Below are 60,948 nucleotides of genomic sequence, written 5' to 3'. Positions count from 1 at the left end.
TTTTTTAACACAAGACATAATAATCAATGAAATTTTGATTTAGTGACAAGGAAAAAAATTTAGAATCATGAGATCTTGGATTTTTATAAATATAATATTTAATTATTATTATAATTTATCTTGTATTTATAATTTCATAAAAAAAAAACTTGAGACTTAATAAACTTTCTTTTAATTATAAAAGTAATTTGTTCCCCGGTAAAGCAACACAAGAAAAGGTAAATGTAAAAATTGGGGGGGGGGGGGGGGGGCTGATGGAAACAGTGAATTCGGGCAGAAGCAAAGAAAACAACCATATCTGCAGAACAGTGAAAAGTATAAACTTTTTGGACTGAGGAGAGGGGCAGGCCAAAAAGACCACCAGCCTTGAGCCTTAATAAAGGAAAACTTCTCGTATCAGAAATCCAGCTAGGTAGCCAGTCCAAATGCTTGGTGGTGGACATGGTTATCATTTCTCACACAGTAAATATCAAATTAAAAAAAAAAAAAAAGAAAAAGACAGTACTTTTGCAGCAGATGAGAAGATAAAAAAAAAAAAAAAAATCATGTATCATTCATCAAATGGACCACCAGTTAGACTGCAGTGAATTGAATCTTGATCTCCCAAATTGCTTCAATTCTTTTAGAGGGACAGACACTCCTTGCCCGGGGCTATGGGGTCCATTATTTATGCTGAACTTTCTACTTTCTGGAATGGTAAAATTATACCAATATTTATTATTGAAAAGAGTCCCAAATTTATCCCACCAGTATTTATTGCCAATGCCTCAACTTGAACCAGAACTCCAGAAGTGTCAAACAGGGTTTTGGTCCAGTAGTAAAATTACAAAATGCAAATTTTGTTTTGGTTAGATGAACTTGTGAAGAAAAAAAAAGGGGGGGGGGGGGGGGGAGGGGACGATATAATGAAATAATAGATGATTATATTTAAAAATTCAGAGAAAGTTCATCCTACTGTTTTCATTGGTGACTTGTATAAAATGCTCCGTTCAATGGGATACGAAATATTGAAAAAAATAATATTTGCATTGATTATTCCAATATTCTTGGATCAATCTACAAAATTTGATAAATAAATGGACTGTGATCATTTGGTTATATGCCAATGTCTACCAATTAATGATCAAAGAAAAACAAACTAAAGAATTGTTGACTATTCCTATTCATTGGTACGTAAGCTCAATTTGAAATTACCAAATTCAAGCAAAAACATCTTATTCTTAGAGCTTTCTTAAGGGGGGGGGGGGGAGTTTGTGATAAGTGGCATTTTGGTAATTCGAAGTTTTTGCTGAACATCAGTTACTTAAACTTGGTAATATCCAGTCTCTGTCAAACCGAAATTTTTTCCTTTTTTTTGAAATGTATCAATACAGAAAATAAAAATAAAAATGAAAAACAACTAGAAAGGAGGAGAGATGCAAAACTACAACAATGGAAAAGAGAAGAAAAGAAACTGAAACTCCCACTCTTTTTTATTATTATGCATAGAGAAAAGTATCTACAAATTCAAACCCACCTCCCCAAAAAAAAAGTAAAAATGCAAAATCAAAATGATCCGAAAACAGTAACATACACTATACTGCCCCATTTATTCACAGCCTGTAAGAAAAACCTTGAAAATCCGTGAGAAAGCCGACAATTCAAGATAATTCCTAGCATCCCATGTGGGATTCTTCTTTTTTTTTCCCCCTCATCAGCTCTCTCTTTGTTGTGTCACGACATAGTTGTTCGGTTCTTGCTGTGCGTGTGTGTGTGTGCGCGTTTGTTTGTTTTTCCCTCTTCTCCTCCTCTCTGTTGTAAGAGGCACTTTCCCTGAGGAAACAAACCCTGTTTCAACTTCCTCTTAGGCTTTTTGTTTTTCAATATGTGGGAGTCAGCGATTGAATCTGTCAGAGGGAGAGAATATGGGAATGGAGTCCTTAGCTCCAGTAAGCATGGTGTCAAGACTGATGGTTTTGAGCTTAGGGGCCAATCCTGGTATGTTTGTGGAATTTATATCATACAATCTTGTGATATATTTGGTGGATTTCCGGGTTGCATGCGCAATAGTTTCTAGACTGTGTTAAAAAAAATTAAAACAAACAAATTATATATCATCTATACATCCTTAATCCTATTGGAAATATCTTAGTAATTTGTTTCAGAACAATTACTTGGAGCAAAGTTAGCTTCTGAAAATTTTGTCTTTTGTGCAGGTACGTTGCTACTGATATTCCAAGTGACCTTCTAGTTCAGGTTGGAGATATCAATTTTCACTTGCACAAGGTAGCTGTTGCTCTGATTAGATGTTTGAAAATTTTCTATATTCCCAAAAAGCTTCTAAATTCAATTTTCAGTTACTAAAATTATTGATCGGAAATCATATGACTAACTGGATTTCTCAACTTGGGGAAGTATCCCCTGCTTTCCCGAAGTGGAAAGATGAATAGGCTTATATATGAGTCTCACGACCCAGACCTGAACAAAATTGATTTGGAAGATCTCCCTGGAGGACCTGAGGCGTTTGAGCTAGCAGCAAAATTCTGCTATGGTATTGCATTAGACTTAACGGCAGGTAATATATCCGGTCTGAGATGTGCTGCAGAGTACCTTGAGATGACAGAGGACTTGGAAGAAGGAAATCTCATATTTAAAACTGAAGCATTTCTCAGTTACGTTGTCCTATCCTCATGGAGAGACTCAATACTTGTACTGAAAAGTTGTGAAAAGCTCTCACCATGGGCAGAAAACCTTCAAATTGTTCGAAGATGTAGTGAGTCGATAGCTTGGAAGGCTTGTGCCAATCCAAAAGGAATCAAATGGGCATATACTGGGAAACCCTCTAAAGTTTCTAGCCCCAAATGGAATGATTTGAAGGATTCAAGCCCCAGTAGAAGCCAGCCTGTTCCTACTGATTGGTGGTTTGAAGATGTTTCAGTCCTTAGGATTGACCACTTTGTAAGGGTTATTACCGCAATCAAGGTCAAAGGAATGAGATTTGAATTGGTTGGGGCTTCAATAATGCATTATGGAACCAAATGGCTTCCTGGTTTAATAAAAGATAGTCAGGGGCAAGCAGATGATACGAGCAGCAGCAGCAATAGTAATAGCAGTGGCAGCAGTAGCTGGAAAGGTGGACTCTATATGATTGTAGCGGGAACTAAAGATGACACTTCATCCATTCAGGCCAAAGATCAAAGGATGATCATCGAAAGTCTCATTAGCATAATTCCACCACAGAAAGACAGTGTGTCATGCAGTTTTCTTCTTCGGCTTTTGAGGATGGCAAACATGTTGAAAGTGGCACCTGCTTTGGTGACTGAAATGGAGAAGCGGGTTGGTATGCAATTTGAACAGGCTACGCTGGCAGATCTTCTCATTCCTTCTTACAACAAAACCGAGACTTTGTATGATGTGGACCTTGTTCAAAGACTCTTAGAGCATTTCCTAGTTCAAGAGCAGACAGAAAGTTCGAGCCCAAGTAGGCAATCTTTTTCTGACAAACACATGTATGAAGGAACACCAAGGGGCAATAATCCAAATGCCAAGATGAGAGTCGCCAGGCTAGTTGATAGTTTTCTCACAGAGGTTTCCAGAGATAGAAACCTATCTCTAACAAAGTTTCAGGTACTGGCAGAAGCTTTGCCTGAGTCTGCAAGGACCTGTGATGATGGACTTTATCGAGCAATTGATTCCTATCTTAAGGTAATTCCTTTTTTCCCCTTTTCTTTTAAATTGATTCTATATGGACAAGCTAGAGACAAGAGAAAATCGAAGTACAGCTTAAAATATGAAAATATTATATACTCTTGTCTAATGTACTTATTTTCACACTCATATAACTTATATGTTTTCAAAATTTTATTATAAATCATAAAAATTATAGTACTTTTCACTTAAGTTCTTAGAATAAAAAATGAATGTGTGAAATGAGTGCATATTACACTGTCCCCTAAAATATTCTTAATTATCTTAGGCAGAGCATAAAACAATAATTGATATGTTAGTCAATGACTCAATATTAATTTAACACATGAAAATTTTCATATGGATAATAATTGCTTACATGTAATTCTTCTGATCAATTTATATTATTGACATATAAGATAATTCTTTAATTGTAGTTATCTATCAAATAGTTTTTTTATTTAAATTTTAAAAATGTCTCAAATCTTTAAAAAAATTAGATTTATTCAAATCTTTTGATGTTAAATAATTTATAATCTTTATTCCCATTTAAATGAGATAAGGTTAATGTGATCATTCTAATGAAAAAATTAAAAATTAAAATCTCATTAAAATTAATCCAAGCATTTTTTTTTTATAAAACATGTACATATATATTTTTTTATCTTGCATTTAAACTGTACAAGTATGTTGAAAAACAATTTTGAAGTTTTGGATTTCATTTATTGATTTATTTTTTATTATTAGTATATATTATGTAAAGCATGGACATATTTAGATATTACGTTTTTATTATTATATTTGTAATATACATTTTTAATATTTTTCATCTTAAATCAATCTCTTTTTGTGTAATAATTAGGCAAATTAAATACATGCATGGAAGATGTGTATTGTTATAATTTCATTATGTATAGTACATATATAATCAAACTTTAACTTTTCAGTATATAAATTTAAGCAAAGTGTTATAAAAAGATTTTCATTAATAAGTTAAAAAGACTACAGGTCCATATAAGAACATATAATACTTATAGTTATTTTTTATTTGCATTACATTAATATTTTTTCAATGTTTCATATGTCCTATGATATATATATATATATATATATAGAATAATGGTAATTATCTATAAAATTTCTTAAGAAAATAATTAAGAATAAAATAGGTGAAAACATATTTTTTATATAGATGGTGAATTGAATCTTTAGTGTGGGATTAGATCGACATCAAATAGATAAGAAGATACTAATATCTAACAAAATATTCATTAATCAAGTAATTAATTTTTAATTAAAATAATATTAAATTTTAAAACAAATTAAATTATTAATTTTTTTTACTATAAATTTTTTAAAGTCTTTTTACTATAAATATGCAAGAAGACAAAGTTAAAAACAAAAATATTCTCTCTAAATTTAAAATCACACATATCTCAACTATCTTTTTCAATTTTCAAATACCTTATTATTAGTTTTTTTTTATTCAAAAAACCCATGCCACTTTAACTATTAATAATATTTTCTATGTTTTTTTTTTTTTTAAGTATTCAATTTTTCTTTAAGATTTATATTGCTTTTGTGATTTTGTTGTTTATTTTACTTAGATGATTTTTTCTTTTGACATTATTTTTATTTAATTTTTTTTGTTTGCAACACATTTCTTAATTGAATTTTTTTAGTCTTTTTTATCAAATCATAATTTATTAAAAGTATGTCAATACTTCTTTTATTTTTAATTGATCATTTAATATTATATTTTTATTTTCTTCTAAAAAATCTGTTATATTTATATTTAATTCTTTTTTATTTTTTTATTCATATCTAATGTCTCTTATTTTTTTCACATTTGTTTTTAGCATTTTGATCCAGATAATAATAATAAAGTTTAATTTTCTTATGACATGTTAATTATATATATTTTTATATTTTATATATGTCATAAAATTTTAAAGACTTAATTAGATATAGTTGTAGGAAAAATATAAATTTTGTAATGTAAATACATATTTAAATAAGTAAAATAATCCATACATTGCATGGTTATGAGCTAGTTTTAAATATATTTTTAGAATTGAATGTATTTGTTTTTAAGATTTTAAATTATTTTTTTATTAAATATCATTGAGTGATTCACTGAAAATATATAATATCTATACACCAATAATATATCAAATATAACCTCCTAAAAAATTTCCATTTTCTAATAAGCACCTAATATTTGAACAAAGCTTTTTGGAGTTGGATCTAACCATTTTTAAGGTTGACTATAATTTCCCTGAGTCAACATGATTTTCTTTGGAATTCTCATATCTGGTTAACAAATTGACAGGCCCATCCAACACTCTCTGAGCACGAAAGGAAGCGACTCTGCCGTGTCATGGACTGCCAAAAACTCTCCATTGATGCCTGCATGCATGCTGCTCAAAACGAAAGGCTCCCCCTGCGAGTCGTGGTGCAGGTGCTCTTCGCGGAGCAAGTGAAAATTAGCAATGCATTGGCCAACAGCACCCTCAAAGATCCCGCAGAAACTCAATACCATCACTTTATACCGAACCGTAACACATTACTTGAAGGGACACCACAATCATTCCAAGAAGGATGGGCAGCTGCTAAGAAGGATATTAACAGACTCAAGTTTGAGCTGGAAAGCGTGAAGGCAAAATACCTTGAGCTCCAAAACGACATGGAGAACTTGCAACGGCAATTTGATAAGATGTCAAAGCAGAAACAGACATCCCCATGGAGCAGTGGATGGAAGAAACTAAGCAAACTCACTAAGATGACAACCTTAGAAAACCATGACGTCGGACCTCAAATCTCAACCACAGCCGATCAGACTAGAAAGGCACCTAGAAGATGGAGAAATTCAATTTCATAAAAGGCGAAAAGGTGCAAGAAAAACTGAAAAAAGAAAAAAAAAAAAAGGCATATAATTAATCAAAGAAAGAGGTGCCTCACCTCTACATTTCCATGCATCCTGTCTTGCTGTGTTTTTCTCTTCCCTTTTTTTCGTTCATATTCTTCTCACTTTTTTTATCTACAGCTTTTACCCTGAAAAAAAGAGGAAAACAGAAAAGCCAGCATGAAACAAAAGTAAATTTGTCACTCAAAACGTGTTTCTTTCTATGTGTGATTCACCGATTTGCTTTGGAGAGTGTGATGATTCTTCTGTAATTTTCAACTTAGTACCCACTTGTTTTCCAAGTGCACATCACATATTTGCTCTACCTTATCAGATAAAGATAGTGCCAAATCAAACATAGGAAATGATGAAGGAGATAAAAAATACAGAGAATCAACTACCAATGAGTTTCACATGCAGAGATAAGGATATCAACTAACAATAATTTTATCATGCATGCAGAGATAATAAAGGATATGATCATGCTCGCTGTATAAATTAGACCAAAAGCAGAATATCACATGGAGAGATATTCGTGATTAGATAGAAATCAGGCGGAAAACAGTCACCTAAATTTCATACACAGCCAAAAAAAAGCCTACTAATTAATGCATGTGCTAAGTTTTCATGAATTCTGTCAATTTATCTTGGCATCATCATTCTTTTTTTTTAACTTGAGACTCATTTGAGCGCTTGGCTTAGAAGTTAAATAAATGGACGAATGGCAGAGAAATAGTAAGAAATCATGGATTTAGGTAAAAGCCACCATTTCTATGTTAACTATATTCTACGTCAATGAAGGTCTTTTTAGCGTTGCTATTGCTGCTGAAGGGTGAAGATGACTTGTCTGGCTTACAGTAGTAGTTAAAGCAACTTAGCATGTGAAGCAACTTGCCATTATTTAAGTCATCTTCACTTTGTTCCAACCTTGTTTCCATCCCATCTTAGTGGCGCCTCAGTACGATCTCAAACTTAATTCCCTGATGCATAACAAATCATCCGGATTAGAGAATTCTAATAAAAACTCATTTGGTTGATAACGTTTTATGTGTTCTAAAGGCCCCAAATTTCAGAATTTTGTCACAAATCCTGTGTCCTTTTGCTTTAATGGTATGTTGTTTGAGTAGCTGATTCATCCTTTTATCTCTCATCTGAATTGAAACATGTGATCATCACATAATTTTGGTCGAAATTACTGATCAGGAACATAAAAAGCAAGATCTGTTATGCTACTGGTGAGTAACCAAATAGAGTGGTTTATAATCAGTTATACTCCATTAAAACCATTCTTATAATAATATCGGTGAGCTTTGAAGGCAGAGAAGCAGTAATTATATCAACCAAGACTAGAACCAACCAGGTTTCAAATTCTATAAATACTTCTTCAAAGATAAAATGGATATATGAGTCAAAATTTGCATGCCCTTGGGTCTCTCTTGCCTTTCTTTTTCGGTTTTGCTTTTCAATTCATGACAAGTAAAACTCCAATCTTGTCAACAATTTTGTTTTTATGCAACCCATTAACCCATGCAATTCTATCAGCAATTAAGTTGTGGGAAAATGTTCTTCCATTGCAAGACATAATAAATTAGAATGACTTTGAAATTAAAAACTTCTAATATAGGATTATTTGCAAGCCCTAATGGGCGGTGGAACCCTGAAACAATAATCTCTTCACACTAGGAAAAGACAGCCCTCCAACAATTAATATAATAGAATCACAATAAAATCTTTCTTTCATTCCTTCGGATCACATACGCATGCAAACATGAATAGATATGACAACAAGAACGACAATGACTAGGCAGAGAAGAGAACAAGAAAACAACAATTATTCGTCTAACTCGATAAGTTGATAGTGAGAGATCCCACATCATTAATTTACCCAAATTATAAATTTAGTACGTTCTCTACCAACTTTCACTGCAATAGAGACTTATATATTTAATCTTTGCTCCCCTTCAGGTTTTTGAGATTAAATTTTGGACATGTTGGAATAGTTACGAATGCAATGACAAAGAAAAAACCTTCACTCTAATTAAGATAAAAAAAATCAACATAATTGGGCAGATTTTACCATCCTTGTGGTTTCAAAAGTGGGCATATCTATCTGTCATGAAGTTTCTCAAGAGGTGGACGACAAAAGCTATCTAAACCTACAGTTTAGGCATTAATAAAAGCGATGCATGAACCAAATTCCTCGAAGTCCACTCTTCATGCAAAAAAAGGGTGCCACTGTTAGTTGCAAAGTTACTTCGAACTTAAGTGAGTGATTTTGGGTTAAGATTTTGGAAATCCTGGAATTTAGGTTGTTTTATCACCTTGTACCAGCACAATGTCATATCATTGAATTTCATGGACAAAATGCTATCATTCAACAGTAGTGATGGGAAACAAAATTAAAAATAATGAAGCTTAAATAACCAAAAAAAAAAAAAGTTCATCAACTATTTCATTTTTTAAATAAATTTTTATATTTTTATTATATTTAAATAAATTTTTATTCTTTAATCTATATCCAAATAAATTCTTATTTCAAATAAAATATCGATTTATATTAAGATATTATTTAGGTATAAAGGTACATTGATCTACTTGACAGTTAGGAACCAAGTAATATGAAGCACTTGTAGAAAAGATGAGTCTGGATTATTTAAAAGGAAAACCAGCATAGCCAAAGATAATAATGCTTTTTTTCCTAAAATAGCCGTAGAGAAAAAAGTAAAAAAAAAAAAAAAAGAAAATTTCTTATTTGTTTTTATCTTTGAAGGCTTGTAAAAGTTTTTATTTATTCGTTGATTAGACACCATCATATATTTATTAATAGTGTATAAATTAAATGCATCAAATATAAAAAAAAAGAAAAAGAAAAAAAAAAACACAACTTTTCAATCAAAATTATTAGAAACCAGAAGGTGTAGAATAAAAGCCTTTGGTGTAAATTAATCAGTTGAATTAATTTTTCATGCTCAAAGACAACGACACATTCCATATATCGAGTGCGTTGTAAAAATATTTGCCTAGTTGTCATTCAGCTTGGCAAATTGTCGTTACTCTCTTTCAATTCCACCGCTTGAAAGGCTGGAACCTTCGGCTCCTCTGTCTTGCTTTTTCTTCTTCTACGACTAGGTTCCTGAACCCAGATTCACACTACACCTGCTCACCTCGCCTCACTAGTCACTATAGACGAAGCGGGAATGAAAGAACAAAAACAAAAACATAGATCGCTGAGGTAGATCAGCTCAAGATACGTTCACAATTATTACATAAAAGCCATCATTAATGTGTTAATTATCGTTTGTACAGCAAAACATAAATATCCTCTGCTGGCTTCCTCGACCAAACAACCCACTTTGAAGAGCATGAAAAAGACCATGAAAAAGGTTATCTTGATTAGCTTGCTTGAAAGTTGGAGTATGTTGTTTTAGGCACTTTTTTTTTTTTGAAGGGACTAAAACCTTCCATATTAATCTTTGTATTGCTGTCAATTTTCATTTCCGAAAACTACATGAAATCACAAAAAAATATTGCAAATTCACACATACTTGCTATTGACATGATAGTACACAACAAACATTTTATACTTGGAGCTCAAACTCAATCGCTCATGCTGCAATTATTAGTACACATCATCTGCAAATACCAGAAGCAAAGCCAAAAAGTTCACACCCAAGGAAGGACTATGGTAACACACCACAACCAAATACTGTACAAGTACCAGAGTTTTCTCAGCACTCACGTGAAAACAAGCCAAACTTTTACTGCAAGATTTGATCAAAGATGGACCCCAGAAGAAGAAAAAACAGAGGATGCACTGTCCATGCATGTACATCCCAGCACTGGAAACTTTGTCTTCATGCTTGATACTTTAGGGAGAGATAATATCAAGCATGATGTGTTTTCAAGGTGAGAAGAGAGGACAAACCATAAAATCAAGAGGAGAAAAAGGAACAGGGTGGATAGTGGGACCCAAGTTTACCTAACGCGCATGCACTAAATCCATTGGGGCTCTCAACAATTCCGTAAAAGGGGGTCCTCGTTTTACAGCACAGACCACCACTAGCAATCTCCCCATGCGTTCAAAGCCTCGATGACTTTTTTTGCCCCTAATAAATCCCAACGAAAAGCTAAACAGATAATCATTTCTGGTCAACAAACAAAACCCCATTTTTATCCTTCACCTGCTTTAAGCAAAAGAGCTAATAGCATCCCGTTACCTGCATCACTACCTTTATTGGCCCATTATATACAGAATACAGCTCCTTGAGAAAGTAAAAGATGACAAACGGAGGGACCCCACAAAGCAAAAGCCAGTGTAGTGATTTCAATCTCATCAATCATTCAAGCTTAGAATTAGTACTTCTTTCTCATCCTTCTTTCCCACCACTTAGCCAATAAATTACTATAAAGGAGGGAGTGCACCTTAGTAGTGGTGCAATCCTAAAGTCGTGGCTTCGAGCTTTAAAGACTTTAAGTAATCTATAGATTCATCAAGGACCAACAATGGGTTTTTTCCCTTTGCACCAGGTATTATGCTCTCAAGAATTTTTAACGTCAAGCGAATCTTATCCTTCTTTGATTGTTCCTTACGTAAAATGGAATCCATTTCCTCTATTTGATTCTGTCCAATAGCATAGCTTGATTCTGCATCACTATCATACCCATGAGAGCCTTCCAATTTCACTGAACGAGCAGCACCCACCATTATTGATTGCTTATGCCCACCATTCAGCAGTTTTTGCCTTTTGTTTGGACCATCAGAGCTAGCAACTTCCTCGAATATATGATAAACATGGTCTTGACTCTGGTAGTTTCGTTTAATTCCAATAGGAGAGTGATCGGTGCTCATTACTTCATCATCATCATCATCATAATCGTCCTCTTCATCAGAGTAAAGTAAGGCATTGAGTTCTTCAGTGTCTTCATGCATCTCACCCTCTTCACCACTCAAATGGTTCTCATCATATTCCTCCTGTAAAGTTGGTGGTGCCAGAGTAAAAGGATTTGTTTTAACTGTTTGCCCTACATGCAAGTCAAGACAAGAAGCTAGTTCTGTATTAGCAGTGGTTGCATGCAGGGATGAAGGGTGAATCGAACCATAAATTAACCTTGTTTGACTCCCTGACTGATCAAAAACTACCAGTCCTTTCTGCAAGGAGCCAGAGACCATATTAGCTGTAGCCCTGCCACTGTGCCCCTTAGCAATCATGAATTGCTGTTCGTTGAGATATGAACCTGGAGAGGGCAATGAAGTTGCGAAACAGGGGTATAACTGCTGAAGCAGCTCATCAGAATGATATTTTTGTTCTGTTTTTAAAACAGAAATTTCTGCAGACCGTGGCATTGCAACATTTGCAGGAAGCACATGCATGCCAGGATTTATACCAGGAATTAGAGATGCCGGCATTGACATAAACATGTGAGTGCTGGGATTTAAACATGCAGGCAAGCATTCTGGTTGCCTGGGCTCTAATGATGAGCTCATGCAACTTAATTTGGGCAGTTGCCAAGAAGAATGCTGTGGGGAAAACCAAGAATTGTTGATCTGAACCATCCAACTAGAACAGCCACCTGCAGATGACAAATGAGAAATTTTTTATCCCAAGAATGAATCAATAAACTAGTAAAACTGAAAACCAAGATGTGGTAACCATACCAGTAGATGGACAATGCTTGATCTTGTATTTACAATTTTTTAACGCTTCTTTAACGAACAAACGTTGAAAGAAAAAACTACAAATTCCCGCTAGATAATATACCACAAGTATGGAATCCACAAATTCAGAATCTGTCTACGTAACAGGTTTAAGCAAATGACGAAAGTACTCAGCCTGGAAAACAGCAAGATTGCCAGGATATCAATTTAAACAACCATTTATAAAAATGATTATTAATACAAAGAATTAATTGGAGCAACAGTTAGCCAGAGGAAAAAGAAATTCAAAGAAACTAAAATTTAACTAACCTGGCAATCCTCCATTGGTTGAAAGCATGCAATAACTCTAACTACAATGGTTGGTTTTCCGGCAATCCCATTTTCATATTTTAATGCTCGAAATCTGGTTTGACCTGCTGCTTGGCACACCATAACTACTTTTTTCTCCCTTAGATTAACCACTATCCTATCAAAATAGGATGAGAACAGAAACAAATCCCCAAATAATAAAGCAGAACAAATCCACCCAGGTACAAGACCAATAACAGATCTAAAATGTACTTCAGAATGATATGAAATCAAGAAACTGGCAGAAGGAGCATGAATTAAGACTAGTATTGAACTTCCAATCTTTCTAACTAATCCTATATTGATCATGACAAAAGACAAAAAGGTGGGTAGATCCCATGGATTATTGAGCAAAGTACAGCTGGCTTATAAGAAAATTAAGGTAAAATGAAAGAGGTAAATTTTACAAAATAACTTTGCAGTATAAATTCAAGCGCACGACATTGAGGAATACATCAACCAAGACACTCAACCAAGACATGCTGTTTCCGCTCTATGTATCACCAAATTATCAACTGCTGCTATGTTCTTATTTGTGCACAACCCAATATTTTCTGCAAAAAGAAAAGGTCTCATAAGAACAGAAGCATGACCACAAGAAATCAAAAAACATAAGGCACACTACAAAACAAGGAAGTGAAAACAGGATAATCCACTTGTTTGAAGAGATATTGCAAGAAAATAAGGAACAAAATTTAAATCTAAAGACTGGTCAATAATGCTAATATGTAAAACAATAATAACAAATTCCACATTTTCTTTCTTAGAACGGAAAAAATTGTTAAATACGAAATCCAATTTCATTTCTCTCCCACAATTTCTCATATGAGTATTAACAATCATAACAGGTTTCGTTTTTTATCTCTCCTAAAAGATATATGCAACAACAAGTACTTAATTATGGTAAATGAAAGAAACTTGTAAACCAATCAAATAAATTTAAAGAAAAATCTTATAGTAATATCTGCTGTTTAAAAAAAACAAGGAGAATCAAAACTAAAACATTTCCAATGTTAAACAGAGTTTGTTGTATAAACTATGCACATATAAAATTAAAAAAAAAAATTAGTGTAAAATGAAAATCACAATTTCACTTCATTTTCTTTCCCTAGGCCTTCTCAGCAAGCAAATAGACATAAAAAATCCACAAAGAAAGAACAAATAGAAACCCCAAACAGAAGGCTAATAATAAAGTCATAAAGTCATAAAAACCAAACTCAACATGTACAAAAGATGGTGAAATCAAGCCCCAAAAATAAATTGATTAGATAAAACCCAAAGAAGCTTTTTCTCTCAAATCCTCATAACAACTAAACAAATTGTCAGGTAAAGCTACATGGAAGAATAAAACACTTAAAACCCAGAAATAATATAGGAAGCCGAAAACCTTTTTTCTTTCTTACTAAACATGAAGGGAACAAGACAAACCCATCAAGCTATAGGTAAGGAAACAACATAAAACAACATGCAAAAATCATAAAAAAAAAAAAAAAGGAAGGGAACTTGGATATAACAAACTTACAGAGGAAAACTACGGTTGCTATGGTGGGATCCAAGGTACCCAAGAGATAAGCTGAAGACAACAGTTAAACTCAAAAGAGACAACGGATATGTGTGTGCGCGTCTAAAGAACTGACTGAAATAAGATAGACTGAGAATATATAGACAAATTGGATACCCATTTTACCCTTTCTTCGTGCAATTATTGTTTAGTGTTTCGAACAGTAGTTGACCCATGTTCGTGGTTAAAGTAACCTTTCTGTGTAAATCTTTAGTTACCGTTGATATCTTTCTTTTGGGTTGGCCGAACATTGTTAATCTCATAAGCCATAAGAATAGAGTAGACTGATTCCATTACGACAAGAACGGGGCCGTATTTGGACCAGGCCCACTTAACTGACCCATATATGTTTTCTTATCTCAGGAATTAGCACATCGATATGCTAAAAAGAATTGCATGCTCATTCAATCATAAATTTATCAGAAATAAATTTAGTTTGTTTTGTTCTTCCCATTATTTTTAAGAAAAAACATTTAACAAGTTTAAGATTTAAATCTAAGTACGTCGTTATCACTCATATGATGTCAATTTATGTTCAGAAAAGATGGGGAAAATTTTTTTTTATTTGTAAGGATATTGTTCACTTTTCATTAAAATAGCGGGGGTTGAATCAGAAAGACGATGAATTCTGGGAGAGAAAATAAAGGAGAAAACAAGGGAGAAAACGGAGTTTTAAAAAATAAAAATCTTAGAAATTTGAGTTAATGATGAGTGTCATTGTGATTTGAGTGATGAATCTGGTTTTGGACTGTGAGACTGCAAACCAACTAGCAATTCTCAATGACATTTATGTTTGTAAATGGAATTTTAAGTAATACTGTAATACTCTCTCTCTTCTTTTGTAAAACTCAAATCATGAACATTTCTATATTTAATGTATCGATGATAATAATAGGAAGATGAATCACAGGGACAAAAACATGTGCCATTCACTCATTAACAATCTAATTCACTCATTACCAATCTAATCAGGTGATTGCCAAATTCAAAGGCACCCAAGGTTTTTTTTTTTTTTTTTTTTTTTCCTTTTTCACAACTTCTAACCAGCAATGAGTATTGATCCATGATCCAAAAAAGCATATGAAAAGTGATGCTTGGTGGGACAATTTAGAAATTTTGCAGGACTCAATCAAGCACTTGCTCTCTCTAGCTTTTTTGCACACCATAAACAATTATAATTCTAATTTTAATTATTATAATCCTCATGTATAAAAACCCAAACCCAAAAAGAAAAAAAAAAGCATTATAAAATAAATAATTCCAAAAGGAGAGATTTATCCACCGAATAATTTATTTATTATTTAAGTATTAAATTATGAATGATAAACTTCAAAAAAAAAAATTATGAGTGATAAAGCCCATGTTGTTTGTCTTATTGCTTAGATTGGAGGGAACAAGCATTGCACACAATGCTTATATCTATATATTCATCCTATTATAAGGTCTGCCCTTTTTGAGGCAATAGAAAATGCTCCAAATTTTTCATTGAGAAAGAATGCTGGAAATAAGGGATGATTCCTCTTGCTTTTGTGCTAATATTAAAGCAACCAAGAGTTCATCAATGGCTTCAATAATTTCTATTTTAATTGAATTGTTGAAACATTGAATCAATCACTTGGTAATTCAATGGTTGTGCTTTTATAAAAGTAGCCATATTGGTAACAAAGCTTTCTCTTCTGGAAGGGGCTGAATAAAGCAACAAAGATACATCAAAATTAAATTTTTATTTTTTTATAAACAAGATTTACGAAAATAAGAGAAGAGATTACAAATGTTGTATTTTAAATTTAATATTTATTAAACATTATTTTTTAAAAATAATTATATAAATCAATTGAATTTTAATTTCGACTTCATTATAATTGAAATTTTGGTAGCAATTCTTATGCTATGATATGCACATATACTTTTATATAATTTAAGAGATTAAAATGGAAATATACATAGCTTTTGGGGGTGCGGTTGTTAGTGCCAGCGCTAATTGTGGCAGTGACATGGAGGCATGTTTGGTTCCATGCCCCTTATTCCAACATGTACAGTGATAACAAAGTTTGATTGACACCGTAGTTACTAATTTTAATCACACTGTAAATTAATTAATTACATGGTAGAAATTAAGCTGTAAATTGTAATATAAAATTCAACACAAGTAAAATATGCATACGAATGAAATCGATGATGGAAATCATATAAGAAATCTGTTAAGATATTTTAAAGCATATTTAAATTACATGACCTTTACAATGATCAAGTTTTACTAGGTCGTGAGGTGAGAAAGAAAATTTTATTAATTTAATGATTAAATTTTATAATTATTTTTTATTTTGTAACTTAATTATTAAATTGATAATTTTTTTGTTTTTACCTTTTTTTTCTTTCATCCTTCATATGAAGTAAAGTCTAAATGCTAGATGTATTGTAAACCCTGGAAGCTCGCCTTCCTCGTATATAGGCAAAGGAAAATCATAAAAAAAAAAAAATAAAGTTTTATCATGGTAATATTCGATATGCCCCATTGGTATTATGGTAACTCATCACTCTCATCCCTTGAACGGAAAATATATACATTTATCGTTGAATTAAATATGCAAACTCATACAATCATGATTATAAATACCTTGAGGCAAATTCATAAAAAAAAAAAATAATAATACCTAGAGGCAAAATCAATGATTGCCCAAAATTCCTTGCTTCAAAATTTTCTTGTCACCAAAAAATCAGATTTTTCATTTCATCATTTAGTAATTTCAGATACACTGGCCTTGTATGATAAATGTTTGCCCTAAAGAATTATATAAAAAAAAAATTGATACAATATTGATTTCAATTTCAAAATCTAGGCTGTGTATGATAAATTTGGAAATTTTAGTTTTTTCTTCATCGTTCCAAGTCAAAAATCTTTGAGTAGCTTCCTGACTTGCTCCAATGTGACAAAAAGCACCACAGTGAAGGGTCCCTGCCTTGAAATTGTAGGAATGAAGCCTTTATACAAGGCCATAGGCCCCTCAGCCCTCACTGTCTTTAAAGCACAATCCAAAGCACCTGAGTAAGGCGGCACCGCCCCAGGTGCCACCTTCATATTCATCACCCTTGTTTTGATCACGTCAATGGGGTTAGAAGCCACAGCCGCCACGAATCCCGCCGCGAAGCTGGCGGTCACGTGGGTTCCAATCCCATCACTCATCACGCCCTTCTCTAGTATCATCTCCTTGATCTGATCGTAGGTTGCAAGCTGTGATGCGGTGACGATCATTGCACGGTTCACTGTAAGAGCCGAGCCACGCCACAGGCTACCAACCCCTTCTTGTTTCGTCATTTGACCTAATGCATCAATTACGCTCCTATAGTTGCGTCTCTGGTCAATAGGAAGACGCCCATCAGCTTGCATACGAACCATTGCTACGTCAGCTGGGTTGCCAACGGCTGCACCAACGCCCCCGGCAATAAGGCCAGCCACTATCTTGCTCGTAAGTGGCAAATTCCCAGTTTCTTTGTCAGTCCATTTATTTTTAAGAATATCATAAAGTCCCATACGAGTGGTGGAATATAAGGTTTGGCGGAGTATGGTGGCGGAGACGCCGGAGAAAAGGGCGGCTACGCCTTCTGATTGGATGATACGGACACCGATAGAGATGGGACCAACACGAGGCCGTGAAACGACTTGTGAGATTGAAACATTTGCAACGGCGCCGGAGTTCATGGCGAGTGCTGGACGATAAACTTGAAATGAGGGATTAGGGACATGGGATTCACCTTGAAGTTGCATCCGGACCTTGATCAGGTCAAGAGGGTGAGTGGAAGCGCCGGCAACGATTGATGCGATGCCTCCTTCGATAAAACCTTTCAAACCCATGTTTCTGTTTTTCTCAAAGCTCTTTCTCGGACAAAAAATTTGTGTATGAGGCTCTCAGAAAAGAGAAGCTATTACAGTATGAGAGATGAAAAGTTGAATGAGGATGTGTCTGAAAAAAGTGAAGGGCAAATAGATTTATATGCAGTTGAGAGATGCAGAAGACAAAAGAAGGAACTATGATGGAAACCTTCTTTGAATTATTGAATGTTAACGCGGTCATCTCACCATCTTGACTCTTCCTGCGCTGTATCCACCATCCAAAGGGCAGGGTTTGCGACCAGCCGTGTCACCTTGACTTTGACGAGTCCTTTCGCTCTTTTTGTTCAACAAGAGTAGCTACGAACGTAATAATGGCCAAGTCACCGGCTACACTTTGACCATTAGAGACATCCTTAGAATATCAATGATCTTATTATTGCAGCATGGTTTGACACTGTCCAGGTCAAGTGGGTAAGTAGGACTACTTCTTTGCAGTTCCTAATAAAGGAGTCTCAAAAATCAAAAAATAAATTGGGATTGTATATTAATGTCCTTGTTGGAAGAGATCAACTCTGCCACTGCCTGGCAGCGCTCATTTTTAGATTACTGTCATTGATAGAAGTTAGAACCCAGCTATACCAGTCGTATGACTGTTTATTCTCTCATGGTAACAGTGAGTTTGGATTAAGGGAAGAAAAAAGAAAAAAAATAAAGTAAAAAAATATAAAGGAAATAATTTTATTTTTGTTTGAATAAATTTTTAATTTAAAAAAAATGAAAGAAATAGAAATCAAATTATTTTTTATTTTTTTTATAAATTCAATTTTTTTAATATTTTAATTTTAAAAAAAATTAGGGAAAGACAAGTTGAAATTTTTTTTAATAAAAAGATTATTATGTTTATCTTTTTATTAATACTAAAAATCTAATAAAAAAATTTAAGTAGATTACAATCATCCTATAATTTTTTTAAAATCATCTTTTATTTTAAGTAAATTTCACATATCTTTTCCAATATAAAATTTTTTATAATTTTTTAGTAATTTAATTTTAATAAATAGTTAAATATGAATATATATTTTTTTTGAATTTATAAGATATCAAACTAACTCAAAATCCATAAATATATATTTGTAAAATATTTTTTTATTTCACTTAATTAAAAACTATTAATATAGTAACAATTATGAAATCAAATAAGATATCAAATATATTATAATATAAGAGTGCTCTAAAATCATAAATAATAAATTATTATAATTAAAAAAATTATTATAATAATTTTTTTTTCTTTTTATCCAAATTGTTAAATTTTTTTTATTAATTTTAATTATTTAAACAAAAATTACATGTATCTTTTTTTTTAAAAAAAAAACTTTTTTTTTCTTTTCTTTTTCTTTATTAACATTTATCCAAATGTTGCTATTGCATCTACATGCGCAAGGACTTCCTTGCTCCCAACTTTACCGTAACCTATGGAAATTATGGGGCTCTAAATCATTGCTTTTAACTAATATTATAGAGATCATCTAAGACAAAGCTTGCTTGCATGTCGGTATTTCAAGATGATATTAATTGGCATTGCTTTAATTATTGTAACGAACGTTATAACAAAATTCCACTAACAATCTGGGCCAACAAGCACAAAAATAAAATCTGAGCTGGGCGGATACAAATCAACAAATAAAAAGCTAGTACAGGTACAGGCAGAAACCGCAGTGGAGTTTAACCTTATATTATTATAGAAAGTAAATAAAAAGTCGCCACTGAATAACTCTTTCATACATAAATTTGATGCTCTTACAGATATTAATATTCATGCATGCTATATCCATATATATGTTCATGGAAGGTACGTTATTCAGGGTACATATTCTCTGACAGTCACCAGCTGCCAAGCACTCACTGCAAGCTTAGGACTTCAATCTCAAAATCAAGAACTGAGTGAGGCTGTATTCCCCATGCTGGAAATCCATTAGCACCATAAGCATAGTCTGGAGAGCACTGCAAACATCAAAAAGACCCATCAGAAGCAGTATGAAAGCATGCAGGGATCAACTAAAATGATATTCTCCTATGGGTACCAAGGGAGAAGATACAAAGCATAGATGAAACACCAGTTGAAATAACTGGGGGTGAATAAAAAACCTCTTCTCTGAAAAAGGAACAAATATTTCTAATTCCAATAAAGCATTGATTTCTTGAATGTTATGAAAAACTCCCAAAATGCCAATGCATTTCCAACAAATCCAACATACATATCAGAAATTCAAGATGTCATAACTGAGGTATCAAAATACATACAGAGACAGGCACACAAATTCTTTTCTTTTAAGAAAAAGAAAAGGAGAAAACCACAAAATTTTGTGACTTGTGAGTCATCAACCTTGCACCCAGAGGTTCAATAACTACCTTTATGATAACAATCATCATTCATGCCATTAATCTAAACACTTCAACTTTTAAGTTTCAAATATGTAATTGCAGTACAACCAAGTACACTAAAAATAAATTTAGGATTCAATAAAAAAAGTACCCGAAGACGAGCAACTTCTCCCACTTGCATTCCCATCACACCTTCATCCCATCCTGCAAAATGGTTGAACAGAACAAGTTAGTTCTCCTAAATGAGGTGTTATGTACCGCATGATAACGAGCAGAGAGTATATAAACGCGGAAAGAAAAAAGAGAGATGCTATGCTATCATAGCAATCACCTCAAGAAGTAACGCACATAATCTAATTTTCAAAAAACATCAATTTTTCTTTTATTTTTTTGGTCCTTTTTCAATCAACAATTAGTTCAAACTACATGGCATACTACGGTCCTATCCCGTTAGATAACAATTGCCTTTACACAATTTCAACCGGAGAGCACCTTTTCTGAGATAAAATGGGTTTACCACCAGCCTATAAATTACAGTGATTTATAGATCATCAGGACTTAGGTTATGGTCTGAAATTACATGATTACCACAAATTGACCTTTCTTAACCAAGTTGCATGACTCTCTCAGATAAAGTTTAGAGAGCAGAAAAGGTGCAAGGTCACTAATCTAATAAGTATACATCTTAATGGGTAGAAAACCTTGAAACTTCCTCAATTCCAAAGGTCAATGGCTTCAATGTTCAACAAGAAAGAATGCACTTGGATCTATCGGAACTAAAGAGATAAGCATATTCTATACAACATTGCACTTCCTCTTAACTAAACTGCATTATATTCCAATAGGGAACAACAAAGCCTTGTGGAAACAAAAATAGAATTCAGCTATATATATCAGGTGAAAAGCAGTCAAACAACCTTAGGGGTGTTATACAAGACAATTGAGAAAATGTCATGATCCACACCAACTTATGAGGCATTGCCCGCTTCAGCTAATTGGATCTCGTGGTTTTGCCCCCATAAAAGACGTCTCACAAGTTGAAAATAGTGTGAATACTTATATGCTAAAACCGACTTTAGTACACAACCGATGTGAGATTCATAACTCTTCTCAAGGACCATGACATCCTTCCCACTCCAACGAGAGCCCACCGTTCTCGATGGTACATTGCTAATATCCAAAGCCGGCTCTAATACCAAATGTAATACCCTGATTAAATAAATATATAAAAAGTTTTATTATAAAGTCTTAAGAATTGAAGGGACCATTATGAGAACAATCTCAAATGCCAAGGAAAATTTTAATAAAAAGCAAAACATGCAAGGATCAAGGGTTAATAACCCATTTTTATTTAGGGTAGATGATATTAAGCATGGACAAAATGAAGAGATTGGGAACAACTCATTCTCTTCATTTCTTATCGTACAAAACTTGGGTTAGCCGATGGAAGATCAAAGTTTGACATCTGCATTGAGATTAGTCTCTTAAAGGTGAATAAAGAGCCTCTATTAATTTGAAGAAAACATCTTATTAAATGCTAAAATTTTTAGGATTTAACTTATGAAAAAAATTCTAAGAAATTATGAAATCTCTTATGATTCTTTATAATCTATTGAAGAAAGATTAAATATCATTTTATTCTTCAATTAAGGGCCAAGAAGGTTTATTGATTTAATTTTAAAGGCTCAAGGAAGATTCAAGGTGCTATTGATTGAAGGAAAAATCAATTTTGTGATATCAAACAAATCCTACACATTCGTGGCTTTGTTTTAAAATCTATATTAGTCCATAGATTTTCAATAATTGGGTTATATATGGTTGAAAAAAGGTTATACATGGTTGAAAAAATATGTGAGTCTACTTTCCAACGAAACATGTGGTACTGATTCTGAGTCTCTTGCGAAAAAATATCTAATTTTTATTAAAAGATATACATACTGTCTGAAAACAACCTGAATTGTGAAAATTATTGCAATTAATCTACAAGGAATTAACGTGTAAGCCATAAATGATTAGAAAGCTTATCGAGTCTAGTTTCTAGCATACTAAAAAGATCTTAATTTTCGAGTTGTATAGTTTGAAATAAGATCGTTTTAGTGAAATGAGTGTAAGTTGCTAGCATTAGTTAGTTAACTCTTGTATAATTTAGTTGTTTTAGTATAAATTGTCTCAAAAAGGGTTGATAATTTCCGATATGTTAAAATGACCTTGAATAGGTTGATAATTATTTTAGAGGAAAAAGTTAAGTGGTGGAATCAGAGATATGTAAGTATAATCTCACACACTTTACTTTTTTTCAAACCTATGTATATATGTATGCTTATTTTTGAACCTATGCATATATTTATGTTTGTTTTTTAACCTATGTATATATTTATGTTTGTTTTTGAACCTATGTATATATTTATATTTGTTTTCGAACCTATGTATATACGTTTGCTTCTAAATGAGTGAAGGTTTTATTTCTTTATTTTTGATATATAAAAATAGGATCAAGCATATGATTATTTTGCAATTTGTCATATAAATGATGGATCATGCTTATGAATGAAATGAGAAATTGATTTATGCTTAAAGAACGATTTTATCATAACTAGGGATGTAAATGATACATTAGTACTCGCAAGCTACTCGGATTCGATTCGAAAAAAACTCGAATTCGATTCGATTATTGTCGAGTCGAGCTCGAGCTCGAGTAGCTCGACTTATCGATCGAGCCGAATTCGAGTATTCTTATATCTGACTCGAGTAGCTCGCGAGCCTAATCAAGCTTTTATATTTAAATATATTTTTATTATTTTAATTAATAAAATATTTCGAGTCCGAGTTCAAGTTTGAGTTCGAATTCGAGCATGAATAATCGAACTCTTGTCGAATATACGAATCGAGCTTATTTTTACATATTAATCGAGCTTAATCGAGTGAGCTCGAGTAGCTCGAATTCGATCACGAATCGAGCTCGAGCTTGAAAAATAAAACTTGATCGAGCCGAGTATCGAGCCCTGAGTTGTGAGTCGAGCTCGAGCTCGAGCTTCTCACTATTCGGCTCGGCTCGGCTCGTTTACACCCCTAATCATAACTACAAATACTAGGAAGTGGGATCATCAACACTAGAACTAATTCTACGACCCTGGCTAATAGGATACAGTAGCTAGTATAACCATGATCATACAACCCTAGCTAATGGGTTATAATAGTTAGCATATGGGCTTTGCTGATGGGTTATAATAGTTAGTAATGATCATGAGGATAAAATTGTTGATACAACCATTGTCACGGATTATGATATGACCATAGCTAAAGGATGAACTAATGATAATGATGATTTATGATGATGAATTTATGATTTTGAACATTGATCCATGATTTGTATAAAGCACGTACTTGACCATTATTTATGATTTATAATTGATGAAATGATATTTTTTGTAATGATATCAAACTTTTGAATGCTTACTTAAATGTTTTGGAAGCATAATTTGAATGATATTTCTAAATGATCTACATGTATGTATGAAAACGATACTTGATCCAATAACGTGTATGAGATTCTAATTACCTTCTTTCAATTCAACTACTTAGCTTTTCTCCCAAAATAATTAACAACATATTCAAGGTCATTTCAACATATCAGATGTTAATCAACTCTTTAAAAGGTAATTTATACTAAAACAACTAAATTATACAAGAATTGACTCAACTAACAAATGCTAGTAGCTTGCACTCATTTCATTAAAACAATCATACCTCAAGCTGTACAACTTGGAATTCAGATTTTTTTAGCACATTAAAAACTTTCTAACCATATATGGCTCACACTTTAATTCCTTGTAAATTAATTGCAATAATTTTCGCAATTCATGTCATATGCTGTGCTAGACAGCATATATACCCTCTAATAAAAATTAGATATTTTTTCATAGGAGATGAAATTCAATTCCACTTGTTTCTTTGAAAAATAGACTCACATATCTTTCTAACTATGTGTAACCCAATCAATGAAAATCTATAGACTAAGATAGATTTTAAAACAAAGTCACAAGTGTATAAGGTTTGTTATTACAAAATTGATTTTTCCTTCCATTGATAGAAACTTGAATCTTCCTTGAACCTTTAAAATTCAATCTTAATTGAAGAATGAAATGATATTTAATCTTTCCCCAACAGATTATAGAGAATCATAAGAGATTTCATAATTTCATATATTTACTCCCATAAGTTAAACCCTAAAAATTTTAGCATTTAACAAGATATTTTCTTCACATTAATAGACGCTCTTTTCTCACATTTAAGAGACTAATCTCAATGCAGACTTTGATTTTTAATCGTCAATTTTGATCTTCCAGCATTTTGTATGACAAGAGAAAAAATGAAAAGAATGAGTTGTCCCCTGTTTCTCCTTTGTGTTGGTGCTTAATATTATCTATGCTAAATAATATTGGGTTATTTAACCCTTGATTCATTGCATGTTTCTCCTTTTTATTAAAATAATCCTTTGCATATGAGATTATTCTCAATGGTCCCTTAAATTCTTAAGACTTTATAATAAAGTCTTTCATATATTTATTTAATCAGGATATTAAAAAAAAAAGTTTTACTAGAACACAAACAAAAAATGTAAAATTTTGGTGTGTCAAACTGTCCCACCCACCTCAAAACCAATACATTCACATTCATAAATCAAAATATACGCAAAAAAATAAAAATAAAAAAAGCAGTCAATGAAATGACAAGAAATAAGCTTTCAACTTTAGGAAAAAAAAAAACATCAAAACTTGTGGCATATATGCATGCAATTCAGTAAGATAGAGACCAATTACCTTTTATAACAGAACCCTTGCCAATTTGGAAAGAGAAAGGCTCCTGTCCTTTATCCTTAGTGCTAAAAATGACACAAACAGAGAAATAATTAATATAACTCAATGGTAATAGAGTTGTATAAGAAAACCCAATTTGTCACTCTGGTTGAAAACACCACTCACCTCCAGAACTTCTCAGACAGATCCCCATTTTTACCTGTACCAAGAATAAAAATACAATTGACACCAGCAAACAAAGAAACAAAAAATAGCATCAAAGAGCAAGCAAATTTTTAATCAAATTTGCACTTTTAGAGAAAACCCTTTGATTAAAGAAGAAAATATTGATGACTGAGAAATCCGAAACAGGTTTTTTTTTCAGCCACAGCGAAAAGTAAGAAATATAAAGGAGCAATAAAGAGAGTGGAGAAAGAGAAATAGTAACCGTAGCCGGTGCAGTGAACCGTGACGGTCTGACCAGGGGTGGGTTTGGGACCTGTTCCAGGCCTGATGACTTGCTTCTCCACTCCCATTTTCAGCTTTGATGATCAACGTTAGGGTTTCGTTTCTGTTGTCGGTGGCTTTATCTACTTATGCTTTTGCTGTAAAAAATGTCAATAAATATAGTCGAGATTCGAGAAGCCCGTAGGCCGTAGCCTAAAGCAGATTGGTGAACCGGTTACTAGTAGTTGAGGTGTTCATGCATCCCAGTCGAATCGGCCCAAGCCCGATTAATGGGATGAGCAATTTTCGATAGAAAGTAAATTAATGAAATTAAGAAAAATTAATCAAAGAAATTTGACTATTCGATTAAGAAGTGAGGTGGATCAAAATTTTGGTTTTTAAAATATTTAATCAACAAAATTAACTGATCTAGTATATGAATTATTATAGGCAAATAATCCATAATTGTTCAAGGTTGAAGCCCATTATGTACAAGTACAGTAGCCCTATACACACTAATCCAGGTCTAATTGCCTTTTAAAAATTCTTGTCCAAAATTTGACGAAAGAGGTTAAAATTTTGAAAATATATATTAAAATATGAATTATTTAAGATTTTAAAATTAAAATTAAATAAAAATAACTACTTAATAGTAAAAAGTTCCGAGCCTAGTTAGAAAATCTTGCCCATGGAGAGAACAAACTAATAACCAGCACGTCCTTTTTACACATTGTTGGTAAACATTTACCGTTTCAAACTTGCTGATCAGTTTAAAGTTTCTATTCGAAGATAATTGATGTGTGGTAGCTCAGTAGTAACAGATGATCGGCATGCCCTGAAATTCAAAATGAAAGAAACAAGTAGTGAAACAAAAGGTAAAAACAGGAGGAATCAATGTTTTGGTCAATAGTTAGTCAGACATGGGGTTCCATTCCAGCTGCCAACATTAATTCACTGATTCAACAGTTTATCAAAGTTTTAGTGATTCAACTTAATTCGGATTGCTCAGTTATAGCGTCAGGAGTGATCTGCTGGTGACGTATATCAGCTAAGTTAATCTATCTCATTTTCTCATGAAACCATAATCAAGCAATGGACAAAGACCCAAACTGAAAATAATAGATCAGAAAGTTCGATTTGTTGAAGCAATGTTGTGCAAAAACGAATTGTCCTCTACATTGATGTCTGGAGACCACATTACTGCCATTCATCACCGATCATCATCATGGGTAGATGATCCTAATCATGGTATTGACGAGAACTGGGACATGTCGACAGCGACAGAAAACCATAATTTGCAACATATTAATGGAAAACTAAATGTGGCAGTTGCCCTGAACATTCCAAAAAAGTTTGTCACACCGTTGAATCTAAGTAACTAGCTAGGTTAACCTCAATCTACAAGCAGTAAAGAAACCAATATTTCAAGCTATTAAAAACTGTAGTAAATGAGGAAAGTAGTACTACGCCTCCTTGATTCAACTAAACTTTTGTTGAAGAATTACTGGCCATTCATGGAAGTAAATTCACCAAACCCAGAGGCCAACTTCTATCATTTAACTCGGTATTTAACATTTTCTGGCACTATAAAAACCCAATCCGGGTCCTTATGTGTTCACTTCAAAGCCATCTTCGTTTCATTTCTTTAATATCTACATATAATATATCTAAGTCAGTCTGCTTAATATTTGGAGTCCAGTGATGGCCAATTCCAATCTCCTTGTTTTAGCTTTCTTTATCGTACTGTCATTTTCAGGCATGGATGTAGCTCAAGGGGCGGCTCGCCGTCTTATGCAGACAACCCCAATATTTCCAAACCTGCCTCCGTTTCGTGGCTTCTCATTTCCTCCTTTCAACGGACCCTACCCGGAGTACAGGTTGCCTCCATTTCCAGCAATTTCAAATGTCCCTCCCGCCACTGGCTTACCCTCGTTCCCCTTCTTCCCTACTCCACCAACATTGCCCAACACCACCCCTTAATAAATTACCATCTATAAGCACTGATTTAAAACTATTACTACTGATGTGTGCAATTTCTATATAATTAGTACTAATTAAATAAAGGTTAAAGTGTGTGTAGGGTTGGTCTGATCACTCATCCGAGTCGTTTTGCTTTTTCTGATATCTCTGCTGGAAGCTTTGGCGGCTCTTTGTTTGCTTTGGATCATATAATCAGACCACTGTATCTGTCTAGTTGATTAATGCTCTTAGCAATTAATGTAAAACATGGCCTTCCTTCCACTCTCTTTGTAATTTTATATATTTATATGGGAATGAGAATCTAAATCCTATTATGTTTTTATTTTTATATTTGGATCTTTTCTTTCTATTAATTAATTGTTAATGTTATTATTTCACTTTTTTAAAGGCTACAGCCGCTTTCCTAACTAAACATATTAAAAAAGCATTTAGACGAGCGAACATGCAATCAAATCCTGTTTATCTTTTATTATTATTATTATTATTATTATTATTAGACTGATATTTTTTATTAAAAATTCATGTTTACCCAAAAGCAATATTCCAATCAATAATAGTACTCTCTTTGTCTCATTTATTTTAATTTTTTGAATGTTTCAAAATTATATTATTTTTTTAATATATAAAACTTTTATTTTTTATATTAAAAATTATGAAATTTTAATTTATAAAAAAAATAATTTTAATATGAAATATATTAAAAGTAAAAAAAAAATTTTGTTAAACTTCTTACAAATCAATACTAACCAAATAAATTGGGATGAAAGGAATAATAGAATACTTCTTCTCTTCTGGTTAACTCAAATTTCATTCATTCATTTTGGGCACAAGAAGTAACTCGCACGATTGCTTTGTGTGCTGTATTTAGGAAGTGGTGAAGTTTAGGTAACCAAACGAGACAATCAAGTAGATATAAAAAAGGAAGATCGAAGATTATGTTTTTGTTTCAATATATAAAAGACAAAAAAAAAAAAAAAAAAAAAAACAGGGTTAGAATTAATGGTTTATTTTGCCTTGGATCTATCAATCAATTATGGCAAATTTAACATAATAAAAAAATTTAAATTTAATTCAATTAATTTATATAAATATTTTTAAAAAATAATATATTATAGATATTCCTTTTGAAAAAAAAAACGAAATTGACAATTTACATTTTAGGTCAAAGCAATACTAAATTGATGCCACTGCTAAATATTGTATCCTAGTTTTCTGCCCGCAAAATTAGGTGGATCATTAACCTATTTTGGCCAAATTTATAAATCCAATCTTTTAAAAAAAAATTTTTTTTTATAAACTTCGTTTATGCACGCAGTGAATTTCAAAATTTTCTTACTCACTTTTATATAATAAAACTATATTTATGACAAACAATTTTACCCAGTGAAATTTGATGTATTTGACGCTGGCTGATCTGTCCCTTTGTCCATATCGGTCCAATAATTTAAAGCCTCACGTCCAAAGCATCAAATCTGATAACATTATCTTATATTTTAGTAGGGAGACAAATTTGCTTCACCAATTTATGTGGGTCAAGATAAAAAAGGCAAGCTTTAGTACAAAAATGAGGCCGCACCGACAGAAGAAACTTCACTTTACTGGACGCTTGCATCACGGGCTTAAAAGTGTGCAGGCTGTGACAGTGACACATGTCAACAGTTACCATTACTGTAAGTTTCTCCTGTCATTTACCTTTGCCTCTTCCATTGAGTTTTCGGCCGATCTAATAATTTATATTAGAATGTTACCCCTGCTTCTCATGGGCATTTTTTTTTTTATAAAAAATAATTTAAAAATTTTTATCTTTTTTAATTTTTAAAATTTTTAGATAAAAAAAATAGAGTTCGAAAATTTTATGTTTAGAGTTTTTTATATAGTTGTTATTGTTAATTTTTTTGTAATTTATTAAAAAATCTTAAATATAATATTTTTAGGTTTTTAATTATATATTTTTTGTTTTTAAAAGACATTTTTTAAAATATTTAAATATTTTGATCTGATAAATTTTAAAGAATTTTTATTATTTTTTGTGAGATCTTTTAGTTGATTTTAATGTAGGTTATTTTTTCAATTAATTCTTTTCAATAAAAAATGCATGATTATTTACATAAGTAAGAGTCAAATATGTTTTTTTATTATGAAATTAGTTATTATTTTTTTAATTTTATTATATATAAAATTATGTATACAGATTGTAATGGAATATTTGAATAAAAATTGAAAAGAAAAAAAAAAGTCTTTGGATTCAATATAGAAAATAGAGATTAATAATGTTGATTTGAACCTTTCATTATCATTCACATGCATAATGGATTATAATTAATTGTTTTTTGGGCTTTGAATTTTTTGTTGAAAATGTTATATTATTGAGTTCTTATTGATATATTTATAAACATAGACATGAAGTTTCCATAAATCCATTCCTCCTATTTATTTCCTCTATTTTCGAACATTTTTAGGTTTCTTACATGATACAATCTTTACATCATAAATTATAATATATATTTTGGAAGTTAGTAAATAAAAAAAAAATTGTCCAATCAAGTTAAATTGAATATGTGCATCTATTAATTTTGGATATAAGATCCCATAACTATTTTCAAATCTAAACGTAAATTTCTTTTTTATTTTTGTTTCAAATTGATTTTTTAATGATTTTATTATTATTTATAGGCATTAACTATCTATAAAATCATACAAAAATACAAAATTTTAATTTAATAACTACAACATGATACATCCTATACGGTACGTGTATGTTTTGTTAAAACAAAATGTATGATTGTATCTATTTTTGCATAAATTAATTATATTATACTATTTGATATAATTAAATTTTAATCATTTGTTCATTGTAAATCAATTATAATTTTTTTTTTCATTTAGTTTTATTTTATAATAATTATTCAAAAAATAAATAATAAATAATAAATACACCAATAAAAGGGAAAACTTAAGTGACCAGGATTTTAAAAAAATAAATAAAAACAATGCGCATTTACCTGTTGGCCAATTTGCAAATTGAGGTCTCTAAATTGAGACCAAGGAATGGTGGGGAAGCTCCATTATAAACAACCATAAAACATTATAAAAAAAAAGAAAAAGAAAAAGAAAAAAAACAGCTGGCATCTTTGGAATTCCTCAAGATTCTTTTTACATGGGGTATATAGATACTCCTACGGTATAGTGAAAAAGACCAGCGATTGGAAAAAGGAAAAGATAAAGACGAGGGAAGACATGTGATAAATATACCAAATGATACTTTAAATCTCATAAAGAAATAATAATAGATGAATACTTAAATCTTAAAACGCTGCATCTTTATTCTCATTAAAAAAAAAAAAAAAAAAAACTTTGACAATGAAACATCAATGTCAGGATAAGATATGATAACACCAAAGCCATCAGCATCAAAGCAGACTACCACTAAGCCATAAAATGCTTTTATTTGCAGAAATCACATGTCGACTCCCCCAGATGGACTCTAAACATTAAAAGCACAGACACATTAATAGGACACACAACAACGGAACTGATGTAGATTGTATAGCATGTGTATGCCTTAATTCTCATTCCCACCATTGATGTACTGCAACTCCCTCATCCCTCAGCCTTCCATACAAAGATAAGCATTCCCAATAAGCCCTCTTGCTCTTGCTCTTCTTCTTTTTCTTTTTCTTCTTCGCTCCATCTTGCCATTGGTTGTTGCACACCAAAAACAGTTCATCAACCAAGCCGATTGCCCTCCTTTCTATCATCTCTTCCACCAGTTCTGCTTCTGCCTTCATCACAACATACTCTTCTTCTCTTGCATTTTTCATCAGCCAATCCGAAACATCAATCCGAGGAGTCACTCTTCTTGCCTTCCCTCCAGACAATCCGCTTTCCAAACTGTAAACCTCAAATTCTTGATTCCTCTTTGGATAGTTTTTGTTAAACCATTTCATTACAACATTCTTATCCTCAGCAGACCCCACATCAATGAAAACTCTACGGGGGTAGTGCTCAAGAGAATCCCCTAAAAGATCAGGAAGAAAATTGATTTTCTTCAAGTACGCGTGTGACTTAGCCAAGGCTCTTCTTGGTGGCTCAAACAAAACATCTTCTAAACCTCTCAATGCCGCTTTCTTAGCCTCCAATGTCAGCTGACAAAGCCTTCGCTTTGCTGACGAATCCAACAAATGGTTGTCTGAACCAAGTTTCTTCATTGCCACAATGGTTGAACTATATTTCTTAAGAAACACAATTCTGTAATCTGACTGCCTTTGATAACCGCTTGAGATGTCATCACCCAATTGCATAGCTATAACACCGCCAATCTTCACAACACGATCAACAAACTTGGAATCAATAAAGCCAGACACGAAGACAAAATCAAACCCCTCATCTAGTAAAGAACTTTGTCGTTCCAAATCAGGTTCCACCACCACATCAATGTCATAATCATTCACGAACATGGAACCTCCATCAGCCACGCTATCGATGGCAACGTTCAAAACAAGAGCCTTATGGCCTTTTTTTATAAGCCCCTCATTAGCAAAATCTTGCCAAAGCAAATTCCAATACTCCAAACTGATAGAACCAGAATTTTGATGAAAATCAACAGCATGAAAAACCAAACATGAAGGTCCTTTTAAAACGGACATCATGCAAGGCAAAGTGATAATCACCGTTGCTAAAAACAGGGAACGAGACAAAACAAGTAAGAACCTTGGATCCGGAAGCTTAATAACGAAAAGGGTATCAGGATTTAATGAAATCATTGGACTTTGCAAATGATTGTTCTGATTGTTGTTGTGGTTATTGGGTCGATACCCACCACCCATCTCCATGTCAAATGACCGGATCTGTATCTGAAGCGAGACACAAGAGCTCAATTTCGCTAAATTTCGCCAAATTTGGCTAAAGACACCTTTGATGGCAAAGGTTGCTGGAAAAACCAAAGAGATTGGGGAAACAGAAACACAGAGACAAAACCAAAACAGCGGAGAAAGTGCGTTCATCTAGCGAGTGCAAAACCTAGCAGCGGTGTGGTTTCCACCCACAAGAGCAACACGTGTGGTTTGGATTCTGCACCAGAGGATAAACAATGACCTAAACCTCTCTATCTCCATGGTTATTCTACTTCTGAAACCCCCTCTTCTTTCCCTCCCTTTTATGCTTTCTTCTCTCTTTACAAATATCAGATCAGACCAATGCAGGTCCAGAATAACCCAGATTTACGTTCTCTTACCATGGATCATCTGAAACCTAACCAACCTGAACCAAAATTGAGAGAAGAAGTCACTACAGGAGGTAGAGTGAGAGAGAGTGACTTCTTTTTGGGTTTGTGTGAGGGGGAGGAAAGAAAGAGCCGCTTATATAGACAGGGAAATTTCAACTGCAAGTAAGAATATAGATATTAAATATGGGTTTGATGAGTTGTGAGTTTTGAGTGATCCTCCTTAATTTGGCCTAACTGTAGAGGTTATTTTTCAATTTTCATGCCGTGTGGGAGCAGTGTTCATAACGGTAATTTCCAAAGACCTTATTGGTAAAAACAGATTTGGCCATTCGGGCTCTATCCACCTTGTTTGATTCAATGAGTAATAATGCATTATTAATTGATTTTTTTAATCTTTAATTTAATCTTAATCCTTACCATTAAGAGAATATTATATACATAAATTCATTCCAATTCTTATTTTTCAAGCATTAATTTTATTATTATATTAATTAATTCAAAAGTTAATTCACTCCCTTTTTTTAATTTTTAACATGAAAAAAATTTATTCTTTACAAAGTACTTATTTCTAGGCCCAGCTTTGGCTATAATCAATTCAATATTTCACCTAATGGTCCAATTAATTTTTATTTATATTTTCAAATGCTTGGAAAATGGAGTTTTGGATAATGATACATAAACATAATAATACACAAGCTTTAGTCTCATTGCTCAAGTGATGATTTATTTATTTTTGAATAAATTAAAGGACGAAAAAAAAAAATTTGAACGTGTACAAAAAAATTTAAATTTTAAAATAATAATATTTTTTATTGATTCAATTTTTCATGGGAAAAGAATAAAGAAAAACAACTTTATAAGAATTGTTAGAGTAACAATTTATTATACTTATTGTGAACAAGTAAAACTTTTCAAGCGAGAAATGCAACTTTTACAATCATTTAAAAAAGGAAGAGAAAAAAATTAAGCACTAAAGTAGTGTTTGGTATAATTTTTAAAATCATCATGGTGATTTAATTATTATGATAATAAGATTATTAAAATGATTCAATCATAATGATTTTAAATTATCATATTTGATATAATATTATAAATTATTAGTACTTTTAAATCATTGTATTTGATATTCTATGAAAAAATAAATCAAATAATAAAAAATATCTAAAATAACCTTAAAAAATATTTAATACTTATTGAATCGACAATTTATAAAATAGTTATACATCATTTTATAAAAAAATTATAAAGTATAAATCAATTTTGATAAAAATAATTTTTTTCAAAAATATTAAATAAATTTATTATCTTTGTTTAGTCAATATAAATTTATAATATAAAACTTTTTTTAAAAATAAATTATTAAAAATTGATATTTTTTAAATTTTTAGTGGTCAATTTCTTGAGATCACGTTAACTATATTTTTCATTAAACTAAATTAATAAAAAAATTATATTGAAAATTACTTTGTTATGATGACAAAACTTTTTCATTTTTTAAATTAAAAATCAGATTACTCTCCAAAATCGTGATCTTATTTTTTTAGTAATTTGAAATTACCACAATATAAAATTTTTAAATTACTATCAAATAAAGTAATGCAATTACTGAATACAAATTATCGTAACTTTTAAATGAATCATCTCATATCAAACACTATCTAAAAAGCATTTACAAGAAAGAGAATTATATCATGTTGGGAGTATAGAAAAAAATCTTCACACTGTATTATTATGTAAAATGTAATAGAAAATACATCAAATAATAATAAAATAAATCTTTCACTTTTTTACTTTTCTTTCCTTTACTATTTTCTATCAACGCTATAACATAGTTTATATGAAACAAAGTATAAAAGAAGAAACTCTGCAAACAGAAATTGTCTTTTTTGTTTCTTTAGTCAAGTAACTTAAATTCTAAGCAAACTCTACAAACAAGAAAGACTAAAGTAGAAAACGTAAGCGAAGTCTGTTCTTGGTAACACATGAACTGTAATATATATATTAATAGTTAGGAGCCAAAGCAGCGCCCATGGTAGCACAAACTTCTTCAGAAACATGAAATATATATGGAGGAACTCAAGGGCTAGAGGGAGTGAGAGGTGGAGACAAGAAAGGAATAGAGGGAATTGTAGTTGAAATTGTAGGGATCGATGGCATGCTTGGCAATGGAGGCAGAGAGAGCCTTGGGGAAGTAGGCAAGTTGGGCAAGCTGGGAAGTGGAGGAAGAGGAAGTGTACTGCCAGGATTCGACTAAGATGGTTGAGTAGTTGGCAAGGTTGGAAGTGTGGGCTGTGGAAGATTCGGGATAGAAGCCAATGGTGGCAGTGTTGGCAAACTTGGGATTGGAGGCATGGGTGGCAATTGCTGAAGACGCCGAGCGGCTAGGCTAACCTCGATGCTTGAAAATGACACTGCAATGAAGAAGGCTAAAATGAAAAAGTTGGAAGAGGCCATTTTGCAGTAAGCTAAAGTTGAGGAACAAGTGGGAGAGATGATGTAAGATTAATGGAGTAAACAGAATGAGGAATTCAGTTCAGGTTTGCATGGGGAAAATCATGGCTAGTGTTGGGTATTTATAGCCAGAGAAATGTGTTCAGTTCAATTGACAAAATCGTGAGGGACATTTTTTTTCTGTTCTCATAGTTAGCTGACCTTTTGGCCTTCTCATCCATCTTTCATTGACAAAAAACTACATTTGTTGGTTGATTACTTGTGGTTTGGGCTAAATGAGTTTAATTAATACATATATTTCTAATAGTAATTCAATCGAATTAGGATACCAAACTCCTAGCTGATAGTTGATTTAATTGGTCGGTTGTCTAATCTTACTCTAACTAAGCCACCTAGAAGCTATGAGATCACAAGGTTTCTTACCCAATTTTTCCGATGATCTTGCAGTATAACAAATTGCATGTTGCTTACTTGCTTTTCATATCCTCAGTGCGGTGGTGAACAAAAAAAAAAATGCATGGCAATTAAATAAGGCTCTGTTTCTAGCAAATCCCACCTACAATTTAACCATTCATGCATATTTAAAAAAAAAAAAAAAGCCTGTACGTATGTTTGAATTAGGACTAAAAAGAAACTAAAGTGAAAGAAAAATGATGAAAGAAAATTTATTAATACTGAGAATCGAATTTTAACTTTATAAGAATCATCTTTTAATGAAATAAATGAATTATTTAATTTAAATCCCAAAATTATGAATTATCGATTACTAAAAATAAGAATAAAAGAATCTGTTGTGAAAGAATTACTGTTAAAAACTTGTCTAGAATTCAACAAAATTTTTGCACGTATCTTCTCGGATTAATTTATGTAAAATTGTTAATGTACCTTTGAAGGTGCATTTTTGGTAGACGCCATTGGATATGCATATCCATTTTATTACGTTGAATATGGTATCAAAACTTGCTCCTAAAATGTCCAAAAAAGGAGTTATCAGAATTTTATCTTTTCATCGTGGGTATCTAAGTTTATTCATTGCCTTACATTGAAACAAAGTTTGATATTGAAAGAAAAATAAAATCTCAAAATTAGATTGAAATTTTTTAATATTTTTTCTTTTTGGGTACATAAAATTTTGAAGTCTGCTAGCTTAAATTGGTGCAAATTCTTTTTAGCTTCCTAAGGATTTTGTGGTCCGAGGAGCCCAACTTTAACTTTTTCTTTTCCAAGCCATATGCCCACTAACTTGTTTAGGACTTAAGAGATTTGAGAATTATAGCCCAATAAGAAAGGGGAATTTTACAGGTATTCTACCTTATTATGATAAATGGGCTTTTTATATGATCAAAGCATTAATTGTCCCCAACAATGAGGGAATTAGTTGTAGAAATTTTTTATGGGCTGGTAGTAGAAGATTTTGTAGTCAAACTCCTCAACCTTTAGTAGCAAAAAGTTTGGGCTTCGGGTTATCCTGGAAGTGGTCGTAAATTTGTGATGCAATCTCTTGCCTTGTATGCTCTCCAATTACATTTCGTGGCATGCAATGGTGCACATTCTAGCAGCTGCAACCCAAGTCTTTGGTCATAGTTTGAAGCATTGCAAGGGCCAATGAGAAAACAATAAAAGAAGTAGATGGTAAAGATCAATAAACTTTTACAATATGGATATATAATCATAAACTGATTTCTGATCATACAATACACCCAATGATACAGCAAACTTCTAATATTTGCGAAGACAAGTATGGTGGAAAAAGCAAAACAGCAAAACAGCAAAAAGGGAAAAAGAAAAGAGTAAAGGAAGGGAAAAAATAGAAGAACAAAAAAAGCACTGACATTGTGAAATAAACGAACGGCTAAAGCCTAAAAGCCTCTATGTTTCCCTGGTAATACAAGCTTGAAGTGCAAAAAGGCCTTAGACAGATAGACCACACCAGAGCAAACGCGCATAGTCCAAACTCTTTGTATCAGGGTTCTGGGAGCACGAACTGGATAATTTCAGGGGCTAGTTTTTGCAGGTGGTGGGGAGAAGAATGGGATGGATGGAATGGTAGTTGGCATTGTGGGGATGGAGGGCAAGCTAGGCAGAGGTGGCAGGGTGACTTTCGGGGCAGTGGGAATGGTAGGCAGTGTAGGCAGGCTAGGAAGTGGAGGTAGAGTGCTGGGCTTGGGAAGTGATGGTTGCGGCAATGTTGGGATTGTTGGCTGTGGGAGATTTGGAATAGATGGCAACGGTGGCAACGTTGCTCCAGGCAAAGTCGGCATTGGTGGCAAAGGTGGCAGCTGGAGAAGATGACGAGCAGCTAGGCCAGCGTTGATGCTTGAAAATGACAAAGCCATGAAGAATGCTAAAATAAAGCAATTGAAAGAGGCCATTTCGAGTGATTTGAAACTAAGCAGAGTGTTATTTTGAAAGGAGGAAAAAAGTTTTCTCTTAATAGTTAAGAGACTTTTGAGTGAGGAAGACAAGGCCTGGTGTTGGGTTTATATAGCCTTGGAGCAGAGGGCATTGGGCACTCAGGTTGGTGATATTTGATCATATATGGTTGGAAAAGAGAAAGCGTAGTCATTTTAAATGTTTTGTTAGCTCATCTTCTCATCAACATTGGATTTAAAAATTGGTCAACTGCAGTTGTGGTTGGCGCAGAAGCTACATTAAGTACTGAAGTGAGCCACTTAGATCAATATGTCAAATAGTATAATTGACCAAACCATCCAGGTTACCAAAGTTTCCGCTAATTGGCAGGTTATCTAACAGGAGCATAATGCTCATCGGTTTTTGGGCCTTAATGTACACTTTCCAGTAGAATGTGCTATAGGCATTGGGCTGCCAGCAATCAAGAAGAAGTTGGAGCTTCTCATTTTTCTTTTCTTTCCTTGGGATGGGACTTTACTGGAGAACGCAAGTCATTAACCACGGAACTCCCATCTTCATTTCTCCAGTGGCAAAAGAGTGTTACTCTCTGGATTCAAATCCGTGAAGAGATAGACAATTTTTCATAAACTCGCTAAGTTCAAAAAAAAAAAAAAAATTGCTTAGATCAGATCCGAAAAAAGATATATTGAGCAAAATCTAAAAATTTTTTATCCCTTTAACAAAATAAAATAAAATAAAAATGTCTATTGTTCTCTGCAATAATTTTAGAAATACTCGACATCATCCGTAGAGCAGGACCTTTTATTCGCTTTAGCAAGGAAAAGAATCGAATTAAATTTTACAGAAAGGCAAGAGAAATTAATCTTGTTGAGGTCAAGAACTAATCAGGCAGCATTTATTAATATCAGCAGTGGTTTCTTCCGATTTATTTTCTATAAAGTATTGGCCAGATCAATTCAAGACCTGCTGACAGTAATGTGCGAAAGTATCATACAACTCAGCAATGTCTAATTCTCTATCTTGTAATAATCAATGATAATGGATTTTTCAATCTGTGGAAGTACTTTTTCCGAGTAGTTAAACGTTGTATCATCACTAATTGTTATTTTTATCGTTGGCCTCCCAAATTCCCTCCGTTTTTTGTTCAAATAATTGAATCCTGTTTTGAGCTCATGTTAAGCTCTAGATATAGCCACTCATTTCTCTCCATTGTCTTGTCTATATTTTGATTCTTTTCTCTGCTAAACTTGTCTATCACGGCTGTTAATAATGGTTATATCATATTCCAAACTCCGCAATCTCTTCTTCTATCTCCTATCACGGCTTCCTTGTAAAAAAATGATTAGATTAATTAATTAGTTTCATGGTCTTCTCTTTAGTAGAAAAGGTAATGGGAATATCAAAAGGGAGAAACAAAAAAGAGTGCAAGAGAAAAGGAGAAAAATGGAATAGAACATAAATAAATAATCCCATAACAACCATTAACGTATCAAAGTACAGCAAATAATGTGAAACTCCCATTTGTACAAACAAATATATGTGGTGAAAAAAGACAATACTGATAAAAATCATCAGACACAAAACGGCTGAAAGCCTCTAATATCTCCATAGAGAGAGTACACATATATTAATAACTAGTCATATGCTATACGACCATAACATGCTAAATTAAATCCACTCCATAGTATCACCTTTTCTATCAAGAGACAGAAAAAGAATTTTCATGGACTAGGAGCAGGTGGTGGGGAGAGGAATGGGATAGAAGGAATTGCAGTTGGGATTGTGGGGATTGAGGGCATGCTTGGTAGCGGGGGCAGAGTGGTCCTTGGTGCAGTCGGCAAAGTGGGCAAAGCAGGCAAGGTAGGCAAAGTAGGCATGCTAGGAAGTGGAGGTAGCGCGCCAGGCCTTGGCAAAGATGGTTGAGTAGTTGGCAATGTTGGTATTGTTGGCTGTGGCAGATTTGGAATTGATGGCAACGGTGACAGTGGAATAAAAGGTAAAGTTGGTAATGGAGGCAATTGAGGCAATTGCAGGAGATGACGGGCTGCCAGGCCAACATCAATGCTTGCAAATGACAAAGCCAGGAACAAGGTCAAGAAGAAGTAATTGAAAGAAGCCATTTCTTCTGATGATTGTCTTAAGAATTGAAACAAGAAGAGAAAATTCTTTTGGTTCGAGTGAGGAAAACAAGGGCTGGTGGAGGGCTTATATAACTTTAATGCATATGGCTTGGCCTGTCAGGTTTGGTAAGTTTGGGTTCAGGTTGTCATGTATGGTTGGGAAAAAGTGGAAACTTATTTTCCATATCTCGTTAGCTTAACTCCTAACCCATCTTCTTCCGAGAATTGTCAAATGTAGTTGGTATATGCAGATGCTGCAGTCACCAAAGTGATCACACAAATATATCAATATGGACCGAGTCAAATGGTACTTGAGTTACATTTTACTTCTTGATTGGTTGGTTGGTTATCTAATAGAGTTCTTCTGGAAGCCATTAAAGTTATATCACAACAGCAATGCAGATCAATGGAACTGCATTCAAATGCATCTTCGGTTGTTAAGATGAACTAGTACTTTTTGGAATTTGGATTCCTCTTTGCTTAAGAAGAAACTGATTCTAGGATCTTTTGGTTGATTGAAGTTTTGGAGAACCTATAGTTAATTTCGTAGTTGACAAATTGGAATCCTTTTCTTTGCAAGGATAACAGGATTTTTTTGAACAGGTTAATTTCAGTTGAATTTCTTCACATAACGTACACAATAAACTACTAAGCAGTCCTTTAGAATAGTTACTCGAAATATTATATGATAATATAATTGAAAAGAAGAATACACATCCTCGAAGTAATTTTTTCTTTCTTTTGTCGAGTTCATGAAATTATTTTCTTCTTTTCATTTAAAGATTGATGCTAAACTGTCATTAATTAGTAGATCAGTTACTAATAACTTTCTATTCTAGGTAGAAACAATTGCATTACACCAAATTTGGTCCAAATTCTCATGGATGGACATATGAACAAGCCGGTATCTTGAATCCTAAAGAGAAAATTATCCTCTCTGGGGAGCATTGTATCAGATATTCTCATTTCTTACAAACCATAGAAAACTTACTGCTTTAGGGGAGTCCATTTTATCTGATGCTACAATTAACCAAAAACTACCCAAAGGAAGGTCAGTTTTGGAGGGGTTTCTAGGGATGGAATGGAACATAACAAGTGATCCTGTATTCCTCGCATCCATCAATCAAAAAAATTGTAGATTATACATCATGATATTGCTAGGATGACTCATTTAAGACTGATCTAATTGTCAAGTACATATTTGATTCAAGACCAAAGCCTGTCTTCCACATCTCTTGAATTCCCAAACTTCACTTCAAAACCACTGCCGCCTTCCTCAATGCTAAGTACCTTTGCACGTACTCTTTGGGAAGAGATCTCAAAAGCTTGAAAACATCAGCATTTGCTTAGCAAAGATTGGTCCTTGGATCACAGAAAGGTGCCTGCAAAGCAATCATGAGGATATTGTTCTTTATTGTATTCCAGAAATTGTAATGATCTGTTTGAGTTACAAATAGCTAGAGTTTGACTCAGCAAGACAGTGAACTTCAGGTTTATGTTACAAGTTATATGTAAACAATTCAAACATGGTTCAATGGACTCCAAAACAGTATACCTGAGTCATAGTTAATTTTGGGTTGCAGGAGGAGTTTCACACAACATTTCAAAATCAAGTTTGCTAAACCATTCAGGAACTCTATCCATAGCACCAGTATCGACCACAAACAAAGTAGCTAATATATTTCACCTTCTTTTAAATCGAGGAGTTTGCCAACCAATATTTATTTATTTAACTAACAAAATGAGAATCAATAACGGCGTAGTTGAGTTTAGCCAAGTATACTTGCACTACTCACAGTGTATCCATCTAAACATGCTAAAACAATAACAACCAACACCCTCGACCAACATACTCGAGCATCTTTTTCTTTTTTTGCTTGAGAAAGAGAGTGGACACATGTGAACAGTTGGAAGCTTAAAGCAGAATAGCGATAAACCAAACTGCAGTATTATTTCCCTTTCGAGAAAAGGAATCAGGCCGTCTAGGGTACCAACTGAACAAAGAGGAAGTTTAAGTTAAGCAGAAAGGAGCATCATATGTTTTGAAAAATAATCTAGAATCCTCAGAATTTCAAGTGATTAACAGAACCACATACTTCAAATCCTGTTATACCAAAAATTCTTTTGCACGGATGTATTGTAGGGGGTGACTCAATATTAACATATGCAAAACCAAATTAAGCAAATGGAATTGCTTCATCAGGTTGTTCTTGAAACTGATTTCTTTGCAAGAAAATCATTTAACAACAAAAGCTTCTAACAATAGAATTCCTCTTTAAATGCCAAACTCTAAGCCTAAGTAGATAAATATAACAATATAAAAAGATATTATACAAGCTTTTAATTATGGAGTTCTAAAAGATTTTCATTGAAACTCATGAAAAAACTCAGCTTTATCCAATTTTGAACTCTTCAAAATACTTATGAACACAAATTGAAAAAGTCCTTCGAAAAAGAACAAAAGAAACTTACAATTGGGCTATTTCCACCTGACTTTCGATTGGCCTTTTGGCTACTTCTCAGAAACTCATATGCGTCGGCAATACCAACTCTGCTTTTATCACCTCTGCCTCCATTACCTTCCCAATAATCTCCAACCCCTAAAAGAATCAAAGCTGCCCAAGAAAAATAAATAAAACATTGGCTAAAAAAAGAGGGATCTTTGATTCTCGGAGTCTAAAATTAGAATCCTAGAAAGTAAAAATAATATTTTGAGGGAGAAGATGAAATGCGACGTCGCGATTACAAAAGTCTTCGCCGGGGTTATAATACGTGGGGCCCATATGAACTGATATGTAACGTGCCCATTATCCTATAGCACATGGGGCCCGCTTATCTTTTCTTATCAATGTTAAAACGACGCTCCTTCTAAAAAGGTCAACAGCAACAAAAGCAGTAAGGCAGTCGGTTTCATTTTTACCTTCTTTTTTCTTTCGAGTTCCAACTTACAAGGCCTTTGATAGTTTTTCAGTTTTTTGTTTCTTTAATCTCCATGGTTTTTTCTTTGAAGATCATTGTTGGAGACTTTGTTCACAGGTAATGATTAATGATTGTAATTTCAATAATAAGAAAAACTTTTTTCTTGATCCTGATCGGTTGCTGCTGAGAAAAAACATTTGACTCAAAAAGGTCAAACATTTTCTTTCCTTGATCTTTTCTTCTATTTAGCTTGATTGTTATGTTATGTTTGAAGTTAAGGTTTGTTCTTTTTGTTTCTTTGTTTGTTTAAGTGGATCTTTTGATTGCGGTTGAGAATTATTACTGGGTTTTCCTTGAATATTCATGGTTTTTGCTGTATGATATTGATTCATTATATTTTGTTTACATAATTGGATTTTCAACCACCATGGAGTTTGGGGGTGCTGGCGTATTGCCCAAATCTAGTATTTTGACTTTGATTTATCTGGCAGTCCATGAATTCTATTGAGTTTCGATTGCATACTGTGATATTATGATTGATTGTTTTTATTGTATTTAGGAACAGATTTTTCATGTGGGCTCATTCGGTTTTTGTTCATGTGGAACCTTTTGTTACAGGCATGAGGGACTTCATAATTGACTTTGAGTACCTAGTAGAAGGTCTGTGTTGGTATTTTTTCGAGGCTTCGGATATTGTTGCTGAGGAATTAATGGCATTCTTGTCTGTGTTGTTGTCCTTCCTTGAGGAGTTTGTTCATTTCTTTTTTTGTCTGATCTTGATTGCTTAGATTCTTGACAACTTTGGATTTGACATTGGAAGCTTATTCCGATTGGGAGTTGAGGATTTGAGTTTTTTAGATCGTTTGAAGGCTTGCTGTTTAGTTGATTAATTGCATACTGAGACTAGCTCCAATGGGATCGATTCAGAATACTGTTCATTATTGTTGTGTTTCAAAGGGTAACAGGACTCTGTATGAATATGGTGGGGGAGATCATGAGATAGAAAATTTGGCTGCCTTGTGCTTGGAAAGGACTCCCCCATTCCACAAGTGGTATTTTGAAACAATAAGTCAAAAGACTTTTGGGTTTTTGATAGAAGATGGGTATGTTTACTTCATAATTGTTGATAAGGGTCTTGAAAACCTTGGTGTGCTTAAGTTTCTAGAGCACATAAGAGATGAATTTAAAAATTTTGCTAGGAAGGGTTCAAAAGGTAGCTTTTCAGGTATGAGTTCAATTGGCGTCCAAGAGCAACTAGTGCCTGTTATCCAGCGCTTGGTAACTTCATTAGAACATGTTTCGTATGGTGGCAATGATTGGAAGGATGAAACTCCCTCATCAGATCATGAAGGTCTCTCCCCATCTCCAAATAACGCCAATGTGCAACTTGAAGCTGCTAGTTCTACTAAAGCCCCTTTGTTGGGCAAATCTAAATCTAGCAAGCAAGAGAAGAAGAAGTTGAAGGATCACGTGATTGCAGTGAGAGATATTGAGTTGGAGGAGCATCGGAAATCTACAGATAGAGGAGTGAAGCTTGATTCAACAGCATTGGATTCTAATAACCAAAATGGAGCAAGTTCTTCAATCTCATTGCAGAAGGACTTTGGTTCAATGAGGATCAGATCTGGCTCTCAGAGCATTCGAAAAAAGTGGTGGCGCCACGTCCGGATTGTTCTTGCTATTGATGCAGCTGTTTGTTTGCTATTGCTTGTGATTTGGTTGTCAATCTGTAAGGGCATTGAGTGTACCCATTCATGATTCCAAATCAATGCCACAATTGAAGTTTCATCTTCAGGACCAGGTATAAAAAATCCTGTAAGAATAGGTTTAAGCAGAGAGGGAATGGTTGAAAGCAATATATCAATCTTGTTAGTGGGTTTAAATATCTCATCAAGGTATGTGTTTCAAATTACACAGGCAGTGGCATTAGGTGTACAGAGTCCTCTGTATAGATTCATAGTTTTATGCATTTGTACATCAAAATCATATTGTTATCTGAGTGTTTTTTACACCATATTCTGCATCAATTATAATGTTTGTAGTTGGGGACGCAAATGAGATTTTCTCTCCACAACTTATTCTTTTCTGAATTTCATGTTTCAAAATATATGCAAAGGTTTATGTTGATACTTGATTAATCTGCTGAAAGTAGGAATTTTTGTTCTCAGTTCCCACTGAATAAATCTAACAGTTTTATGTTAGTACTTGATTTTAAGGATTGGATTTTGAAACTCAAGTCATGAGCTTGGAGTGAGACTGAAACCTATAGTCGAAAGTGTGCTCTTTGTGGAGGACACTAAGATCGTAGGAATCCCATTAAAGTATTGTAACACAATGGAAGCATAGAGAGAGAGAGAGAGAGAGAGAGAGAGAGAGAGAGAGAGAGAGAGAGAGAGAGAGAGAGATATACTGATCTGAAAAGGATTATCAATAAAAAAGAAGCTGAAAATGATCACCAAAAGGTTTTAAATTAAAAAATTACAAAATACAAAATGTTATCTCCCAACCCCAGCCCATACATCCTTTGCAAGATCCCCTATTAAACACAGATACAGAAGCAACATATTATTACAACACGAACAAAGTAGTTATTTCTTGAAATTACAAGGAACAAGCATTATTTTTTTAATCGTATTGTCATTTATAAATCAAGCACATTCTTTAGAACAAGGAGAATGCAAAAGCAAATGATAAAAAGAGATGAAATTAGAAAGTTAGCACCAAAATGATCGGTTCTTCACTACAACTCTGTTTTTTCCGTTCATAATGCTTTCCTTGTAATCCAATGTCCATTTCTCAAAAGTACAGTCAACAAAGTCATAGTAGCCACCATGCAGAGAAAGCACCCCTTTCTTCACCTTTTCTTCTATCCATGGATAAGTAAGCAGGTTTAACAGTGAACAGTTGATAGATTCCTGAAAAGAAGAATATCATTAAATTCATCATTTGATTTTACACGTCAAGCCACTTCTACTGAGTTTTTACTTTCTCTAGCCAAAATTTTACCCATTCCAGCAAAAATGAAACATTTACAACAGGCATGAATGAAAACCCAAGGCAGAATATTTGTGTTGGACCAAACAGTCAAACTCCTAGAGAGTAAGAGTACCTTCTCACAATGCGTGCACTGCTGGTCAAAACTGAAGTTGGAAGCAGCAGCCTTTGTACTTAGCTTGGCATTCTTTCCAACAATAACCCAGCTTCGGATAAAGCTAATGAAACAAGAGAGTTTATCTAAGTAAGCGAAAATGCATACACGATTACTCGTAATGATAGATTAAAATGCTAAAAAAAAGCTGTTGTTCTAACTAAACCTTGAATCTACTTCATCTTGCATATTCATGAGGGCACGAATGCCACCGCAGCAGCTATGGCCAATGATTAAAATGTTTTCAACCTGCAAAAGGAATTGCGCTAATAGTTATACGTACATTCAGAGGGCAATAAAAGATTATAGAACCTTGAAAAAAGGGAAATAGATAGATATAGTGACTTACTCCAAGGGAATTTACAGCAAATTCCAATGCCGCATTTGTTTCTGATGGCCCACTCTGCGCAAACAGAAAAGAATTTACAATATCATTTCTTGAGCGCAGACTCTGTAGCATTGAAAATCAAGCATAACTTAAGTTAAATAAAAGCACAGATTATATACCTCGTATGTGGGCACCAAATTTGCGACATTGCGAACCATGAAGGCTTCTCCTGGTTGAAATCCCAAGATGTTTGAGGGGCATACCCTAGAGTCTGCACAAGCAATCACCATAAACTGTTCTCGAAATGGTCAGTACAGAAAACACTCTACCCTACATTTGAAGAACTAAATTGGCAAAACGGTAATAAAAGCCCCTGAACTAAAATTCAATAATTATCCAAATCTCTATATTTTTTTTCAATCAATTAAACCCTCAAACATCTATTTTCACCAATTTAGCTCTTGTTAGAGGAAAAATGATTAATTGTTTCTGTCCAATTAGGGGCTTAATTGGGTGGAATTAGATGTTCAAGGGTTCAATAGATTCAAAATAAATGATTCAAGACTTGATTGCAACAAAACATCAAGATCTTAAATGATTACTGCATTTTTGTTTGAAGACTTTTTTTACCCTTTTGCCAACTAAATTTAAACAAAAATACAAAAGACTACAAGAAAATATGGGTCATAGAAAAAAACTATAATGAATCACTGGAAGAAATATCATTACTTTAGGAGCTTGACCCTTGGAAAGTGCTTGAAAGTGTTCCGAGTTTTCCCTGCTCAAACAAGAATATTGGATCAAAGGACAGACCACTTCTAATTCAAACTAAAACACCTTGGCCAAGAATTCGCAGCTTACATGTATTTATGCTTTTTGAAACTCAGGAATCTATTTTTCATTTCATCAAACAAATCACATCCGCTTCCCATGTCCACTAGGCTCTCTTGTTTGTCACCTTTAAGCTCCCGTGTTAGAGCTGAAGGCTCTGCCGAAGCCTTCAATTTCACACCTGTGTTGCTCCTACAAATGTCAGATAAAGACATTTGTGGAAGCATAAAATAGATTTATCAGTCAAACTGAATGCAAGAAACTATATTGCAGGTGAGTTAAACTAAATTGGAAATAAGCTTATCTCTTAGGGTCAACCCAGAAACTTGCATTGTAGTCGTAATCTTAAATTGTATAACTTCTCCTATAACAAATCATCAAACAAGATGAATCAGAGCTTGAACCAATTTGCAAAAGATCTTACAAATCCCCATGATTCTAATTCCCTTATATGAAGAACATCAAATGGTTGTAGCTAAAGGGACAAAATTTTATCAACACCAGCTCAATTCAATAGATCCCACAACCTTAATTCTCATTTTCTAAATCAGTTCAAGCCTTATTAATGGCATAGAGCAACAGTTAAATTGCAAAAGGTTTCTGCAGTAACAGATTAAGTCGCTGAAAGTACTACCAGATTCTTTTTACAGAAAAGAAAAAGAATAATAATTTTTACTTTTAATCCAAAAGGAGTTAATAAACTTCTTTAGTTTCTTTCTTCTTATTCCATTTTTGCCAAATTTAGTTAACGCAATACCAATACCTTACCTGCAACAGCATAAAGGTATGAACATAAAAAAAGATTAAACATTTGGAGCTATAGCTCTCCAATGAAACACCTAAATAAGAGGTAACAGAAACAAATCTGAGATTTTTAACAGAGGGAAAACTGATTAAAACAGTCCCTAACCTGAAAGAAGTCCAAAGCCTCAACTGGGTCTGCTGAATTTCCCCACTTTTGACCCTGTAACCAAAGATCTGCTAACAAACCAGTAAACCCACATTAAAAAAAATGCATAAAAACATGTACATGAAGTATTAAATGATAAAGAGAGAAAGAGAGAGGTTACGGTTTACCGTTAATGTTCCATTTGGTAAAGGTTCTTTTGAAAGAGAGGTAGGTGCAAGAGCTGCCATTGGAATTGGATGGATCTAAAAATAATAGGTGAGGGAGTCTCGGGTGAGGAGTAAAGGAGCAGAGCGTTCTTTGGGTGATGAAAGAAATGCAGGAACTAGGTAAAGGAGTGGTGAAGATATTTATGAGAGTCATTCAAAGCATTAAAACCAGGGAAAGGGAGAGTTTTTAAAAGGTGGTTGTGTGTTGGTTGGATCAAAACTACACTTGTTTAGTTGTTTTGTGCTCCGATAAAGACGGAGAAAACAATGTCAAATTTGCAAATCCACCGTCTACATCTACCGTAAAATGAAAAAAAGTTCTCTACACAAGAAGATGCTGACAACACATGCCCAAAACCGTTTTGGACATGCATGAAATTCATGCAAATTTTCAAAGCATGGTTGACATTTCAATGAAGAAATTAGGGTTTGAATATATGACAAAATTATTTATATTTAACATCTGTTTACAGAGATTCAATTTTTAATTTTAATAATTTAAGATTTAATCTTTGATAATTTGGTGTAACAAAAATAATTATTTACATGTACATAAATAAATCAAGAATTAAATATCTTTAAAGTGTAATTTTCGTTAATTTATTGATTTCATCTCAACCCAAATTCCAAACCGGATTTATGAAGTGGAGAGCACCAAATTCATTACTTTTATCCTGTGAATTACTGTTCAAGATAATCTTATATGATAAGCGCAGAATTTGAAGAATATGAAGTTAAAATACATAGACTAATACTATAACTCTCACGCCTAATCCACAAGAGTCACAATCTTTTCATGCTCAAACCATATTGATCTTTGCTCAAAAAATAAATTAACATTACACCTTGTTGGTGTGATCATTCAAAAAGAATTTAAATATTAATAAAAAAAAAAAACCTCTTTAAAAGTATACTTGATCACGGATGAAATCCTTTCTTGCAAAGGAGACACACCATATTGACATTGCAAAAACTTAATTGATTATTATATTACAATTAATTAATTATAAATTGTGTAAAATTTAATATAGAACGCACATTTATAAATAATGATTCTCGTATAATTTTTTTGTTGTGATTACCCAAATGTAAAATTATAGATGAAATGCTCAGCTATATACCTATCAGAAAAGAGGATTAAAACAGGAAAGTCTATAGCATATGTAATGTGATTGGACGACACGTAATACTCTATTGAAAAAATTCCTAGAAATGAGAGGGAGGAAGCACGATGAATAAGAAAAGTATTGGAAAAGAGAATAAAGGAGCTCAACAAAGAAGAAAAAAGATCAACACGACACATCCTTTTCGATCCAGCCGGAATGCAGATTGCAGAGCTGATCACTAATTGCTGAGCGGTCCATCGACGTTAAGGCAAAGTAGTAGCATCATCTTGAAGTTCTTAAACCATGTGTCGAGGGATTTCAAGCGCAAAAGTCGTCGTACCATGCATATTTTTTTCAAGCTTCCACCCAAATGTCACTGGCCCTTGGATTTCCTAGCTCATTTTTCATTCACGGTAATTGCAGCAAGAAAATGTTGATACAAACAAGAGAGCTCTGCTTGAAAATGAGTCATCCATAGCCTCCAAATGGATCATGCCGCTGTGAGATTCATAGTAATAACTTGTTTCACAGATTCCAGAACTTAATTTCTAGACATGAAATAGGGCCTGCCAACAGTAAAAATTCTCCCCAGAGGAAACAAACTACAAAACATTTCAAACCCATAGAACTCCACCGAGGTGCAAAGCTAAAGAAGCCATCTGGACTAATTGCATCATAAACAACAAATGCTTTGGGCAATGCTAGCATTCTTGTCCAGCAGCAAGTTCACAATTACCAGCTCAACTCTGTGGCTCATTGCCACATTCATACAAAAGATTCTCATTACCCATGATTCCATGTCTATGACTAACCAAATATTCATGATACACTTCTAAATGGATAGGAGATACTATATCACATTCATGGATAGCGTACCTTTGCTGCTGCAAAAGAGAAAGTTATCAATTACTCCACTCTGCAATTGCTATGGTACACAGATATGAAAGCTGTTAGCTTCGTTCCCAAGTGATCTGTTCTTCCACGGCCTGCTTTTGGACATCTCCTCAGCATCTAAATCTGTGAGCAATTTCACCACTAGGAAGAAGAATTGGAAGCAACCTCCAATTTTTGACAGGAAATAAGACAACATGCTACATGTCTTCGCAGGCCAATACCTTACAATGCGCTTAAGGGCACATTTGGTTCGTGAAATTTTGAATTCCAGAAAAAAGTGTGGTTTCTAAAAATTTATGATACTCAGTATTTATTTTTATTTTCAGGATATCTCGTACTCATATTTATTCATTTGGTTTAGGAGAATTTATATTTATTAATTTTTGAATAATTACCATAATCTCTTTAACATATATGATAGCTCCTGACATGTATGATGATAATTTTTTATTAGTTTTTATTAATAATAAATACTCAACAGACAAATAATGTTACCAAATCACAACTACTATAATTTATAGCTATATGCTCTACAAGAAAATTATAAGATAGTTTTTATTATAATTATGATGAAAAGAAAATTAATGTTACCACATCACAACTACAATAATTTTCTTTTCATCATAATTATAATAATTTTTATTACTATTTTCAATCTTATTACCCATCCAAATGAAACTTTAGTCGTCTCTCTTTTATGATATGATTTCTTGTAAGATTATAGTTCAATTTTCAATATATATACATTTTTTATTTTTAATTTTCCTCAAACATTATCTTATTTTTTGAAAAAATTTAGGCTTAAATTCAAATAGTTAAAGCTGTATAAATAATTATCTATTTTAATCATTATGACTTTTTCTTTTGCTGTAAAACAAATGTTTTTATTCATATAAGTTTGTTTAAAATAAAATAATATTAATTTATTAATATTTTAAAAATTAATAAAAAATTTAAAAAATAATTTTATTTACCAAACCAATTCAATTATTTAAACATGTTCAAAATATATATTTATTTTTAAAATTTTTTTATTCATTTTTGAAATATTAATAAATTTATATTATTTTATTTGAAATAAAGTTACATGAACAGAATCAATTGTTTTATGACAAAACAAAAATGTTATAACAATTTCAAAGAAATAATTATTCAAAAAATCAAAATTATTTAAATTGCTAATGCTTTTGAAATGTATTATTTAAAGCGATTTTGATTAAAAACACATTAAATAATCATTTTTAGTACTTATAAAATTTAAAAGATAAAATATAAAAAAATTATATTAGCTTCATTGGTTAAAACATATGACTATTAACCATAAAATTGAAAGTTTGACCCATTCTTCTAGTGTTTATTTTTAAAATTTTTTTTTTATTATATAAGACATATTTTTTATTAAAAAACAACTTAAATAATGTTGATCAATTTTTTTAAAAGATCATTTAAGATACTTTTTGTTAAAAAACATTTTAAATAATCTCATTCAAGTTTTTATAAATGATTATTTAAAACATTTTTAATCAAATAATCTCAAAAAAAATTAAACAATATTATTTAAAGTATTTTTGACTAAAAAACGTCTTAAATAATCTCATTTTATTTTTTATAGATATTATTTATGATATTTTTGGCCAATTAATCCCTAAAAAAAAAAATTAAAAAGAATTATTTAAAACATTTTCGATTAAAAAATATCTTAAATAATCTAAAAAAAATTGAACATGATTATTTAAGATATTTTTCATACCAAACACCATTAATTGCAATATAAAAAAAAAAAATTTAGCAGTAAAAATCTACAACTGATTTACAATCACTTTCAGACATATTTTTTAAAATGATAACGACTATTTTATAATTTTTTATTCACGTCAAAATTAAAAATAATGTAACTTTTCCTCTCGAAATCCTAGAATATTACAGGAAAAGATGGGTTTCTGATTCCAAGACTTTGAGTACTATTAAAAATCTGTCACTTTTCCTCGAAATCGAATTACCTTGAACCAAATATTGAAATCAAATAACCAACAATAAGGTTCCGGAAGAAAATACATAGATTCTCCCGAACCAAACGCCTCCTAAGAGTCAATTAAAACAACACCAGAACCCTATAAGAAGTACAAACACAGATTAAAAGCAACGACATCCAACCAGTCAAGCACTTCGTATTCCAACATTTCTTTCCTTTACTAAGAGATTCATTATATGAAGAGAACTCTGTTTAAGCATTATCAAATACCAACCATAAAGGAAAGAAAGCGAAATTCACATCACATAGAATGGAAACACTTAAAATGTGCAGCCATCCATATCGCAACTAACTAGAATGAATGATTAGAATAATTTGTGGGCTCTTCAACATCTAATAAAAAAATCATCTATCTCCGTGAATGTTGCAATAAAAAGATGATGCCTGTAACAAGACAAGGAAATTAAACACAGAGCACAGCAACTCAATTACCAAAAAGCTGCACTTGAGTGGGTAGGGGAATGTCGATATTAAACTAAAATATCATACCATACTAGTTAACAGCTATTAAGATATAATAAGAAAGGAAACGGAATATTCAGATTTCAAGTCTCTACATAAGGGTAAGGAGTTTATCAAGCTGAGCATAAAGGATCTTGGGAAAATAGACTTTTGGAAATGTAGCACAATGTTGATACAGAAGATTTCTGCGAATTAGGAGGAATATCTCTCACAATTGGCATAGGATGCCGTTGCTAGAGGATTAACATACAAGCAAGTTAGCAATACTCTGCAACTAGAAGATGAAGTTGCATACTTTAAACCAGAATCTGACAATTTCAATTGCAATTCATCTTTCAAGTTAAAGGGGGACGTATGTTAAGGTGAGCCAATAAATCATGTGTTTACGTCTTATCCCTGGAGCAAGTATATAAAGAAGTGTAGTAAGAATATAACTATTTCAGACTGAAATCTCTAAACTCCTAGGCCATAAGGACTGGACGCCACATATTACCATAAGGTCTGGAGCTTCAGTTCTTAAAGTACAAAAACAGGCTGAAAGAACTGAAGGAAAATTCATTCTTAAAGTGACAGTCGGTTTTTTTTTTTTTTGGGGGGGGGTGGGGGGGGGGGGGGACAAGAAGAAAGCATAAGCGGTTGCTGCCAGTATTACAGCTTCAGAACTTATACTTGGCAATTCATATTACCAAGTATCCAGTCAAGGTAATAACTAATAGTCAGTTTAACGAGAGAGTGCTTTCAAGCTGCTGAGCAAGACTAATAAAGTAACAATTACTGTGGATAAATAATTCTAGTTAAAACTTTCATGATAGAGAAAGATGCATGAATTACAAGCATGCACAAAGTAAAAGCAAGGATACAATAAACAAAAAATACATTAAAACCAATATTTTGCACCTTTCTAGAAAGGAAGATTAAATAGAGTGAAAACAACCTCTGGGAAGTCATGCTTAGAACAAAGGAAGCAGATTTGCGAACACAAAAGCATTGGTAACTAATCAATAGAGGATCCGTAACAATTGAAACTTCTTCTGCTATTAATCCCCTGTCCATTGAAGTCTTCTCAAAAGCAAGAGTAACAAACCTAAATAACTGAATTCAACTTTTTCCAAGCATTCTTCCACTTTCCGCATATCTCAGCATCAGACCTTTTCTCTTTTCAATTTTATAAGAGGGAAAAGAGCAGGGGGAGAAAAAACTCTAAGTAGGAAAAAGAAAATATTAAAGCAGCAATAAGGAGGGAGAAAGAGAAGAGGGGGTGGAGGTGAGGCAATACCTTACTATTATAGTTGATGATTCTTTCTACTCAGAAAAGAGAACCAGTCAGCAAACTAACCACCTATTCCTTTGACATCAAGTATCATGGTGGACAGAATATTCAATCTTCAACCCAAAATCTCTCATGGTTATGTACCAAACCTTCTAACCTATCCTCCCAAACAGGAAAATTCACTCAGAATAAACAGCCAGCCGAAAACAATAAAAATAATGACAAAACATGATGCTACAAAATATACAGTCGAATTCAAACTCTGAAAGAACTATGAAAGGAGATCCCAAGTACCTCCACATAACTAATTACTACAAGCATACAAGTACAACAACTACAACTGCTGCAAAAAACAAAAAACAAGGATCTTACTTCACTAAGTAGCCTTAACCTTGTCATCCCCAACAACTGAGAGTATAGGCAAGCTACTCAAAAACTCATCAAGACCCTCAAAAAACCCATTCCCTTCAATGTTATCCTCCTCCCCATATCCAGCATGATTCCCCTCACTCCTCCTTGGCACCGTCTCTTCCACTTCATTACTAAACTCCACATTCAAATCCAACTTCCCCAAATTCTTTGCTCCTCTTCCCATCTGCTTCCTCCCACTATTCGCCACCCCCCTTCTGCTCGACTCAGCAGTCAGCACACCCTCCTGCACCACGGACACACCACTCACATTCCCACCGGCATTCGCTTGCTCATTACTCCCCTTATTCACTCTCTCACTCTGTGGTTTCTTAGCATTTCTCCCCACAGATCCTTTCCCTTTGGCATTCTTCGCCTTCTTCTTCCTCATCTCATTCTGCCATTCATCATCATCATCATCATCCTCAGAAGTCCCACTTGAATCAGAAATCTCTACATATACATCATGTTCATCATAAAACACTCTTGGTGCAGACTTTTTGGCAATCTTCTCTTTTCCAGTATTCTTGTTATTAGGGCAAGCAAACATGGTCGAAATAGGTGACCAACTGGGAAAATTACCCCCCATATTCTTACCATTCCCCGAAAATCCTAAAGGGTAAAACCCCCAGCAGCAGAAATACGTGTCATTTCCGTTCACCGGCGGCGACGGTATCACAACTGCATGAAAAGCTCTCCTGCAGTTCTTAGTCTGACATCTCAGGGTACAATCCTCGTACACCTTCGGATACTCATAGAGAACGTAACAGTACGGACAAGCCGTCCAGAAAGTCGGTACCTCTGACACGGTAGCTTCACTAGGCCGAGTTGAATCGCTCTTCTGAGTCATACCAGTTGTCTCAGTCTGACTATGCTCCGTAGGAGTAGGAGGAGGAGGAGTTGTCGTCTGATTAATTTGACCCGTCCGAGTCGGATCAGTCCGATTAAACTGACTCGAGCTAGCGCTTCCTGTCTGATTAACCTGGCTCGTCCGAATGGGCTCGGGCCTATTAACGTGGTTCATCCGTGTAGGCTCGGGACGATTAACCTGGCTCGTCCGTTTAGGATCGGGCCGACTAATCTGGCTCGAACCAACTGATCCTATCTGATTAATCCGACTCGGTCCAGCTAAACCTATCTGATTAATCTGCTTCGTCCAAGTTGGCTCCGGCGGATTATTATTTAAACCCAACTGCCTTCCTCCTTCTAATGCGGCATTTCCATCTCTATTATCACTTCTAGGGCTTCTTCTCACAAATAGTCGTTGCGTGACTTGCGTTTGCGTTTCTTTCTGCGGCGTTTGCATAAACAGCGTTTGCGTTTCTTTCGGCGGCGGAGGTGGTGCTGGTTGCATGAACAGCGTCTGCGTTTGCGGTTGCTGAAGTTGTGGTTGTTGATGATGATGTTGTTGACTGAGTTGACTCGCCTGAGCAAACTGAAGGAACCTCAACTCGTTATCATAAATGGCCTTCTTAGAAGTATTCGACAACACATTCCAAGCTTCAGAAACGAATCGAAACGCCTGATCTGCGAAAGAGAGCCTGTTCTTCACAGGATTCAGAAGAAGGGCGAGTTTCCTGTACTGACTCGCCACGACTTCCATGGACTGAGTTAACGGTACGAGTTGGAGGATCCCGTACCAGTCTTGAGGATTGGATTGGGCGGTTAAGAGAGTGTCCGTGACGGCCAGGATTTGGTCGGCGAGGATTGGGGCCGATTCTCGAGCTCGGATGGCGAAGGTTCTGGTCCCGTGCAAGTCACGTGAGGCCAGGAGCTTCTCCGCTATGGTCAGCCAACGCTCCGCTTCGGTAGTGTTAGCGTCCATTTCTCTCTCTAAGATTTTTGTTTCTCTCTCCTGCTTTTTTGTTGTTGTTTGGCGATGGAAGGAGCAGACAAAAGTGCCACTCGTGTCTCATTCTATGAGTGGACGAAGGAGAACAGTTGTTTTAATGAAATGACAATGGTGTTCCGGTTGGCTTGGATGGGATAAGAATGACTTTGTATGGGTATTATTGTCATTTGAGGTTCAGTGCTGAGATGAAAAAAATGGAGTGGGGCAAAAAACAGAAACAGAATGGCAAGCTTTGCGGGAAAAGGATGTTTTGGTCTATACCGAAAATTTATGAATCGTTGTACATGAGCCTTTAATAAGGTTGGCAACGGGAAATAACGAGTTTTTGTTTGTTTTGAATTTGATTTAATTTTATATTTATTAAATTTAAATTTAATTTGATTTAAAATTTTTTTTAATTTTTTATATTTGATTTTGATTTAATTTAATATTGTATAAATTGTATCAAATTTAATTCAATTTAAAATTAATAAATATTATTTTTTAAAATATAAAATATTATTTTTAAATATAAATATTTAAATATATAATTATATAAATAAAAAATTTAAATAATTAATTTTTATATAAATATTTGGTCAGGTCGAATTTATCTAAAACTCAAATTCGATCTGACCTCAATTTTTTTTAACAATACCCAATCCGATTCGAAACTCAAATTTCAAAAAAAAAATTCATCTTATTGGATCGGGCCGGGTTGAAATCCGTTGGGCCGAGTTGAGTTGTTAACCTTAATCTTTATTTATACCTTATTTTTTCTTTAATTTTTTTTAAATTATTTAATTATTTTTTTAAAATTTTTTTTACTCATTAAGATATTTTAAAATTATAAATCTTGAAAGTCTTAAAGTTTTTAGATTTGTAAATTGAGAAATTTTTAAAAGTTTTTGAATTTATATATTCAAAAATTTATAAAAATTTTCATCTTAGATTGATGAAATAAAAAAAATTCAAAAACCCACATGCTATAAAAAGATGTTTTTTTTATAAAAGTTATAATTTTTGTCTATTAATTTATAAATAAATTTATAATTATTTGAAATAAATCATACTCTTTTTGTAATATTAGGAAAATTTTTAAAATACGAAATTTTTTCTCAACTGAATTTATGGATTCTATTAAAATTTTTAAGAATTAAATAAATTTTTTTTATTAGATTGGGATGATATTGATTACATGGATTTTAATGGAAACCTAAACACTAAATATAACTTTTTTAATTTGTCGAATAACTTACTAGATTTTTATATCTAATAAATTATAAAATTTATCAAATATGTATATTAGAAAACTTTTAAAATTAAAAATAAAAATAATAATTAAGTAATTTTACTTAAAAATAATTTCAAAAAATAATAGAAAAGTGAGGTGCAAATAAGAGATCCTTGTCTAGTTTCCAACATGTGAAGATAAGTCCCTCGTTGAGCCTTTTGACACCTTGCTAACTTGTAAGGGTCATTTTGGTTATCTTATCGTTTTATAAGGGCCGAACCAATCATAAATCTAAAACAACATTCAGTTTTTTTTTTTATTATTATTATTATTATTATTATTATTATAAATAATCTATTCATTACCCAAGAAGCTGTAAACCTTACTACAAGCATTTACAATAGTGCCCAACATTTACTGTACAAACATTTCTCTACTCAACTCCCATATGTCATTAAGGATTTGATTAACATGGTCAGGAACCATATTCTTCGCTCTTATTAGTCTTAGCCCCACCAAATTTTTAATTTATTTCAAGAGCTAGTCTTCTTAGCATTCTTCTGAATTGTAAAGCCTGTTGTTCCTCTCAACGCAGATCAAATATATGTAAACTCCCTATGCCAATCTTAGTATCAAAGAAACAAATGCCTTTCCTTTCAGCCTCTTTATTGCCCATTGGAACTCCCTCTCCCGGTCAGCCACTTCCCTTCGTAGATTATATAGCTGCAAAATCTGTTTTCAGATAGTCTTTATGTATGTTCAATTGAAAAAAAATATGAGTATTGCTTTTTTTTTCTCTTCTAATTTACGTAATACACAATCCTTATTTAGTGACTCCCCCACGATTTCCTGTTTTTAGTAGGAGCCTTTTAAGAATAGCCATCAAAGTTATTATAATTATCATAACGTTTAAATTTGAAAATTTATGGTTAGATTTAACAAATAAATAAAATCGTCACCAATCTTTTATTAGGTGTGATTGATCATTTAGGGAATCTATCTTTTTAAGGCACTCATAAGTTTGACTAAGAGTCCCTAAAAGAATATGTTTAAGTCTATTAACCAGAACAGTATTCGAGAGTTTGGTTATATGTGAAAAAAGTTACAGCACCCCACATGCCCATCCAAATGATGGTACCATATTATTTCGAATTTATCCTAAGGTTTGGAATCTAATGGCTTCAAATTTTATGTTAAATATTGAAAATAATTTTTAAGATTCTCCATCAATCTGATAGTACTCTCAAAAAAATTTTTCTCACCTCAAAAGTATTTAAGAATCTCATTTGATTTCTTAAAGAGGTTCCGTTGTCGAAAAAAATTTATATATTATTTTTTATTATTATCATTTTTGTTGAAAATAAATCTAATTATTCCACCATTTGGGTCAAATTAAAAATATTTTTCGTTTTGAATTTTTAAAATTTTTACAATTTGGGTCTATTTAGAAATTTCTTTTTTCTCTTTTTTTTCCTTAGAAAGAAAATAATATGACAATTATTTTTATAGAAATTTCATCTAAATTATTCCCCTATTTGGGTCAAATTTAGAGAAAATTTCTCACATAGAGATTTCTTAAAAATTTATTATTTGAAATTTCTAAGAATTTCATCTTTAGATAATTATCAAATATTTTCAATCTAAATTTTTATTTGAAAAAGAATACAATTACTTGTATTAAAATTTCATCTAAATCATTTCACTGTTTGGGTCAAATTTAGAAAAAAATTTTCATCTAGAGATTTCTTAAGAATTTACCATTTAAAATTTCTAAGACTCTCATCCTTGTGTAATTTGTATTTAATTTCAAATTTTTTTATATTTTTATGCTTTTTATGTTTTTAATTTTTTCTTTTTGGTTTGAAAATAAATATTAATTATTGTTATTAAAATTTTATCTATATTATTTCACTATTTGGACTAAATTTAGACAAAATTTCTCACCTATAAATTTTATAAAAATTTATCATTTGAAATTTTTATAAATTTCATGATCGGATAATTAATATTTATTCCCAAAATTTTTATTTTTTTTATTTTATCATGTAAAAAATACTCTTAAAATAAATAAACACATAAATTAAAAAAAATAATTAAAAAAACAAATAAAAATACCAAAAAATGGAAACGGCTCGGCTCGGCTTAGCTCGACTGGAATGGTTGGTTGGAACTCGGGTCAGTCGAACGGGTTACGATCGGGTCGAGTTGACCCAGACAAAAATACGAGGATCTTGGGTATCTATTAACGCTAAAACAGTGTCATTTTGCCCTGGTATAAAAACATAAGTCTGATCTTTTTCTTCAGACTTCTCCTCCTCCCTCTCTCTCTTCTCCCCTTTTCTCTCCCTTCTCTCTAGACGATTCCAGATTCCGATTGAATTCTTACTAGAATCTGAAAAAAACACCAAAAACTTCAAATCTGACTGAAAAACTCGTCGAAAAATTCAAAACTCGTCAAAAAATTTCACCGGATTCTTTCTGATAAATCCTTTCAGAAAAAGAACTCCAAAAATTAAAAAAAAAAAAAAGCTTCTAAAAATCATATACTACCTCTAAACACTTTTTACTTCTGTTTCCTCTTTGTTTTCTTTTTTTTTTCTCCATGATTTCTATGTGATTTATGGACCTATTTATAAGAATTTATCAGAAGAGTTTATGATCAATTTCAACTCTTTTTGATTCAATTTTTGAATCCAATTCCAACTCTATCAATTCCCAAATCATAGCCAAATTCATTACAATTTTTTTTATCTCAATCATAATCTTAACCAAAAATTAATCAAAAAAAAAATAAATAAAAAGATAAATATATTAAAAGATAACAAAAAATAATTAGATAAATAAAAGAAATAGATAAATAATAAAAATAAATAATAAAAGCAGATAAATAATAAAAATATTAATAGATAGAAAAAATAAAAATAAAAATAAATATTAATAAATAGACAAATAATAAAAATAAAAGCTAATTGGGCCAACTAATTAGATCTTGAATCTACCCAATAAGCTTAAGCCCAAATCATATTAAACCAAATCCAATGACCTTAGGCCCGGATCAAATAGGGTGTCTACAATAACATGCTTAAGAATATGAAATGTACACCATACGAGTCTATGCCAATTAACCTTCGGTTGCTTAGTTCTTAATTCCTTACACACTTTTGCAGTAGTGTAGCTAGGACTATTGGTGCTCCAAACAACCCCATTTTCCTGTCTGCGTTAAGAACTTGGAGGCAACACTTCTCAGCTTGAATAGTTTCTTCATGCCCCAACTATCGCTCGGCTTGATTAGGATCTCCCATATGCTGCACCCCTTAAGCACATAGTTCCTCATCCATAGTATCCACAATGATCTAGCTTGTGTGTATATGGACCAGAGAAGCCTAAGGACACAAGCTTTATTCCAAATTTCTATATCGTTTAAGCCAAGTCCACTTTCAGACTTTGGTCTGTATATAACTTGCCAGCTAACTTAAACTTCCTTATTGTGTTAGCCTACGCTTTTCCAGAAAAATCTTAAGCATAGCTGTATGATCTTTTTGATAACCTGCTTAAGGAGGATGAAGTGCTTGCAACAGTAATTGTGATGGCTAAATATCAAAGACCGAAGTAATTGCAACCTCTC

General features: G+C 32.9%; 9 protein-coding genes, 1 long non-coding RNA gene and 2 pseudogenes across 14 annotated transcripts; 2 read left to right on the top strand and 10 right to left on the bottom strand.

The window, feature by feature from the left end:
• Positions 1-1,707: 1,707 nt before the first annotated feature.
• Positions 1,708-6,815, top strand: LOC111308344 (root phototropism protein 3-like). Its single transcript, XM_022906667.2, has 4 exons — positions 1,708-1,977; positions 2,196-2,265; positions 2,395-3,684; positions 5,999-6,815. The coding sequence occupies exons 1-4, from the start codon at positions 1,865-1,867 to the stop codon at positions 6,545-6,547; spliced, it is 2,022 nt and encodes a 673-aa protein (XP_022762402.2). The 5' UTR covers positions 1,708-1,864; the 3' UTR covers positions 6,548-6,815.
• A 3,270-nt stretch (positions 6,816-10,085) lies between these two features.
• On the bottom strand, positions 10,086-14,209 carry LOC111309083 (transcription factor bHLH143-like). The gene is made up of 4 exons (XM_022907931.2): positions 14,098-14,209; positions 12,537-13,129; positions 12,228-12,402; positions 10,086-12,142 (listed from the first exon to the last, which is right to left on the bottom strand). Exon 4 carries the CDS (start codon positions 12,123-12,125, stop codon positions 10,995-10,997), a length of 1,131 nt encoding a protein of 376 aa, XP_022763666.2. The 5' UTR covers positions 12,126-12,142; positions 12,228-12,402; positions 12,537-13,129; positions 14,098-14,209; the 3' UTR covers positions 10,086-10,994.
• A 2,600-nt stretch (positions 14,210-16,809) lies between these two features.
• LOC111309081 (mitochondrial uncoupling protein 5 pseudogene) lies at positions 16,810-18,110 on the bottom strand (annotated as a pseudogene). The gene has a single exon (XR_016330139.1). The product of XR_016330139.1 is annotated as a mitochondrial uncoupling protein 5 pseudogene (transcript).
• A 1,577-nt stretch (positions 18,111-19,687) lies between these two features.
• On the bottom strand, positions 19,688-25,772 carry FKBP12 (FK506-binding protein 12). The gene is made up of 5 exons (XM_022907928.2): positions 25,598-25,772; positions 25,336-25,369; positions 25,174-25,235; positions 20,505-20,557; positions 19,688-19,972 (listed from the first exon to the last, which is right to left on the bottom strand). Exons 1-5 carry the CDS (start codon positions 25,683-25,685, stop codon positions 19,871-19,873), a joined length of 339 nt encoding a protein of 112 aa, XP_022763663.1. The 5' UTR covers positions 25,686-25,772; the 3' UTR covers positions 19,688-19,870.
• A 5,102-nt stretch (positions 25,773-30,874) lies between these two features.
• Positions 30,875-32,949, bottom strand: LOC149519938 (uncharacterized). Its single transcript, XM_089748092.1, has one exon. The coding sequence runs from the start codon at positions 32,577-32,579 to the stop codon at positions 31,146-31,148; it is 1,434 nt and encodes a 477-aa protein (XP_089604218.1). The 5' UTR covers positions 32,580-32,949; the 3' UTR covers positions 30,875-31,145.
• Positions 32,950-34,467: 1,518 nt separating this feature from the next.
• On the bottom strand, positions 34,468-35,506 carry LOC149519937 (uncharacterized; annotated as a pseudogene).
• Positions 35,507-36,864: 1,358 nt separating this feature from the next.
• LOC111308068 (uncharacterized) lies at positions 36,865-37,687 on the bottom strand. The gene has a single exon (XM_022906414.2). It carries the CDS (start codon positions 37,621-37,623, stop codon positions 37,246-37,248), a length of 378 nt encoding a protein of 125 aa, XP_022762149.2. The 5' UTR covers positions 37,624-37,687; the 3' UTR covers positions 36,865-37,245.
• Positions 37,688-39,070: 1,383 nt separating this feature from the next.
• On the bottom strand, positions 39,071-39,821 carry LOC111308067 (uncharacterized). Its single transcript, XM_022906413.2, has one exon. The coding sequence runs from the start codon at positions 39,742-39,744 to the stop codon at positions 39,346-39,348; it is 399 nt and encodes a 132-aa protein (XP_022762148.2). The 5' UTR covers positions 39,745-39,821; the 3' UTR covers positions 39,071-39,345.
• A 1,000-nt stretch (positions 39,822-40,821) lies between these two features.
• LOC111309079 (uncharacterized) lies at positions 40,822-42,445 on the bottom strand. The gene is made up of 2 exons (XR_002692343.2): positions 42,217-42,445; positions 40,822-41,126 (listed from the first exon to the last, which is right to left on the bottom strand). It is a non-coding gene; the product is annotated as an uncharacterized LOC111309079 (long non-coding RNA).
• A 226-nt stretch (positions 42,446-42,671) lies between these two features.
• LOC111309078 (phytolongin Phyl1.1-like) lies at positions 42,672-44,801 on the top strand. 3 transcript variants are annotated; one of them, XM_022907923.2, is made up of 3 exons: positions 42,679-42,780; positions 43,282-43,323; positions 43,452-44,801. In XM_022907923.2, the coding sequence occupies exon 3, from the start codon at positions 43,576-43,578 to the stop codon at positions 44,419-44,421; it is 846 nt and encodes a 281-aa protein (XP_022763658.1). In that variant the 5' UTR covers positions 42,679-42,780; positions 43,282-43,323; positions 43,452-43,575; the 3' UTR covers positions 44,422-44,801. The 3 variants fall into 3 exon arrangements, with proteins under 3 accessions (XP_022763660.1, XP_022763658.1, XP_089604203.1); XM_022907925.2 differs by lacking the exon at positions 43,282-43,323 and having other exon boundaries at positions 42,672-42,780; XM_089748077.1 differs by lacking the exon at positions 42,679-42,780 and having other exon boundaries at positions 42,912-43,388; positions 43,591-44,801.
• A 311-nt stretch (positions 44,802-45,112) lies between these two features.
• Positions 45,113-48,250, bottom strand: LOC111308343 (beta carbonic anhydrase 5, chloroplastic-like). 2 transcript variants are annotated; one of them, XM_022906666.2, is made up of 10 exons: positions 48,048-48,117; positions 47,881-47,948; positions 47,275-47,334; positions 47,001-47,187; positions 46,869-46,917; positions 46,319-46,432; positions 46,161-46,214; positions 45,978-46,060; positions 45,773-45,875; positions 45,113-45,578 (listed from the first exon to the last, which is right to left on the bottom strand). In XM_022906666.2, exons 3-10 carry the CDS (start codon positions 47,300-47,302, stop codon positions 45,378-45,380), a joined length of 819 nt encoding a protein of 272 aa, XP_022762401.2. In that variant the 5' UTR covers positions 47,303-47,334; positions 47,881-47,948; positions 48,048-48,117; the 3' UTR covers positions 45,113-45,377. The 2 variants fall into 2 exon arrangements, with proteins under 2 accessions (XP_022762401.2, XP_022762400.2); XM_022906665.2 differs by lacking the exon at positions 47,275-47,334 and having other exon boundaries at positions 47,001-47,162; positions 48,048-48,250.
• Positions 48,251-53,839: 5,589 nt separating this feature from the next.
• LOC111309077 (uncharacterized) lies at positions 53,840-56,355 on the bottom strand. Its single transcript, XM_089748067.1, has 2 exons — positions 54,223-56,355; positions 53,840-54,007 (listed from the first exon to the last, which is right to left on the bottom strand). Exon 1 carries the CDS (start codon positions 56,081-56,083, stop codon positions 54,227-54,229), a length of 1,857 nt encoding a protein of 618 aa, XP_089604193.1. The 5' UTR covers positions 56,084-56,355; the 3' UTR covers positions 53,840-54,007; positions 54,223-54,226.
• Between the last annotated feature and the right edge of the window lie 4,593 nt (positions 56,356-60,948).

This window comes from Durio zibethinus, chromosome 2 (assembly GCF_047325235.1).
Source record: "Durio zibethinus cultivar Kanyao isolate XHJ-2024 chromosome 2, ASM4732523v1, whole genome shotgun sequence".
Taxonomy (NCBI): Eukaryota; Viridiplantae; Streptophyta; class Magnoliopsida; order Malvales; family Malvaceae; genus Durio; species Durio zibethinus.
The sequence above is the reverse complement of the archived record's forward strand: the minus strand, read 5'-3'. Positions and strand labels throughout refer to the sequence as shown.

What these genes read in the sequence shown, in the direction of transcription:
- LOC149519938 (XM_089748092.1), bottom strand. Translation starts at nt 32,579, where the DNA reads ATGAACGCACTTTCTCCGCTGTTTTGGTTTTGTCTCTGTGTTTCTGTT.
- LOC111309078 (XM_089748077.1), top strand. Translation starts at nt 43,236, where the DNA reads ATGTGGGCTCATTCGGTTTTTGTTCATGTGGAACCTTTTGTTACAGGC. An exon ending in AATTAATGGCATTCTTGTCT is followed by an intron (nt 43,389 to 43,590) that starts GTGTTGTTGTCC and finishes GGATCGATTCAG; the next exon opens with AATACTGTTCATTATTGTTG.
- LOC111308344 (XM_022906667.2), top strand. Translation starts at nt 1,865, where the DNA reads ATGTGGGAGTCAGCGATTGAATCTGTCAGAGGGAGAGAATATGGGAAT. An exon ending in GAGCTTAGGGGCCAATCCTG is followed by an intron (nt 1,978 to 2,195) that starts GTATGTTTGTGG and finishes TCTTTTGTGCAG; the next exon opens with GTACGTTGCTACTGATATTC. An exon ending in CAATTGATTCCTATCTTAAG is followed by an intron (nt 3,685 to 5,998) that starts GTAATTCCTTTT and finishes ACAAATTGACAG; the next exon opens with GCCCATCCAACACTCTCTGA.
- LOC111308343 (XM_022906665.2), bottom strand. Translation starts at nt 48,107, where the DNA reads ATGGCAGCTCTTGCACCTACCTCTCTTTCAAAAGAACCTTTACCAAAT. An exon ending in TTCAAAAAGCATAAATACAT is followed by an intron (nt 46,918 to 47,000) that starts GTAAGCTGCGAA and finishes TTGTTTGAGCAG; the next exon opens with GGAAAACTCGGAACACTTTC. An exon ending in TTGCTGTAAATTCCCTTGGA is followed by an intron (nt 46,061 to 46,160) that starts GTAAGTCACTAT and finishes TTCCTTTTGCAG; the next exon opens with GTTGAAAACATTTTAATCAT.
- LOC111309077 (XM_089748067.1), bottom strand. Translation starts at nt 56,083, where the DNA reads ATGGACGCTAACACTACCGAAGCGGAGCGTTGGCTGACCATAGCGGAG.
- LOC111309083 (XM_022907931.2), bottom strand. Translation starts at nt 12,125, where the DNA reads ATGGTTCAGATCAACAATTCTTGGTTTTCCCCACAGCATTCTTCTTGG.
- LOC111308068 (XM_022906414.2), bottom strand. Translation starts at nt 37,623, where the DNA reads ATGGCCTCTTTCAATTGCTTTATTTTAGCATTCTTCATGGCTTTGTCA.
- LOC111308067 (XM_022906413.2), bottom strand. Translation starts at nt 39,744, where the DNA reads ATGGCTTCTTTCAATTACTTCTTCTTGACCTTGTTCCTGGCTTTGTCA.
- FKBP12 (XM_022907928.2), bottom strand. Translation starts at nt 25,685, where the DNA reads ATGGGAGTGGAGAAGCAAGTCATCAGGCCTGGAACAGGTCCCAAACCC. An exon ending in CTGTCTGAGAAGTTCTGGAG is followed by an intron (nt 25,236 to 25,335) that starts GTGAGTGGTGTT and finishes TGTCATTTTTAG; the next exon opens with CACTAAGGATAAAGGACAGG. An exon ending in CAAGGGTTCTGTTATAAAAG is followed by an intron (nt 20,558 to 25,173) that starts GTAATTGGTCTC and finishes ACCATTTTGCAG; the next exon opens with GATGGGATGAAGGTGTGATG.